This window comes from Cupressus sempervirens, chromosome 6 (genome assembly GCF_028749045.1).
Source record: "Cupressus sempervirens isolate cs-2001-9-10 chromosome 6, ASM2874904v1, whole genome shotgun sequence".
Classification (NCBI taxonomy): Eukaryota; Viridiplantae; Streptophyta; class Pinopsida; order Cupressales; family Cupressaceae; genus Cupressus; species Cupressus sempervirens.
This window is the reverse complement of record NC_143123.1, coordinates 154,693,216-154,765,304: the sequence shown is the minus strand read 5'-3', so window position 1 is coordinate 154,765,304 and position 72,089 is coordinate 154,693,216. Positions and strand designations below refer to the sequence as shown.

The 72,089-nt window shown below is 34.8% G+C and overlaps 1 protein-coding gene and 2 pseudogenes across 1 annotated transcript in view; all 3 read left to right on the top strand.

Moving 5' to 3' along the window:
- The window catches only part of LOC149551708 (C4-beta,C20-epoxidase-like), a 17,013-nt gene extending 10,350 nt beyond the window's left edge, over positions 1–6,663 (top strand). Inside the window, exons 2-3 of the mRNA XM_089787228.1 lie at positions 5,925–6,252; positions 6,333–6,663. Of these exons, the coding sequence (XP_089643354.1) occupies positions 5,925–6,252; positions 6,333–6,557 (553 nt within the window). The 3' untranslated portion in view covers positions 6,558–6,663. The remainder of the gene's footprint in view (positions 1–5,924; positions 6,253–6,332) is intronic.
- Positions 6,664–13,301: 6,638 nt separating this feature from the next.
- On the top strand, positions 13,302–13,944 carry LOC149551707 (C4-beta,C20-epoxidase pseudogene; annotated as a pseudogene).
- A 1,719-nt stretch (positions 13,945–15,663) lies between these two features.
- LOC149551706 (uncharacterized) lies at positions 15,664–56,195 on the top strand (annotated as a pseudogene).
- Positions 56,196–72,089: the final 15,894 nt, after the last annotated feature.

Genomic DNA, 72,089 nt, shown 5'->3' with positions numbered 1-72,089 from the left:
TGAATGCATAACACAATGATTACCATGGGGAAACCCTTCTGGGAGAAAAACCCCACCCACCAATGAAAGAAACACAATAAACTAATCTCCCAATAGAAGGAACATCAACTGGACCAAATACATCCAAATGCATTAGATCCAAAATACACGAGGACTTATGAGAACTTGAGTAAAATTGAATGTGGTTTTTTTTAGCATAGATACAATGCACACAAAAATCAAACTCAAGATTGCAGTCATTCAACCCATCAACAAGGTTTTTACTTTTAAGGTTTGTGGACCCTTCTCACCTATGTGGCCTAGTCTCTAGTGACATAACATAATCTTCTCTACAGGCAACTTTAATTCAGTAGATAGAGCACCCTTGGGTACCCAAAAACCACGACCATCTATTGAAAGAGAAACACTCTCCTTCTCCAACAAAATAGTCCTCTTCACAATCTTATTAGAAGTACTATTGCACTCAACCGTGCATGCATCAAGATAGTACAATATACCCAATCTACTTCCTCTTGCTATCACCATAGCACCTCTCACCATTTTCACACCTGCTTCAGAAAATTATACATGCACACTTGCATCAATTAGTTTTCTAATAAATAAAAAATTCCTTCCTAGTCCTGAGACATACAAGAAACCATCAAATCTTCTAATTCTTCCATTAGAAAATTTCACATGAATACTTCCATGACCAAAAATATCAAGAACTGAGTTGTCACCCAAATACACCTTACCACCATAATTTTTTCATACTCACTAGACCAATTTCTATTAGGAATCATGTGAAAAGATGCATCTAAGTCTATCAACCATGCATTGTCACCTACATGGGTGGCCAAGGATGTGATGATAACATCTCCGTCTTCCTCCTTGGACTTAGAATCAAAATCTTGCTTCTTCTTCTTCTTCTTCTTTCCCTCTTTGCAGTCCTTTAAGAAGTGTCCAGGTTTTCCACAATTCTAGTAGATCGCCTTAGATTGACCAGGAGATTTTGATCTCCTCTTATTCTTAGACTTAGATTGGCCATGCTACTTTTCATTCTTACCTCTTCCTTTTGTTCTTCCTCGAACTATCAAAGCCTCTTCAGCATTAAAAGAGACCTTCCTTCTCATCTCCTCAAAAAGTAATCCTCCATCTTCAAGACAATAGAAGTTCTCCCTATGGCCATGACAAGGCTGTCCCATGAGTTTGGCAGTGAACATAGGAAGATTTGGCACCTTTCTTCTTTATCCATCGACACTCCAACTAAAGTCAACTGAGTCACCAACATATTAAAAATTTCAAGATGCTCAAAAATCCATCCACCTGCTTCCATTCTCAAGGAATACAACTTCTTCCTCAAGAAAATCTTGTTCACAAGTAATTTTTTTTGATAGATATCACTTAGCTTCTTCCAAATCTTCTTTATAGTAGGTTCTTCATGGACATTAATTAGAATCGAGTCTTCAAGAAACAATTTTATGAGACCTAGATATTTTGTCTATCACATCATAGTATGTGGCTAAAGTTAGATTTGTGGGCCTCAAATTATTCTCATCAATTGCATCCCATAGATCTTGACCAATCAATAGATCTTCCATTTTCGGCTTCCATATCTCAAAGTGTGCTAGAAAACTTCTCTACATCAGTCCTCCTTGATATGCTTGCCATCTTTGCAATCCTGCAACACAAAAATGAAAACCTTTGCATAAGCTCCTAGTTAAACCTTGATTAGCTTAAAAAAACCTTGTACCCAACAAATAGAACCAAAACTAGCCAAGCTCTAGTACCACTTGTAAGGAAGCAAAGGTCTGTGGAATCACTTCCTACACTAATCTTGAGAGGAAAATTATGTGAATTCAACTAACTATTGTAGAGATCTCAAGAAATGTATAATAATATAATAATGAATGCATAACATAATGATTACCGTGGGGAAACTCTTCCAAGAGAAAAACCCCACCCTCAAAAACCCACATAATGTATTCTCAAATCAATAAGATTACAATACACTTGCAATGCAAGTTCTTACAGGAGTGCATCACCACAACTCAAACTCAGACTCAGATTCAAAGAGACTCCTTCTAGCATCCAGTCTTGTAAACAAAATTTGATGATTCAAACACCTCCCTAAACCCTCCTTTTATAGTGATTTACAACTTGGAAACCATTTGTTGTCTTACATACCATGGGCCAAAACCATGGGTAACAACCGTGCCACATGTTACCCACTTGTCATTTGTAACTCTAAGAATAGCATTTTCATCCATAATTTTTTTCTCTAGTTTAAACCCCCATAAAAGTCATAAAGTGAGTTGTTAAATACTCTAAAAATAACCCTCCTATATTGTACCAGGGACAAGATTCATTTTTAACAAATCATACACCTTTTTCCAACTTATAAACATGTAGAAAACTACTACAAACAAATTCTAGAATTTTCTAGAGAAAGCTTGCAAGGTTGAGACACAATTCTCAACATATTCATTATAGTTAGCCTTCCATTTTCTATAATCAGAATATTTTTATTTGTCCACTTACTCTAAATATAGACATCTCATTCAAACTTAATTAATTAAATACATTAAAGTCATTTACACTTAAATAGTCACATTCAACCATCTTGAAGTATCGAGGTAAATTCTCTATCATGTTTGATTTCCCTAGCACTCCTTTCTAACAATGTATGGTGGTGCAAGGAGATAATCCATCCCTTGAGACTTTAGCTAGTCTCTAGGTTGGCATATTAATTTCTTCACCATAACAAGATACCAAGGTTTCACTAGAAGCATATGGTTATTCTCCCAAATCTATTTTGTGGATAGAATGTTTTGGCTATCATGCACATTGCTAAAATCAAGCATAAAAAAAATATTATGTTTCCATGTAGATCTTAATAATAACTTCCATAAAATGGCTCTAATGATCTAAGATGTATTCATGAAGATCTCCCAAACTTGACTAAAAGCTTAAACCTACTAATCAAGCCTGACTTTGCAAAGAACTTTTCATTCTCTTCTATCTCTTCTTTAGTTTATTAATCCATCCTGACAATGATCCTATGTGCAATAGATTCTATACATTTTATACTAGTCACTCGGCATGCCCCTTTGGGAACCTTCTTAATAGCTACTATGTATAGTAAAGTAATCTTTGCATTAATACCCTATGAACCCTTGATTTATTGCTACACACATATGCTCATTGTCACCAATGCTTTTGTTATCAAAATTAGAGAAAGTGTAAGAGATAAATATTCTCCTTTGACTTGTCAAACCTTGTACTTGGACCTTTTAGGTTCAAGGTTCAACATTCAAAAATGTCCCCCGAGATGTCCAACTTGTTATTTTTCTATTTTATCATGACCAACTTAATCTTGTCCCATGAACTTGAACTAATGAAATGTGAGGTTCAAGGTTCCATATTTGTAAAAGTCTTTATCACTTGTTTAGTTGTAAAAGTCTTGTGTTGAAATTAAGGATATGGGCGCTCTGTTTGAAATTGAACTTTGAACCTCTTTTTTTGTGCTTCAAAGTTCAAAGTTCCAAAACCCTTAGGAAAGTCAAAAGTATAATATGTCAAATTCTAGGAGCATTCTATTCTAAAATATCTCAACAGAAAAACTTGAACTTTTGAACCTTTTGTTTCATGGTTCAAAATTTGACACCCTTAACCTCAAAGGGGCCACCCATAGACATGTGGTGACACATCATCATGAAGTACCATCCACAAAAGGTGAAAAATACATACATTTAATGATGATTGAAAAAGGTGATGATAGAGAAAATTTATTACGTGCAAAGGATGAATCATTTATTAAAAGTTACAACATGTCGTCTAATAAATGACCTATTATTCAATAAGGTATGTCACACAAGTGTGATTAAAAATATTTTTCTTCCCTTAATTAGCCAGGATTGCCTATCTTAAATACAATTTCCCACATTTTTCCTAGAGACTAAAGAGTGAGTGGCGAAGTAACATCTCTTGTAGGCTTTTAGAGTTGAAACACAGGTCACCAGGTTCCCTGAAGTTGTGTTGTACCCAAAACTAAGGATTGAGTGTCAAGACAAACATGATGCAATATAAACATGTATTAGAAATTGTTTATGAATAAACTAAATTTCTATTATGAATTCCTTGAGGATTCCCCATAGGGACATTTATGAAGACTAGACCGTAAACCTCTTCTATACTCATTTCTCCATGAATATGAAATACTATAACAACAACATTGCCAAAAATTGGTTGCTAAAGCTAGAGAAAGAGTGTAATCATCTTCCATGCCCTTTGACAAGAGAAAACATGATTAAAGATGTGAGAGATATTATTATCTTCTTGAATTGAGTAAAATGGAACCAACATGTATTCTTGTGGGAAAATTGGATGTACTTTTTCATTTACACCATTCTAGGAGGAAACAAGTATATTGATTGGGCATATATTATTGTAGATAGGATTTGCAAGAAACTCTTGCAAGCCTCTATAAGATTATTTCATTTAGATCATTCTAGGAGAAAACAAGTATATTGATTGGACATAGATTATATAAGAAGAAGAACACTAAGAACTTTAGGAGAGTGCAAGATGTGTTCTTGGCATGACTTATTTTTGAACTGGAGGGGAAGGCAAAAAAAAAAGATTATTTGAAGAAGAAATTTAGATGATTATGACCTATGACACCTATTTTATCCAATTCTCAAAGTTTAACTATTTGAAGGTTGTTGGGTTTGAAGGGGAACCTCTAAAGCTACCCAGGTATTTCCTAGATAATTATGTACTAACTGAAATCTATTGATATTTCACCAATTTGGATAAAAGGATGAAACCCCAAAAAGTTTCTAGTTACTTGTTCCTAATTGAAAAAAGACACAATGGTTCTCTTTCTCCTTATGTTTTGGGTCCACATTAGTGTGACCAAAAATTAATAATTATTTTAAAAGTGACATATTTGTACACAAATTTTAATCTTGATTTCACACATCTCAATCGCATTTATTATTGGTGTTTAGACTTTCATCCCTATTCCATAAAATAAGTTTTCATCACTTTGGATCAAATTCATAGTTCCATACTAGGCCAAGATTGGTTCTATATTTTTATATTTGATTACCAAAATTTAAAAATTTAAAATTATATTTTCTCTCATGTTAATCATTTAACTAATTGTTATGATTTATTCTTCCACACATTTTGTTGACTTGTATGCTTACTTGTTGTATTCAATGACATGTATTCAGTCACTTAAAATTATTTTTGAATTGATATAACAAGAGAAGAAAATAATGCTCAAGAGCTTAAATTTGAATCTGTTGTTGCCTATTGCCTTTGATTTTCAAATTAAAGAAATGAATATTGTTTGACAAGGGGTTCAATTGATAAAACAATGCTCATTATTCAATGCTTTCATAAAGGTATGTATAGACACCATTAGTCCTTATAACGTTTAGAACTCAAGAAACTAAGTGTGACAAGTCTTAGACTATAAGAATCAATCAAATGTGATGTATGAGTTACACACTCACTTTAAATCTGACACTATATAGTCATATTTTTTAGTCAAGGACATAGACTAAAATTTAAAAACATTTGAGTAAATGGTTTTCTAAAACTGAAAAAATAAATAATAAAAAATTACATTAAAATCAAAACTAAAGTCCATGTGTTGAATTTATTTATTTCTTCATTTATTGAAGTATTATTTTTTTGTTTATTTAACCATTCAATTTGCAGTAAACTTTTTATAATGAATCTAAGAACTATTATTTAAATTTATTATTACATGATTGAATACATTTATATTTTTTTATAAATATAAATTAGAGGGGAAAATAGTGATGTCATATAAAATAAATGTGCACTTATTGATCTTCATAGCACTAAAATATCATTTTGGTAAAAAAAACTAGATAATAATTTTTTACTTTTTTGGCCATGTTGTGTAGTGATAGCTTGGGGACATATAGTTCCAAGTTAGCCAATTTGACAAATTCCCTACTAAGAGTTATCCTTCAAGGTCTCAAAATCAACAAACATTTTGACATGGATTTTTTAGAATGTGAAGCTTTGCTTCGTCTCAATTATTTCTCAGAATGTGAAAAATCAAGTGATGCTGATGATATTCTTATAAAGGAGCACACAGATATTGGTGTGATGACAATTTTGCTTAATGACCAAGTGGGAGGTCTTGAAATATGCTCTAAACAAGGTGAATGGTTCAATGTAAAACCTCTAGCTTCGTCATTCATTGTGATCATAGCTAATGCTCTAAAGGTAGAGTGCTTTCAAACTTTTTCTAAAGTTGGTTTAATTATTTATTCCTTAATATGAATGAAAAAATTATTTTGTTGAAGATTTGGAGCAATGATAGATTATGGAGTGCTAAGCACCGTGTAGCGTATAGAGGGAAGAAGCCTCGACTCTCTATCGCTTTGTTCTTGAATTTTCTCAAGGAAAAGGAGATGCATGTACCAGAGGAGCTCATCGATGACCAGTATCCACGACATTATAAACCTTTTCTTTTCAAAGACTATTTGAAAGCTCGAGTTGAAGAAACTCCTCTTGATATTTATATTTAGAATTTAGCAAAAAAAGAAGATAAATATTTATTATTTTGATGTATGAAAGGAGTGTAGATTTTCTTTTGGTTGTTTGTTTGTTAATTTATATATTGTTTAGTAGTAAGTGTCGTGCAGTGTTGTAGGTAGTTTTTGTCTTTGAAACAATGTAATGATAAAAAATTTATTTCTTGTAATGTTGTATTCTTAGAATGAGAATTGAAATAATGAATAAAATATTGCTTATCAATATGCAAGTAATTACTTAGTGAAGTATCTTTATATATATATATATTATTATAAATGAGAATTGTGATAGTTAAAAAAAATAGCATACAATTTTGAACTCCACTTATAGATTGTCTAGCATGTTTTATGGAGTTGTGGCTAGTTCTTTTCAATTATTTGATAGTTTAATTTGTCTTTGAAGTAGAAGTGAAAATGTATTGTTTTGTAAAAATAAGGTACTATTATAACATGTCTTTCTAGGTGAATCCAAATGAGAAAACAAGTATACTGATTCTTTTCATTTAGAACATTCTATGAGAAAACAAGTATATTGATTGGGCATATATTATTGTAGATAGGATTTATGAGGAACTCTTGCAAGCCTCTACGATATTATTCCATTTAGATCATTCTAGGAGAAAACAAGTATATTGACTGGACATAGATTATAGAAGAAGAAGAACACTAAGAACTTTAGGAGAGTGCAAGAGGTGTTCTTGGCATGACTTATTTTTAAACAACAGGGGAAGGCGATAAAAAAGATTGTTTGAAGAATAAATTTAGATGATTATGACCTATGGCACCTATTTTATCCAATTCTCAAAGTTTACCTATTTGAGGGTTGTTGGGTTTGAAGGGGAACCTTTAAAGCTACCTAGGTATTTCCTAGATAATTATGTACTAATTGAAATCTATTGATATTTCACCAATTTGGATAAAAGGATGAAACCCCAGAAAGGTTCTAGTTACTTGTTCCCTATTGAAAAAGACACAATGATTCTCTTTCTCCCAATGTTTTGGGTCCACATCAATGTGACCAAAAAATACTAATTATTTTACAAGTGACATATTTGTACACAAATTTTACTCTTGATTTCACACATTTCAATCACATTTATTATTGGTGTTTAGACTTTCATCCCTATTCCATAAGATAAGTTTTCATCACTTTGGATCAAATTCATAGTTCTATACTAGGCCAAGATTGGTTGCATATTTTTATATTTGATTACCAAAATTTAAAAAGTTAAAAATAGATTTTCTCTCATGTTAATCTTTTCACTGGTTGATATGATTTATTCTTCTACACATTTTGTTGACTTGTATGTTTAGTTTTCGTATTCAATGACATGTATTTAGTCACTTAAAATTATTTTGAATTGACATAACAATAGAAGAAAAAATATTTTCAAGAGCTTATATTTGAATCTATTGTTGCCTAGTGCCTTTGATTTTCAAATTAGAGAAATGAATTTTTTTGGCAAGGGGTTCAATTGATAAAACAATGCTCATTATCCAATGCTTTCATAAAGGTGTCTATACACACTATTAGTCCTTATAACATTTAGAACTAAAAAAACTAAGCGTGACAAGTCTTAGACTATAAGAATCAATCATATATGATGTATGAGTTACACACTCGCTTTAAATTTGACACTATATAGTCATATTTTTTAGTCAAGGACATAGACTAAAATTTATAAACATTTGAGTAAATGGTTTTCTAAAACTGAAATATTTTTTTCTTAACATTAAAATCAAAACCAAAGTCCATGTGTTGAATTTATTTCATTTCTTCTTTTATTGAAGTATTAATTTTTTTTATTTAACCATTTAATTTGTGGTAAACTTTTTATAATGAATCTAAGATCTATTATTTAAATTAATTATTACATGATTGAATACATTTATATTTTTTTACAAATATAAATTAGAGGGGAAAATAGTGATGTCATATAAAATAAATTTGCACCTATTGATCTTCATAGCACTCAAATATCAATTTGGTAAAAAAAAATCTAATAATTTATTTTTTTTTGTCCATGTTGTGTAGTGATAGCTTGGGAACATATAGTTCCAAGTTAGCCAATTTGATAAATTCCCCACTGAGGGTTATCCTTCAAGGTCTCAGAATCAACAAACATTTTGACATTGATTTTGTAGAATGCGAAGCTTTGCTTCGTCTCAATTATTTTTCAAAATGTGAAAAATCAAGTGATGTTGATGATATTCTTCTAAAGGAGCACACAAATATTGGTGTGATGACAATTTTGCTTAATGACCAAGTGGGAGGTCTTTAAATATGCTCTAAACAAGGTGTATGGTTCAATGTAAAACCTCTAGCTTCATCATTCATTGTGATCATAGCTAATGCTCTAAAGGTAGAGTACTTTCAAAAATTTTCTAAAGTTGGTTTAATTATTTATTTCTTAATATGAATGACAATATTATTTTTTTGAAGATTTGGAGTAATGATAGATTATGGAGTGCTAAGCACCGTGTAGCATATAGAGGGAAGAAGCCTCAACTCTCTATTGGTTTCTTCTAGAATGTTCTCCAGGAAAAGGAGGTACATGTACTAGAGGAGCTCATTGATGACCAATATCCACGATGTTATAAACCTTTTCTTTTCAAAGACTATAGGAAAGCTCGAGTTGAAGAAACTCCCCTTGATATTTATATTTAGAATTGGGAAACAAAAATAGATAAATATTTATTATTTTGAAGTATGAAAGCAGTGTAGATTTTCTTTTGGTTGTTTTTTTGTTAATTTATATATTGTTTAGTAGTAAGCGTGATGCAGTGATATAGGTAGTTGTTGTCTTTGAAACATTGTAATGATAAATTTTTTATTTCTTGTAATGTTGTATTTTTAGAATGAGAATTGAACTAATGAATAAACTATTGCTTATCAATGTGCAAGTAATTACTTAGTGAAGTATCTTTTTATATTTATTATTATAAATGAGAATTGTGATAGTTAAAAAAAATAGCATACAATTTTGAACTCCACTTATAGATTGTCTAGCATGTTTTCTGGAGTTGTGGTTGATTCTTTTCAATGATTTGATAGTTGAATTTGTCTTTGAAGTAGAAGTGAAAATGTATTGTGTTGTAAAAATAGGGCACTATTATAACATGTCTTTCTAGGTGAATACAAATGAGAAATGAGCTCTACATGGTATCTAGAAAAGAGTAGAGCCCAGGTAAATCAAATTAAATTTTGACAAGGTGTGAAAGGAAAATCCTTGTCCATTTGAAATAGGTTTTTCTACAAGAGGCTAGCATCGAAACCATATAACCTTTGGAGAAGAGTCATTAGTTGATGGAATAAATGAAGCAAGTAGTTGGGCTATTTTGAATGCGGTCCATTCGGCCAAATAATTATTAGAATCTAGTAGGTGTATGCCAAAAATGAGGCACAATTTTTTAAAACCATTATTCTTAAGAATACCCATGAAAGAGAGCATCTCAAGAGGCATCTTATAGATCTATATATATGATGTGAAAAGGTGAAAAATGATAGTGTAGTGGCTCTTAAATGAACCAAGCTATGCAACCCTTGCAAGGTGCACCATAGAATGAGAGACTCAAAGAAAAAGAAAGGATGCTAGTATCCAAGAATCAAAATGAGAGTGTAATGCAATGAAAGATAAACTAAGATGATGTGCAAGATGCAAGCTAAGTTAACAAATATGAAGAGTTACTTGAGCTTCCTATTTAGAGTATGTGAGATATTCTATAATCATAAAAAAAGACTAAGCTAAAATTCTATGATGCAAGCAATGAGAAAGAAAATATGAGAGTAGAGATGCAAGAATGCTCCAAGTTCTCCAAAGATCAAAATTCACGTAAAATTCTTGTGGCATAATGTTACTACAAAGAATAAGAAGGAGAATGAGGAGAGAGCCCTCCTTTTTTAAAGAAGAATGAATGCTTGAGATTAGGAGGAAAGAGATGTCTACTCAAGGGTGGAGGATGCATCTTGAGTGACCTATGTGTATGAGCATCTCACCTAATCAAGATCAACAGTTGAATTTAAGAGGAAAAAGATGTGTGGAGGAGAACTAAATCTATTTTGTAAATAAAGATTCCTCTCCCATATAAAAGTGTGCCCCTCATGTGAGACAAAAGTGCTTTTTATTTTATTTTTTAAATGAGAAATAATTTATTGATGCAACTATATGAATTCCTATTTTAACCAAGTGTTAGAAAAGAAAATAAAAAAGATAAGGTAACAAGAGTTTAAAGAAAATAACTGAAAGTGAAATTCCTAATAGACATAAACCATGGTAACAACAAATTTGCAAATTAAATCATCAAAAGGCATTGGATAGGAAAGAAATGAAATTAGGAGCAACACTATCTTAACTCCACTAATGCAATCATCAACGGGAACTCAATATAAACCAAAAGATGTTTCATGTCTCATCAAATCTCAAGGTCACAAAAAGTGTGCTCGTGCGAGACAATACACTATCCAAGAACAAAGATGATTATTTCTACAATTTGTTATATCAATGAAATTCGTTAACATGAGGAAAACACCAAAACTAAAAGATCACACAATCATAACAACACAATAAAATTATTGGCTCCATTATTATTCATGAACATGTATTCACAAAAATAACACACTCCAACAAGAAAAACTATACTTAGAATGAGAGCACTAATAACATATATTATTGCATCAAAATAATGGCCTAGAGTACATAATACATCCATGTATTTATAAGAAATCATCTCCTCCCTTTGTGTTAGGAGTGAGAGCTATTCAAATGAAAAATCATGTTAAAAACTAATAAAACAAACCTAATTATATACAAACTGACTCTCTAAATAGTGCTAAGTAGGTCTCTACCCTTATTTATATCCATTAATGGGTGTATGATCCTTCACATGACAAAAAAGAGTAAAAGAATGAGAAGATAAGAAGAATGAAACTATGAGATGATCTAGAAGTCTCTAGAAGCTCTAAAAATGGAATCTCACCCTTCTCTAGGCATTTTTGGGAGTTGAACTACCATCAAAATGTGTTTCTGGTGCATGGAATGCTCTAAATTAGCATCGAGTAGTTAAATGTCGTACACTCCTTCTTCAATTTTATGCAAGTCTTAAATTTTCCTCTAGCTTATGTGACAATATGCTCATCTCATCATAAATTATTTGAGTATATGTTTTTTTATCATAATTATACATTTTATTCTCTTCTCCATTTTCTTTCATATCAATGTAATTGATTGGAGATGTTTTTGATCATTCTATTTATAGTTAGAATCTATTATGTATCCAAATGATAAAATTTGAAACCCAATGTACATAATCAAGTGTTTATATTTTTGTCTAGCCAGATATTTTATAATTTACCAAGAATAATCTCTTACTCTTCTCTTCTCTATTTTTGGTGGTTTTATGACATTTTTTAAGCAAGTCATGGAACAACTGCTTAGCTCAAATAAGTATGTGATGTTTTCTTTCCTTTTTTCCTATTTATCTTAGATTCAAAGGTTTTAATGAGCCATTAATTTTAATAAATATTGAATAATGACACATTACCTTATGTTAAATGGCATCCTTTAGAGTGTCTACAAAAATATTTAATTTCTATGTTTATTAGTTGTCTTACTTAAATGGATTTTTCCAATAATTCACATTTTCATCAAAATGGGTGCAAATTGCAATTATGAAAAAGACACAATTATTATCTTTCTCCTTATGTTTTGGGTCCACATTAGTGTGTACAAAAATTAATAATTATTTTACAAGTGACATATTTGTACACAAATTTGACTCTTGATTTCACACATCTCAATCACATTTTTTATTGGTGTTTAGACTTTCATCCCTATTCCATAAAATTAGTTTTCATCACTTTGGATCAAATTCATAGTTCTATACTAGGCCAATATTGGTTCTATAATTTTATATTTGATTACCAAACTTTAAAAATTGAAAATTAGATTTTCTCTCATGTTATTCATTTCACTAGTTTTTATGATTTGATCTTCCACACATTTTGTTGACTTGTATGCTTAGTTGTTGTATTCAATGACATGTATTCAGTCACTTAAAATTATTTTTGAATTGATATAACAAGAATTGAAAAAATATGTTCAAGAGCTTAAATTTGAATCTATTGTTGCCTATCACCTTTGATTTTCAAATTAAGGAAATGAATATTGTCTGAGAAGGGGTTCAAATGATAAAATAATGATCATTATTCAATACTTTCATAAAGGTGTGTATACACACCATTAGTCCTTATAACAGTTAGAGCTGAAAAAGCTAAGTGTGACAAGTTTTAGATTATAAGAATCAATCAGATGTGATGTATGAGTTGCACAATCACTTTAAATCTGACACTATATAGTCATATTTTTGAGGCAAGTACATAGACTAAAATTTAAAGACATTTGAGTAAATGGTTTTCTAAAACCTAAATAAAAAATGTTTACACTAAAATCAAAACTAAAGTCTATGTGTTGAATTTATTTCATTTCTCCATTTATTTAAGTATTAATTTTTTTATTTATTTAACCATTCAATTTGCAGTAAACTTTTTCTAATGAATCTAAGATCTGTTACTTAAATTAATTATTACATGATTGAATACATTTATGTTTTTTAACAAATATAAATTAGAGGGGAAAATAGTGATGTCATATAAAATAAATGTGCACCTATTGATCTTCATAGCACTAAAATACCATTTTGATAAAAAATTAATAGATAACAATTTTTATTTTTTTGGCCATGTTGTGCAATGATTGCTTGGGAACATATAGTTCCAAGTTAGCCAATTTGACAAATTCCATATTGAGAGTTATCCTTCAAGGTCTCACAATCAACAAACATTTTGACATGGATTTTGTAGAATGTGAAGCTTTGCTTCATCTCAATTATTTCTCAGATTGTAAAAAATCAAGTGATGTTGATGATATTCTTCTAAAGGAGCACAAAGATTTCAATGTGATGACAATTTTGAATAGTGACCAAGTGGGAGGTCTTGAAGTATGCTCTAAACAAGATGAATGGTTTAATGTAAAACCTCTAGCTTCGTCATTCATTGTGATCATAGCTAATACTCTAAAGGTAGAGTACTTTCAAACTTTTTCTAAAGTTGGTTTAATTATTTATTTCTTAATATGAATGATGATATTATTTTGTTGAAGATTTGGAGCAATGATAGATTATGAAGTGCTAAGCACCATGTAGTGTATAGAGGGAAGAAGTCTTGACTCTCTATCGGTTTCTTCTAGAATTTTCTCAAGGAAAAGGAGGTACATTGTCCAAGGAGTTCATCGATGACCAATATCCATGACATTATAAACCTTTTATTTTCAAAGACTATAGGAAACCTCGAGTTCAAGAAACTCCTCTTGATATTTATATTTAGAATCTAGCAAAAAAAAAATATGAATCTTTATTATTTTCAAGTATAAAAGGAGTGTAGATTTCTTTTTGGTTGTTTGTTTGTTACTTTATATAATGTTTAGTAGTGTTGCCCCACTTTTCATCCTGTACCCATTATACAAAGTGGAGAATGATCTTGTGTGTCAATTAGGTTTAGGTATGTCTGAGTCTATTTCTTTTCCCTAAGTGAAAAGTCTCTCCATCAGGTTTTCATCTTCCTCCTTCTCCCACATTACATAACTGGGTGAGTTTGCCTTGTTGTTGTGAGTTTTGTGGGTAGTCTAGGATCCTTTTTGATGGAGATTCTTGGGTCATATCATGATCTTCACAAAGTCATTTCCAAGAATGAACTTTCTCATAAATCATTATAGTTTGTACATAAAGAAAATGAAGTCTACGAAAAACCTAGCATTGGCTTCTCCATGGCGGAGTTTTGAACTATGAAGGTGATCTTCCACCGAGGTCAACAAACAAGGTATACAAGCTAAAGCAAGGAAGAAATGAGTTGTTTTGGGTATAGATCATGCTTACATTGTAGTATTTTACCTTGGGAGCCATTTAGAATTCATCATAATGATCATAATATCATCTAGCGAAAAACTCTAAAGTAGCTTCTCCATGGCAGGTTTTTGACCCAGGAAGTTAGTTTTCTGACAAAGGCATTGGTAAGGGAGAAAAGCAAGTAAATGGGTTCCTTTTTCACTTTCGTAACCATTTTTAGATTTTTTGAAGCTTGGAGACATGTTAACTTAAAGAGTTAAGTGAAAATAAAGACAAGGGCGAAAAAATAGAAGTTGCCTTCTCCTCAGTAGGTTTTCAACCCTAGAAAGCGATTTTCCATATCTATTGAAAAATCACTTCTACAAGCATGTTGGGCTCATAGATCAATTGCAGGATGCTTTAAAAGGATAATGGAAGCTGGTTAATCACATTTGGGAAGGTATTTTGAGAAAAATCTATCTGGGTAGATTTTTCCCCATGGAGTACTCTGTTCTTAATTTTTTGTAGCTTGGTGAAAAATGAGAAGGTAAGTTTGTAATAAAGGAAAGTTACTGTTGGGCAAATGGGAATAGTGAAAAGACATGGAAAAATCCATTAGGAACCCCCACATTTACTAATCTAATGGATTTATCCTTTAATTTACTTATGTGCACAAATCTTGAAGATTAACGAGTGGATTGAGATTTCTATATAGAGATGAACATAATGGATTTTCAAACTACTGCTTTCTTGTTTGAAATGTTATGCTGTTGAATTGAATAGTGATTTCAAAATTCTCACAGTTGTAAAGCTTCACTCTCTATGCTATTTTCAGTTTTAAGATGTTCAATTCATCCCTATCTTAGTTAAGATGGCAACAAGGTTTGTTGGATTTGATGGACTGAATGGGATTAAGTCAACATTGCAGAATGTTATAGATTCCTCACTCCATTTCTTCGACATGCAAGATTTCCAAAGAAGGCTGAGGACAAAGCCAATCCACCCAATTACAGAGAAACTTTGAGGAAGTAGGCTAGTGGAGACAACCAGGTTTCTAGTGGCAATTCAAGCCCCCAAGTTGATCGTTGAATGCATTAAACATTACAATCTAGACACTAAGAAAATTTTGTTTTCGAATCATATAGTCTTGATCTCAATTGACTGACAAACTGTAGTCAATTGCCTCCAAATTCCAGAGTGGGAAGAATTTTCTGAATTGACCATGGGAGGAGCCATGTTTGAAGTTCTCCTTGAAGAAGATGGTGTGGTGAAAGGAAATCACGAGGTCTTGGTTCCCAAAGCCACGAGGAGCTAAAAGTAAGGTTCCTAAGACCCTTTTTGGCACTAATCTCAAGCCCAAAATCGTGGACATTTTGGTCCTTTTGCATTGGTTGAAAGGTGAGGTAGAAGCACTTAATTTCGTAGAACAATATTTCTTTTTAGTGCAAATCATCTGTTCAGACACACATTATGTTGATTGGGCATATGAGGTAAGTGAACATCTATCCAAAGCTCTCAATGTTGCAAAGTTCTACAATACCTTCTACATGTCTTCTTTCCTAATTTATATGTTGGCTTCTCTACAATTGTGGCGAAGCCTTCCCAAAATTGAGGATTTTCTTGATGATGTAAAAAGTTATAAATTTTATCCATGCTTGCATTTACAAAATAGCTATGCAGAGTGTGTTAGAGTTAATGACTCTTTTACAATGAGGATTTGTAGGGAACTACAAGGATGCCTGAAGAGGAGGTTTAGCCCAAAAGCGATGGCAACCATCAGTCAATTTGGTAGCTACTCTATTCAATTCTCCTCCTTCTTGTATTTGCATCTTCCAACCTTCAATAGATTCCCTCTAAAGTTGCCCAGATACCCAAGTGACATGATCATGCTCATAGAGATCGTGAGACAAGCTATCCAAATGAATATGTTGAGCGCCAGTTTAAGGAAGAAAGGGTATGAGTTCCCCATGAAGGTCAGGGCGTATAGTTGTGATTCTTGGTTTGATGCCAAAAACATGCTCAAGGCATTCAAGAACAAGTACAAATTGGAGGAATATGAGGTTGTAAGTCCCATGCTCAACCCAAATGGATATGCAAGAGAGGTGCTTCAAATCGAGAGTGTGATCAAGCATGTCACCACTCTGGAGGATTATTGGGCAGATTGCAGGGATGAATTAGAGAGCCGAGATTGTTCTTTTGCTAGGCTCATGGTGGAACAAATAAAGACATATGGCATTGATCTCAATGTAGAAAGATTGGAGGATGATGGTCAAAATATGTATAGCAATACATATTTGACTAAATTAAGGGCAATTCCTATTAGTTCTGAGCCATATGTGGATGTGGAAGAGAATCTTGATATCATGATGGCTAGGATAATCAAGAGAACTAAGAAATGGGTTGAGTGAACAACCAGAAAAAGACAGAGTAAGGGAGCATCCACTCAAGCTTCTCCAGTAGCTGCAACATTAACTTCATCCCAGAGTGCTACACTAGGTGTGACCATAGCTTCCACTCAAGGGCTAGCTTAGCCTACTTGTAGAGGTGATCAACCTCCACACAAGAATATCCCTATAGCCTAGACATGTCATGATGGTTCCTTGCCTATCATTGGAACCTAGACTGGTTTGGAAGAGAAGAAGGCAGAATAACCAAAGGATAGTGCCACTACTCCAATACCTTCCCCACATACTACTCCCATTCCATCTCCTCACACTACCCTTGTTCCTTCTCCACATACCACTCCAATCCCATCCCCTCATCATAGCCCCGTGCCATTAGCAAGTGCTTCACTTTAGAGGCTAGGTGGTTCCCTTTATACAAATAGTAGACTTAGGGGATGGAAAAGTTAGCACCAGTGAGTCAATTGAATTAGATGAAGAGATGAAGAAGACTTCAAAGATGGAGAAAGGCTTGGCTTGTTCTAGAATCATCTCAAAGGACTCAAAGAATCCTTTCTCTTCAATTGTAATAGCCACAACTCCAGTGAAGAACAAAATGTTCAGCATCGAATCACTCGAAACAACTTCCAAAGTGATAGGAACTAATTATTGGTTAGAAGATACCTTGGAAAGGAAAAGAAAGAGAAAAGATGAAAGTGTTTCTATGAAGGACACTGTATCTCTCACAGTTCATTTTGGGACTACGTTGACAAATGTCAAAAAGAAAAAGACTTTGTCAATACCGGGGCAAGATCTAGAAATAGGGCACTTGACAATGGAAATAGCCAAGCCAAAAAAAGGAGGGAGAATTGAGGATATGATGCCTAAGGATTTTACTCTGCATTCAATTGATCTTGGAGAAGCCAGACATGATACAAAAGTCGGCTTGTGGAGATCAAGTAATGAAGTGATAGAAGGACAATTAAAGAGTCTCAAATTGTCAAAGATCAAGATGAAAGAAAAGATAGAAGAATTGAACAAATTTATTAGGTAGCTAGTCACTCCACTAGAAATTATTTCCAATATGTCTATGACCCAAACTCCTAGTGTAGCTAAAGTGCAAGCTCTCATTTCCTAGCTACAGGAAGATAGACATTATGGAAAGATTGGTAGGGAATGGATCGAGAGACTTAAATCAGAAGGAGTTTCTCTCATAGATCAAATTGGAGGTTTTATCCTCAGATTGGAAATAGAAAAGGATAACATATTATCTAACAGTAATACTCTAGCTGGAGAAAGAGTCAGGTGTGATGAATGCATCTCCCTTTTGAAGATGATCATCCAAATGAAAGCAAAAGAAATAGTTGAAGCCAAGATTCTAAAGAAAGGAAATGAACCTTTGTTCAAATGGCTCCAAAGTATGCAGTTTAAGCTAGAAATGATCTAGGAAACTAAGAAGGGACTCAAGGAGATAGAGAGTAAGATAAAGAAAACTCAAGATAGAGGATTTGAGCTTATGAGAGAGCTACACACTAACTCTCAAACTAGTGGTCAAGGAAAGGATCTCATTAGAGTAGAAGTAATGAAAAGTAACTTCTCTATTTTTTTGGATGATCTATCCGCAGTAGCTTCTAGTAGCCAAAAAAAAATTGCAGAACTTCAGGCGCTCAGTGGATGGATACATGTGGCCTTAGAAGAGTTGCCAGAGCACTTGAATGCTATAAAGGAGTTGGCGAGGGAACACTCAAAATGACTTTTGAGATTCACTAATATACACATGCCCAATCATGAGGAGCTAATCCCAATAATGGTTGCTACTAATTCACATAGAGAGAAAATAGAAAAGGGGAAGAAGTCTAAATGATTCATATTATGCCCTCTTTTCATTTTTGTTTTGTAATTTTGTAATATGAAAAATAAGCATCTTACCATTTGTCATTTTTAGAAGATGAACCGATTAAGCTTCCTTTGTAATGGTCATCTCAAAAACTCCATATGTATGAATTGAAAAGATTAATGAAAGGTCAAAAAATTTTTGGTGTGAAGTAATTTTTGTTGCAGAGACAATTGAATGGTATTTTATGTCAATCATTTTCTGTTCTAGTTAGTATTGTATTTAGTTCATGTTTTCTCTTTCGTTTGAATTGGAACAAGGGAAGAACAGAGTTTTACCTCCCCTATTTTGAGGCAATGAATGAATGTGACCGGTATTGATATAGTTCATTCGAAGAGGAGATTCTTCTAGCATTTCCAATTTATTAGTCATAGTTTAGATTTGAATTAGATTAGTTTAGCAGTTTAGATTTGAATTAGCTTAGTTTAGCATTAGTTAATTATGTGGATGAAATTTATGGATTCATAAGATGTGTGGATGCATAAATCTATTTCAGTGTTGAGAATTTTTTATCTTCCTAAGTTGGATTTTATTTAAGTCTAGCTTGGTTATCCCTGTATTGTTCTTGGGTTAAGAACATACCCCAAAGTAGTTTTAAGAAGAAAACAAAATTCATTGCAAATCTATTTCAAGGAGTTGTACCTACCAATTTAGAGGAAAGCTAAAACATCCATAAAAAGCTTTCCAACTGTTTGTGATTAGATATTGTTCCGAATTAGGCATTAAAGAGTAATAATCTAAAAGAACAAATCTATTTACCAACAAGTAGTAAGTGCCATGCAGTGATATATTTAGTTTTTGTTTTTGAAACATTCTAATGATAATTTTTTTATTTCTTGCAATGTTGTATTCTTGGAATGAGAATTGAAGTAATGAATAAACTATTGCTTATTAATGTGCAAGTAATTACTTACTGAAGTATCTTTTTATATTTATTATAAATGAGAATTGTGATAGTTAAAAAAATAGCATATAATTTTGAACTCCACTTATAGATTGTCTAGCATGTTTTATGGAGTTGTGTTTGATTATTTTCAATGATTTGATAGTTGAATTTGTCTTTGAAGTAAAAGTGAAAATGTATTGTGTTTGAAAAGGAAGGCACTATTATAACATGTCTTTCTAAGTGAATCCAAATGAGAAATGAGCTCTACATGGTGTCTAGAAAAGAGTAGAGCCTAGGTAAATCAAATTAAATTTTGACAAGGTGTGAAAGAAAAATCCTTGTCCATCTAAAATAGGTTTTTCTACAAGAGGCTAGCATTGAAACCATATAACCTTTGGAGAAAAGTCATTAGTAGATGGAATAAGTGAAGCAAGTAGTTGGGCTATTTTCAATGTGGTCCATTTGGCCAAATAATTATTGGAATCCATTGGGTGTATGCCAAAAATGAGGCACAATTTTTTAAAACCATTATTCTTGAGAATACCCATGAAAGAGAGCATCTCAAGAGGCATATTATAAATCTCTATCTATGATGTGAAAAGGTGCAAAATGATATTATAGTGGCTCTTAAATGAACCAAGCTATGCAACCCTTGCAAGATACACCATAGAATGAGAGACTCAAAGATAAAGAAAGGATGCTAGTATCCAAGAATCACATTGAGAATGTAATGCAATGAAAGATAAACTAAGATGATGTGCAAGATGCAAGCTAAGTTAACAAATATGAAGAGTTAATTGAGCTTCCTATTTATAGTACGTGAGATAATCTATAATCATAAATAAAGACTAAGGTAAAATTCTATGATGCAAGCAATGAGAACGAAAATATGAGAGTACGGATGCAAGAATGCTCCAAGTTCTCCAAAGATCCAAATTCATGTAAAATTCTTGTGGCATAATGTTACTACAAAGCATAAGATGGATAATGAGGAGAGGGCCCTCCATTTTAAAGAAGAATGAATAGTTGAGATTAGGAGGAAAGAGATGTCTAATCAAGGGTGGAGGATGCATCTTGAGTGATCTATGTGCATGAGCATCTCACCTAGTCAAGATCAACGATTGAATTTAAGAGGAAAAAGATGTGTGGAGGAGAATTAAATCTATTTTGAAACTAAAAATTCCTCTCACATAGAAAAGTGTGCCCCTCATGTGAGACAAAAATGCTTTTTCTTTTATTTTTTAAATGAGAATAATGCTTTTGATGTGCACACTTGGGATAAGTGGGACTTGGTGAGTTTATTTAATTAAAAGGGAGAAACTTATTTCAATTAAATAAAAGACTTAAGATAAAGTGTTTAAACCATAGGTTAAAATCAAATAAATAGAAAAATGATGAACTGATAAAAAATAAGCAATGGATAAATTAAGCAAAAATGCTAGAAATGGGACTTATAGTCTAGATGACCATTTTTGGGTGATTACATCTGCACCTCTTATACTAATGTGTGATTGATTTGGGAACATATTATGTCAAAGAATGAAGAAGCCATGTAAGTAATAGATAGATAGATCTGACTCCAAAGAATGAAGCACAAAGAGATAGAAGACCTTGAATGCATAGTTAGTTAATAGTGGACCTGAACATTAGGAGCAAGATAGAAAATATCAATACCCAAGATGAGAACTCATGATATGGAAAGATAAGAAAGGAGATAAATTTGCAAAAATGATACAATATTTCCACCCCCTGGGGATTGAAATTGAAATAAGATAGAGGAGATGCAAAAATGAGCTAAATTTGATAAATTCAAGATAAAGTAAGGTTTATGATGATAGATAAGTAGTTAAGACCAAGAAACAACCACTAAGCAATGAAGATATGCCCCATCTTGACTAAGTTTAACTTAAAACGTAAAGCATGAGCATCAAGTCAAAGTATGAACAAAGGTAAAATGAAATGAAATGGAATGGATATAAGAAGAGTGGAAGAGAGTTTTAAAATAAAGAAGAGTTTTATCATTGAGCCTTATTAGAGACATTAGAAGATCATATAATCATCACTAGTGTAACTATGAGGATATGATATGATCTATTATCAAATAGAAATGTTGGGACCCAACCTATGCATCAAAGATATAAAGACCAAGATGATGGTGAAGTTAGATTCCCTAGGTTTAGCATAAAAATATTATGCTCACATCAAAACACAAAATGTCAAGATGGGCATAAGCACACACTTGAGAAAAAAAAAGACAAGAATGATATGTTGTAGATCCTAAGTGACAAGGGGGTTAAGCAAGATGCTCAAGACACCTAAGGTCTAACAAAGTACACCCATAAATATAAATAAAAGGAAAACATGCCCCATGCCCCCACCCATCTACTTTTAGACATCCTCAAGAGACTATTACGGAAGCAACACTCAAGAAAGAAATTTCCATAGACAACACAAAAAGAAAAATAAGCCAACAGGTCTCAACCAATTTTGAGTTTAAGTGTGTGTATGTGTGAAAGTCACATGAGTGTCACCTTAGGGATCGAGTCTGCCAGAAAGACATATTACAATGTCCTAGACTTTAGTAAAGTATCTGGCATGTGTTGAGAAACACTTTATGTCAAGGTAAATGGTTGAAAAACATTGTTTAGTGAGATGCCAAAGAAATGACTATACGACACCCTAATAAGTGTGAATAGTTCACGCGCCCTAGACATAGATGAGAGCCAGATCCAATATAGGTAGGCAAGGAAAAGCAATATGAGATGAATGTTTCAAAGTGCAAAAAGAGATGTTGATAGACATAGATGTAAGGGTCTCAAGTAGCACACATTTTTAGGTTTTCACCACTTGGCAGGATTTACTAGCTCTTAAGAAAGATCACACTATTCTATCCATGTTTCTAGAAAGGTGTATGAAATAATGGATTAATAAGAAAGTAGATAAGCTAGATAGGAAAGAAAGAATGAAAAAAGAAAGTGAAAGGTAATCCTCAAGGATTGGCTCCTCAAGAGTACCCAAGCTAGAAAAAATAACCATATGAAACATGTCTTGGAAATGCCAAGAAAGCCATGAAAGGAGATATCATGTAGGCTAAGAAGCTAAAGCCAATAAGTGAGATAGAATATAGGATAAGCAAGGGAATCCAATAAGAAAGATATCATTTAGGATAATGACTTGAGGTCATGAAAGCATGTAGTCCAAAAGAGTAGACATGTCAAGAGGCTCATGAAAATCAATTTTAATTATTTATTGTGATCAAGACCAAGGGGTTAGTTGGATAGGATAGCAATAAGATAAATAAATAAGAATAAAGCTAGATATAAAGGATATGAGTGAATGAGAAGATCATGGTAAGAAAGTTGATGGATAAGATAGTCAATGTGTATGGATACCACAACATTGTCAAGATCAAAGAGGAAAGATGGGATGGATGGATGAAGGAAGAATAATGCATGATGCCTATTTTCTAGGTTTTCATCTTGGTACTTATCCAAGGCACCACAAGAAGTGGTTTTCACGTTAGGATGGATTCATTACTCTTTACTTTTTTTTACCAAGGCGCCTTTTTACTAGGTTTTCACCAAGGCACTTTTTGATTTTTTCTTTTTTCTATTTTTTACGAGTTCAAGATTTTTCAATGTGAATAGTACTCCTATTAAATGGATAAGCTATGATAAGCCAAGACCAAACAAAGGTATGCTCAAAGATGATGATAGGGTGATGGAAGGGAGGTGACAATGGAAAATGTATATTGAGGTTAAGAGCTCATGCTTTGGAAGGCTAGAAGGAGGGATGATATTAAGTAAGTGTAGGCTTGAAATGATTGCATAAGGGTAGGGGAGAAAGTGGGCAAGATCAATATTAATGTTGGAAGTCTATTGGGAAAGTTAGATACTGATGGGGGAGGGGGGTGAATAGAAATCTATAAAACTTTTATCCATAAGATAAGTATCAATTTTTTTAGCTTCACCTCTAATCCTTCTCTCAACAAAATCATAAATCACATATACATTTACTAAAGTGATGCATTAAATATAACAATTAATCACATCCATGAAACATGTAAAAAAATATTCAACATATAACACAAAGATTTAGGTTACCTAGAAACCCTCCAAGGTAAAGGTAAAAATGGGGTGGGGATGACACTCACAAATCTTCACTTCTCCAACAATAAAGTTTTCCTATTAGGGCTCCAATTTTGATCACTTTTCATGATCTACGCTATAAGGGGTATTTCCTATTAGGAGATTACAAGACTTATTCACTCTACCTTAATTAAAGGATTTAAATTCACAACTAAGTAAGAAATCTATTAGGAGACTTATAAAGGTCTATCAAGACCACTCTGTTAAGAGTTTTACCCTCAAACATTTGCTAGAATGTATCAGTACCTAATCCTTTGGTCTTTACTTCAAATGCTAATAATACATATCCTCTTTACAATATGTGATCTAATCTCTAATATGATAAATCTATATTCTTCCCTTCACTTCTTTGCTCGATTGCTCTGCTTAGTTTTCATTGACACTTCACTTGTAGCATCCAAACTTGCAAATTCTTTCACACACATGATGAAATTAGGGTTTGGATCCTCCTTTATAACCATCTTTGGAAGTTTCTAGATCAAAATCAATGGTCCAGATCATTCACTTTTTCTGCTTAATCATTCCTTTTTTTTGATTGGCTAATCACCTTGCATAGGGATTGATGAATCATAAAAAAATGCATAATCATTTCCATGACTAATTCCTCGACCATTAAAACATATATTTAAGTCATCTAAAATGGTTTACCTCAATGTTTGTGCTATTTCCAAAAAAGCATGTCAAGATTGGTTTACTCAACCTATGAACATTATAATGCTCAGTCATGTCTAGTGTTTATGTTATCACTCAGCCTCTATATGCTTGGCATACACTATCTTCTTTCTGACTTGTCATGTGTTGGAGTACTTAGCAACCATGTACTTTCTTGAATTCAACTAAATTACATACAAGTCTTCCATACATAGTTTGTCCTTATTAGAATGAATCGAATATAGAAATGACCAACCACCTCTACCTAATGAATGACTAAGTGTTTGAAACTAATAGACAACCTATCTTAGGGAACAACAATCTCCCCCTTTGACAATGACTTAGTATTCAAAAAGACTTTATTATATACAATAAATTCAACATATACATGACTTTCTTTGACTCCCGAAACCAAATTTTCAAAATTTACATACATTAAATTATATGATCAAAGTATTTTGATGACTATTGTTCCTACCTTTTGAAATCAAGTATATCATTTCCCTGCCTTTTTTTTACACTCGTGGTTGTTGGGGTGATGGAATGGTAATGCCATGCTTATCCAAGAATAATTTATGAATCTATAATATCATTGCCAATGCATGATCCCAACTCATCCTGACAAATTCCAACACTTGAATATTTATTTCTAGTATAGCAGCTAGATCTACCAAACTATCAATAGTTGAAAAAATTGGATTTCTTTGGGCTACCTCCTTCATTGATTAAAGCTCTTTCTACATAACCTCTAAGTGAGATGTTAAAATTACTTGAAAATAAATGATCTTAGCCCTTATTCTTCCATCATTAGCCATTAACTTAGCTAACCTAGCTTGGAAGAATAGTAATACATCAAAATGAAATGAACTTGAACTTGCATCTGTGATTAAAGAATGTCATGTTGACTTTAAATCTATTTGTTGTCTATCTATAAGCTCTTGATTTTCTTTTTTATAGAATGTAACATCACATATAATTTTGTACAAAGGATAAATATTGTTGACAGCTTCTTCTATATTATTGACAAGGTTTGACGGATAAACGTTCCTTATTGCAATTTTAGTAGAGACTTTCACTATCACTTTCTTTTCAAACTTTCTTGTTGTCCACTACATTGGCTTCTCATATGAGTCAATATCTATAGCATTCATCTTCCCCACAATTTGAACTAGCTAAGACATAATTGAAGCTTTCTCATTAAGGTTTTCAATATCAAATGCTTCTACAAAAAAGTCCTTCATCTCATGTAACACTTTTTTTTGTTGTTGCTCCCTCCTCATCTCTTCTTGTCTTGTCTTACTTGCCAATAGTTCTTGCAAGGTTTTCATCTTCTCATAAGTTAAGTTATTAGTTTCCCACTTTGAAATCACTATAACTTCATCCAATGTCTCTAGCTTGCCAGGTGACTGAAACTTATTATTTTTTCTCCTCTTTTCTTTTAAGTTCATAGTACTAGAGCTCAATAATGACAAGTGTAGTTTGAGTTTGAATCTCTAGACTCTTTCTTTGAACAATATCTTGTGTTCTCTTAGCATGTTGTGGGTCCTCAACTATTCTTTATTCCTCTATCTTTAGTTGTCTAATCTCCTTGTTTCCCTCAATCATAGGTCCTGAGACAATTGGCACTTCATTGCATGTAGTAGATTACTCTACTTGTGTATTCTAGCTCATTGACTCCTTGCTCTCTCCTTGTGCTAGCCAAGTCTACTACTTGACAAGTGTAATCTATGCCTCATCTGATATTTATACATTTTTATCAACACTTAATATAGGTGCTTCTATGATATTGACTATTACCATTTGAGTCATTTATTGATCACCAAAATCTTGGGATATTCTTTTATTTGTACTAATACTAGATTAGTATCTAGTAGAGTGTCTTTCATAAATTTAGAAGCTTGCTCCTCCCTTCTTGACTCGATAGACACTAAATTTTTTAGCTCATTCACAATTATAGCCGCATCGAGAAATGTAGTAATAGGGGTTTCATCCTCAATGGTGATTGTCTTTGTCTATTGTACCTTTTCTTGAGACATCATTTGCATTTTTTCTACCAATTTTTTAGCATCATTGAAGATGTCTTCTATATTATTCAACTCAACTCTTTCATCTTCCTTTCCTTCTTCTTCTACTATTGTAGGTATTAACCTAAAAACTTTCTTCCAAGAAATTTTACTCTCTTGTACAACATCCTCAATTCTATTTCTCAAAATTTTAAATGCCCTTGACTTTGGCACAAATTTCTTCACATAGTATTTCATAGCTATAGCCATATTATGCTTCCCTAAATCTAGTATAACTTGGGCTAATGTAGCCTCTCTCATTTTCTTTTCACTAGGTAATGCTTGTTTCCATCTTGCATCAATTTTATTATATAATTATTAGGGAAATTTTTTACCTAACTTTATTGGTGTATATTTTAAATTCACCATCATATCTAGAACAACCTAGTCAACTTTCTCTTTATCAACTTTTTTTATAGTTTCATATTTAATACACTTAAAACCTACTAACCTAATAGAATTCCTTAAATTTTCACATACCCTATCCATGTCTTGAGGCACTCTTCTTGGTGCTATCTAAAATTTCCTCAAGTCATCAGATTTGGTCCTTTTAGCTTCATCATCCTCATCATCAAGATTAACAACTAATTTTCTGCTCAACATTTTCTTCTGTTGGCCTTGCTCGACCTCCTTAGTTGCAAATGTCCTCTTCTTAGGAGTCTTTCCCTTAACTAGCCTGGTTATCTTTACTAATCCTTTCTTTTTTGGATCAACATCTACATGCTTACTACCTTAAATCCTTATTTGGTGACTCTTCTTCATGTAGAGGTGGGTGGTGTATCCATTGTTTTCAAGCTCTTTTTCACCTTATGATCAACAATTACATTTTATTTTTCCTTTAGTTTCCCAAGGCTTGACAAAAACATGTTCTTTTCCTTTTCCTTCATCTTCTTCATCGTCATCACCTTCACTTCCATAGTCTTCTCTTTTTCCTTCTGTGATATGTAGTGGCAACTGTCCAAGCTTGTCTTCAGGGATTTGGATCATTTTCTTCATCTTTTTTTCCATCTTAGGGACTTTAGTCTACATCATCATTTTTATCTTGGCATTCTCATATGTACTAAATGGATTGACATTCCTATCAATTTTTCTACCAGTAATGGTGTAATTTTAGTAGACACTTCATCAACATTAGCTTCATACTGCATAGGCCTTAGCCATGCCACTCTTGATATTACTACTTACACATATGTATAGTTGGTAACAATAAGAAAACATATATGATCCTAAGAATTACCATTGATAGAGAAATATAGTTGATGTCAACACATAAAGATTTATAGCAATCAAGTAATTCAGTAATGATCGAGTGTCAGAATTTAGAGATGGTCAAGTGACAGTATGAGAATGAATTAAAGGAAATAATGATTCCCAGTCAACTCAGATGATTTGTTGGGAGATGCTAATTGTGTTGAAGATAAGATTGATGATTTGGATCATTAAATTCAAGGAGAGGATTAGGTAAAGCCCTAACAGATGAATTCTAGATAAGTTTCTACAGGATGATCAAGAAGATGGATAGATACAATGAATCAAGTTGAATTTAATCGTAAACCCTAAGATCTATGATGGTGATGGAAAATGATAAAGAAACAATTACATATTTAAAGAAGTAAAGAGCCAAAAAATTATCGAGTGCAAGTATATGCAAAACGCACATACAAATAGAGGTGGATCAGAAATACACAAGTGTATGAGTGAATGTGAAGCTAAAGAAGAAAGCTTGGATAGATGATGTTGATATTGATAAGTGAATCTAAGCAGAAGGCATATGTGTTGTTGAGAAGAGTGGACTAATTGCTTGAAGGGTTTCCCAGCGAATCAAGATTAAAGATAAAAATGAAAGGCTTATCCATGAGTCAACATAAGGACCAAACAAAGATTTGAATCTGCAAAAGTGAGTTGCAATCACACAGATCAAAACCTACTATTTTATTTATAATCCTTGTAAATAGTTTGTATTGAAATCCTTTTAATAGAGGTTGACCTAATAATCATTTGAAGACTTAACAGTCTGTGTAAATCCTTTAATAAGGTGACATTATAAATGAAATGGTCAAAGTACACTGATAAGACCACTCTTAACAGGGTGATTAAATACTTTAACAATGTCATATTTAATCGTGTGTTTTGTAACCTTTAATAGGGTTGGCTCCTAATAGAGCTCACTTTGAAAGAGTGAAAAATAGTGACATGTTGCTGGTAGTTTTTCCCAAATTGGGTTCCCACATAAAATCCTAGTGTCAAATAGTGTTGAATGCTTTATATGCTTTACATTTGATAATGTTTTAATAATTTAAACAAAATTATGTTTAAGACAATTTTACAATAAACACCGAGCAACAACAAGACAAGTAGAACAATGAGTGTTTGTGTTTAAATTGTTCAAGTGGTACTTAAGAACCTTAAGTAACTGATTCACCCCTCCCCCCCACCCCACCCCCGTTCATTTATTCTAAACATTTTTAACAATTGGTATCAGAGCTCAGTGCTTACAGAGAATTTTTTTTAAGGTAATTAAAGCTAAAGATTATGACTCACAAGAGAGATGTACCAAAGGTGAAAATGGAGAAATTTCCTACATGGCAGATCTTGATGAGGTTGTACATTTCTAGTATCACTGATGTTGTTGTCAACTTTATAGACAATGAGTATGTAAAGGTAAAAAATACTCCTTTGACTACTGATATACTAAAGAAAAAGCTAGAACACAACCAAGCAATTTTGGAGATTTTTTAGCTGTAAGCTATGCCGATTTTGATGAGCTAAAAGATTGTGATAGTCCAAAGAAGATGTGGGAAAAACTAAAGACCATATATGGAGGTGATGATAATGTTTTAAGAGCCAAATCAGAAAGCCTAAGAGGTAAATTTGATGACATGAGAATGATGAAAGGTGAGAACATAGTGCAATACTATACAAGAGTCAAAGAGGTTGTTAATGCTATTCATGGTTCAAATGGAGAAATCAAAGATGAAATAATGATAATCAAGGTATTGAGGACTCTACTCCCTATCTATGTCATTAGAGTCTCTGCAATCCAAGAATTGAGATGCACAACAAGTAACACTTTAACCCGAGAAGGTGTAATTGGTAGACTTACTGCTTCTGAAATGTCTAACTTTGATAACTACACATATGCTACTATTGAATCTGTATTCAAGTCATAACTAATTCTTAGCAAAATGAAAAGAAAACATGTGAAAAGTGATAGTAATAGTTTTGATGATGAGATTGATGGAAATTGAAAAAGATTTGGAAGAGGAAGAGGTTAATACAAAGGAAGATTAGCCTTTTTTTTTTCATGCAACAAAGTTGGTCATATTGCTACTAGGTGTCCTAAGAAAGAGGATAAGGATGCAGAAAGGAATGAAAGAAAGTACAAAGGAAGAAGAGATTATCAAGACCTCAAGAGAACCAAGGATGAAAAAGGTAATAAATCTTGTTAGATTCATGAAGAAGAAACTTGCAACAAATCTGAGAGTAATGATGATGAAGTTGCCTATGTTTCTACCCAAGAAGATTCTAATTAATATGAGAAAATTGCATTAATCTCTTATGTGAACAAAAGTGACAGATGGATAATTTATAGTGGATGTTGATCCAATCATATGACTGATGATAAAGATAAATTTGAAAATATTGGTCCATACAAAGGTGGATGTGCTAAATTTGGTAATGATATCCCATGTGTTGTGAAAGGTAAAGGTACTATTCAACTGACATACAAGATAACATGTGACAATATTGTTGGCTTGAAGGACTTAACTATAATTTGTTAAGTGTTTCATAGCTAAATAGATTAGGTTACAGAGTTGAATTTCACAATAGGAAGGTCAAGATACATGATGTTGATGGTAAAATAGTCAGAAGTGTTGAACAAACAAGAGGTAACTTTTTGTATCTAGATTTATCTAATGAAAATGTTTGTTTGCACAATGAGAAGATGTTTGGTTATGGCACAAGAGACTATCATGTGAACTTTGACAATTTGGTGAATATTAGTAAGATGAAGAAAGTAAGAGGGTCTCCTTAACTGAAGAACCCTGAAAATGCTATGTGTAAACAATGTAAATTGGGAAAATGACCAAGTGTAGTTTCAAGAGAAAAGCATAGACTGGTAATGATATTTTGGAATTGGTTCATAGTGACCTATGTGGGCCCATTGACGTTCGAAGCTATTGTTGAGATAAGTATTTCATTCCTTTTGTTGATGACTAATTTAGAATGATGACTATGGTGTTTCTTAAAGATAAATTTGATTCTTTTCAATTATTTAAGTGCTATTTAGCTAGAGTTTAAAAAGAAATAGGGAAGAGTATAAAGTGTGTGAGATTTGATAGAGGCAATGAATTCATTTACAATGAGTTCAATACAATCTGTAATGATAGAGAAATTAAAAGATAGATTTTAGCACCAAGGACCCCTCCTCATAATGGAATAGCCAAAAGGAGAAAAAAGATCAATAATGAACCGTGCAAGAACACTAATGATGGAGAAGAGCGTATCAAAGAAATATTGGAGAGAAGTTTTTAGTACTACTATTTATACCCTGAATATAGTACAAGTAAAGAAAGGTAAAAATGCTACACCTTTTGAACTATGGTATGGTTATTTTCCTGATGTGAAATATTTCAAAATATTTGGAAGAAAATGCTATATACTAAAAGATATTAGGAATGGAAAACTTGATGCAAAGATTGATGAAGGTATATTCCTAGGATATTCCACTAAGAGTAAATCTTATAAGTGTTTGAACTCTAACACTAACAAAATTGTGAAAAGTTCAAATGTTAAAAATGACAAGTTTATAGAAAGAAGTGAAACTTCATGTAACAAAGGTCCTAAAGACTACAATACATTCATTTATGTAGATGATGATGCTCCCAACACTCAAAATGAACAAGCAAATAAATCTACAAGTTCTCACTAGACAAGAAATGATGGAGTGAAAATGAAAATTGTTGAGCAACAGAGAGTAGGTGACGAGCTATAGAATGAAGATGTTGGGTCATAGATAGGAAATGCCAGCCATCAGATAGAAAATGATGACCATGCAAAGCATGAACCAAAACCTAAACAAGAAAGAGAAAATGAGCCTGAGATTATTTTTCAAGATGAACCTGTAAAAGAACCAAGAAGGAAACTACCTATGCTAGAAGAATATGTGAGAAGACATCACAAACGTGAACAAATCATTGGTAATATTGAATCAATTTTTATGATAAATAAAGAAATCAAAGATGACACATGTGTACTCTATGAATTTGAGCCCAAAATAGTCAAAGATTCTTTGGAGACTAAAGATTAGATTCAAGCAATGAACGAGGAAATTGAAAAGATTGAGAAGAACAATACTTGGACTTTGATTCCAATACCTAAAGAATTTTTTTTTATTGCAACAAAGTGGTTTTTCAAGAATAAACTCAATGAGAATGGTGAAGTAACAAGAAACAAGACAAGATTAATATGCAAGGATATAAACAAGAAGGAGTTGATTATGGATAAACTTTTTCTCCTATGGCAAGACTTGAAGGAGTTAGAACTCTTCTTGCATATTCATCCTACAAGAATTTCAAGGTATATCAAATGGATGTCAAATGTGCATTTTTAAATGGTATAGTTTGAGGAAGAAGTATACATTGATCAACCTAAATGATTTGTAGATCCAAAAAAGAAGAATATGCTATATAAACCTAACAAATCCCTTTATGGATTAAAGAAAGCCCCAAGAGTATGGTATGAAAGATCACATAATTATTTGGTGAAGATTGGTTTTGAAAGGACAAATTATTAGAGTAACCTATATTTGAAGATTTGTAAGAATAATGAAGTATTGTTATCTAAAATATTTGTTGATGATATTAAATTTGGAGGAAGAGAAGCATTATGCAAATCATTTGCTAATGAAATGAAGATGGAATTTGAAATTTCTAAGTTTGATGAGATCAAATTCTTTGTTGGATTACAAGTATGTCAAATGAAGTTTGGTATTTTCATTACATAATCCAAATACATCAAGGAGATACTAAAGACATTTGGTATGGAAGATTTGACAATAAGTACACCTATGTCAATAGGATATAAGCTATCTAATATTGATGATTCTATTGATGTGAACCAGACCCTATATAGATGCATGATGAGAAAATTTTAATATGTTGTTCATAGTAGACCACATATTGCTTTGGCAGTTGGGATAGTTGCTAGATTTTCAGCAAATCTTAAAGATAATCACATGATGACTATAAAAAGGATAATGAGATATCTAAAAGGTACATAAGACTATGGATTATATTAAAAATAAGTGATATATTTGAATTGAATGTGTTCATTGACTTGGATTGGGGAGGAAATATTGATGATAGAAAAAAAACTAGTGGAGGTGCATTCTTTCTAGGAAAGTGTATAGAGTATATGGATGATGAATAGAGTTTAGAATAATGCACATGAAAGAGACCCTAAACCCATAATCTACACATAAATTTAGATTATTATGATATAGGATGTAAATCTAGATGACTAATATCGAAATGAAGAAAATAAAAGGTACTTAACTCCAAAATAGAATAGGCTGAAAACCTTGTCAAATGATCTAAAAAATTGTCAATTTTCATAATCCTAAACTTAAAATGCGAGATCTTCAAAATTGAGAAATATTTTTCTTTTCTAAGGGTTGGCCAACCTTGACCTAGTTTGGCTTAGATTGGGTAGGAAATATTGATGATAGAAAAAATACTAGTGGAGGTGCATTCTTTTTAGGATAGTGTATAGGGTAAAATATGGATGATGAATAGAGTTTAGAATAATGCACCTGAAAGAGACCCTAAACCCATAATCTACACATAAATTTAGATTCTTATGATAAATGATGTAAATCTAGATGACGAATATTGAAATGAAGAAAATAAAAGGTACTTACTTTCGAAAACGAATAGGCTAAAAACCTTGTCAAATGATCTCAAAAAGTGTCAATTTTTCGTAATCTTGAACTAAAAATGTGAGATCTTCAAAACTAAGAAATATTTTTCTTTTCTAAGGGTAGGTCAACCTTGACCCAGTTAGCAAGGCACAATTGTGTCCCAAAAAATTGACCTTGACCTACACTACTCTGACGAAATTTATGTTCACAGATCCCACAAGTTTGACGAAAAAGGTATCCAAATCTGCACTTATATTCATTGTTCCACACCTATACCTACAAGAAAAATGGTTCTCTTTCTTAGATGGGGGGGTTTGCAACCGTAGTTTGGAATCAACCTTGGAATGTAATTGAAATTGCAATATGAATAAACAAAGTAAATGGAACTATTCACCTTGCTTACATTGAAATCCCTGTGGAGGATTTAAATCCTTGAATCTACAAGTATGTATGCTCCAAATGAATGTAGAATATGATATAGGGTGTCTCAAATCAATTCTCTTAGATCATCAACACCAATCCTGAATGTATTTTAGATTAGGAAGATTCTTGAATGGAAATGGATGAATCTTCAACAAGAGGGCTCCATAGAGCTTGAATCCTTGAATGGCTACTAATAGATCTCCTTGATGAATTAAATGCTTGAAGATGGATGCTTGATTGAACTTGATAATGCTTGATCATGAAAGAGTATATAGCTTCATCTCATTTACTTATTCCTTGTTATCTTCTTGAGCATTAGAGAAAATGAGAGGAGGAGACTTCCCTATATAGAGATCTACAACAGAAACTCCTAGAGAACATGACATATGAGAAATAAATTCCTAATGGGCCCTTACACCTAGAAATGGACCTAGATTAAATTCTATTTAAGAGTTTACCATTATAGAGACTGAAATAGGTGACCCGAAAGTGGAAAAAAAATTCTTTTCCAAACTTGACATCTAAAAATCATGGAACCTTGAAATTTGAATCTAGGGTCAAGGATGAGCTCAACCATATCCTAGGTTAGGGTCAAGGTCAACCTTGACCCAGAGGCCAAAAATCTTAGGATCTTAGTCCAAAATGCTAGAAAAGTGCAGAAAGAAAGTGGAAAATGGGGGAGAATAGGGGAAAAGCCAGATCTAAGTCAAAGACTCATTCAAGGTGCTTGACATGACCCCAGAACACTTACTCGAAGGGATAAAAACTCTTAATATTGAAGTTCTTCCATTTTAAAATGATACAAAAAGAGATTGGTGTCATGAAGAAGCAAAAAGCATAATTGTATTTCCCAATCAATAACTGAAGCCAAGTATGTGGCAGTTGTAGTGAACTATTCAAACATAATGTGGATCAAGAAATTACTAAAAGGAATGAAAGAATAGATTATAGATCCAGTGCTTATCTATTGTGATAACACAAGTGCTATCAACATTTCAAAGAATCCAATGATGCACATCAAGGCAAAGCACATTGCTATCAAGTATCTCTACTTGAGAGAATTAGTTCAAGACAAAGAAGAAAAGCTGCAATATGTGAATACCAAGGAACAAATTGCAAATATATTTACTAAACCATTACCTAAAGATGCTCATGAATATCTTAGAGGTAAACTAGGGGTGATTGCCCTAAATAAAGCTACTTATGAAGACAAGGTGCATTGCATCCCATGTGCTAATTAGAATATCCTACACAATCATTCAAAACAACTCTACTTTGGGAAATACCTTAGGAAGATAATTCAGTATAGCATAATATATCAATGAAAGACAGATGATAGAAATCAGCTAGACATTCAAAATCTACATAACTCAGATGTATGAAGAGTTTGAAGCTCAAAAAGCTAAATGTCTTTGGCATTGTTGTCAAAGAGGGAGAATATATACAGAAGAGATAGACATAGAGAGATTAATAAAGAGGGAGAAATTAGTATAGAGAGAAAGATATTGCAAAGAGGAGATGAATATTTTTGTCAAAGAGGGAGATATTGAAAGCATATACAAAGAAGGAAAATTGTTTCAAAGGGATAAATTTAGAAAAAAGAATCATAGTGAAATCTTTTGGATTGTATGATAACTAGAATATCGATAGTAGTCAAAGAGGGAGATTGTTGGAAACTTACAATTGCAACAATTTTTTTGTCATTGATGTCAAATATATTGATAAGATATATTGCTACCAAATCTAAATGTCATATCTATTTGATTGATGTAGAGGATTTGAGAAATTTATCATAACAATAACACCTAGAGGAAAGGTTAAAGTTATGAAAAGGGAGTTACAATGGACATTTCATTAAATAGACTTTGATAAAGAAAAGTGATTTTTTATGTCAAGAAAGCTAAACCAAGATGAGAAATAGAGTAAAAGGTTAAGGAATGTTGAGTGATTCTAGTGTCAACCAAGATATAGTTAGTGACAAGAAAATCTAGTGGTGACCAAGTATTAGCATTGACTGAGAAAGATAGTTGATGCAAAGACATAAAGCTTTAAAGTGACTGATCGAGTGTTAGAATTTAGAGATTGTCAAGTGACAGTATGAGAATGAAATCAAGAAAACCATGATTCCTAGCCAACTTAGATGATTTCTTAGGAGATGTAAACCATATTGAAGATAAGATTGATGAGTTGGATCATTAAATTAAAGGAGAGGATTAGTTAAAGACCTAACAGAAAAATTCTAGAGAAGTTTCTAGAGGATGATGAAGAAGATTGACAGATACAATGAATTGAGTTAAATCTAATTGTAAACCTTAAGATCTACGGTGGTGATGTAAAATTGTAAAATAAGAATTGCATATTTAAAGAAGTACAAATTTGAACAAATTGAGTGCAGGTATATGCAAAAGGCACATATAGATAGGGGTGGATAAAAAATGCACAAGTATGTGAGTGAATGCGAAGCTAAATAAGAAATCTTTTAGAGATGATGCTAATATTGATAAGTAAATCTGAGTAGAAGGCTTAAGTTTTGTTGAGAAGAGTGGACTGATTGCTTGAAGGGTTTCTAAGAGAATCAAGATTAGAGATGACAATGGAAGGCTTATCAGTGAGTCAACGTAAGGAATGAATAGAGATCTGAACCTGCAAAAGTGAGTTTTAATCACATAGGTCAAAACCTATTATTTTCTTTCTAATTATTGTAAGTAGTTTGTGTTGAAATCCTTTTAACAGAGGCTGACCTAATATTCATTTGAAGAATTAATAGTTTGTGTCAATTCTTTAACAAGGTGACATTCTAAATGGAATGGTCAAAGTCCTCTGACAACGTGATTAAATCCTTTAACAAAGTCACATTTAACAATGTGTTTTGTAACCTTTAATAGGGTTGGCTCTTAATAGAGCTCACTTTGAAAGAGTGAAAAATAGTGAAATGTTGATGGTGGTATTTCTAAAATTAGGTTTCCATGTAAAATCATAGTGTCAAATTGTGTTGAATGCTTTATATGTTTTACATTTGATAATGTTTTCATCGTGCAAAGCAAGTTATGTTTAAGATAGTTTTACGGTAGAGACCGAGCAACAACAGGACAAGCAGAACAGTGAGTACTTATGTTTAAATTTTTTAAGTGGTACTTAAGGAATTTGAGTAACTATTTAACCCCACCCCTACCTTGAGTTATTCTAAACATTTCTAACACAACTGTGCTGCAAGTCAGTATATGTATTCTTTGCTTGATTGATACTCTTGATCTATCCTAATGCATCTCATCTTATGAATTTACCTTTGAAATGTGTCCTAATAAAATTTGCTACAAAATGACCATATTCACCACATAACTAATAATTATACCATGTTTTTAAATCTTGATTTACGGTGTTACCTAGCTTAGGGACATTGCCTTGATTCTTGGGTGTTTAGTTAGATTTTTCTTTAGATCTACAATCCTTTTCTCTATGACCATACTTCTGATAGTTGTAGCTATATCCTTCAAATCTAGGTGCAACTGGTGTGTTTCCAACCTTTGATTTACATTCATTTGCTTGATGTCCATGCTTTTTGTACTTAAAACAATGTCCATTGAATTTGGGATTAGAATTTTACTTACCATTCTTTCTTCTGCAAACATTTGTTGTGTGACCTAGTTTTCAACAATGGTAACATGTAGGTTTGTTGTTCTTTGACTTTTTATTTCTTTGTTCTCTACTCTTTAAGGATTCTCCTTCCTCGATAGATGATAGGCACTTGGTATAGCCTAGTTGAGAGGTTTCATGGGGTCTTATCTATGATCTTATTGGTTCTTCATAGTATCTCACAACTTCTTTGGGTTTATTCATCCTTTAAATGAATTCCTTTTTAGATATCAATTCATTTCTTAGATGCTCATTCTCATATTCCAAATTTGCAATCTCTACATCCTTCCTATTAAGTTCTTTTATTAACATATAGAAATTGGTTGAGCATATCAAATTTCTTATGTGTAAGTTTATGCACATCTGATCTCCTTTCATCAAGTCTTACTTCCATTTGTCTCTTGTCTTCACCAATCATTGTTTTATCTTCTTCATCTTTCCTTTTCTATTTGAACACTTTACATAGTCTTTAACAAGGTAAACTTTAATAAAGAACTAGTACATTTGACCCCATTTTTAGACCAAAATTTTTGACCATATATTAAAATGTTTTAGATTGGTCAGAATATGGAAGGAAAAATATCTCTTTTTTAAATCCATGCTCGTATTGATCAAAATTTTTACCAACACGAGCTGAACATGTTAAAACAAAAAAGGATTTCAGCTGCCTATTTCATTGTTTTGTTTAATTAAGAGGAAATTTTAGCACTTGTTGGTGCATGCAAAGGGTGGGAGGTATATGGCTCATAGGGCATGTGCATCTCGATTTGGATCTGAATATTCTTGGGCAATGAGGTCAACAAAATCTATATCCAGTCTTGAAACTACATCCACCTTCACTACCTCTACTACTACTTTTGCCTCTATTCACTAAGCCTTTGCTCCTATCTTTCCTGTCTCCCTCAGTTTCAAAGATTCTATGGAGTGCACATAGGGGAGCTACACAAGAAATTTAGGAGAAGAGGCTGGAATCGAGGAAGAGGCAAGGAATCAAGGTACTTATCACATTTTTCTACCATTTTTTGCTCAATCTTGGCCATGGCACCCATTAAGTCATTTTGAACAAATTTTTTCTCTGCAACCTCTTTAGCAATTTTTGTCAAATGTATATCACACTCCATTGCCAATTGATGCTTTCCTATGTATGAGCACCCAATTCACTTAATCAACTTACTACATAAACTTTGCTAACTCTTCTAGACTCTATAACATCACTTGTCACACTAAACCACCCCCACACAATATTTACAAAAGGGCATCATGCGTACACTCAACTCTAGGGTTTCAACACAAAAAAAAAATCATATTTTCTAGAGTAGACACTACAATTTCATAAGCATTCAAATAGTGCCAAGATACTATGTTAGTCTTTCAAAAGGTTTATTGGACTCTAGACTGCTAATATGTTGAGGCTCATGTATGGTTGAGAAGAACAAAAATATCTCCTATATCATTTTGGACATTTATGGAGTCTTGAAGTCATGTGATCAATGAGTTGATATTGTTGTACATCAAGGGTCTAATACACCAAGATGATGGAACTGAACTTAAAATTATTCATCTATCAATTGGAATTGCTCAATTTTGCTGACTATGTGTTGCTAATCCTGTGCATTCAAGGTATGATACGTTGAGATGTTATGTAGTGCCTCTCCCATTTGACTTTTGTAAGTCATCCTAATGGATGCAACATTGATGATCTTTTGTTGTGATGGATCATGATTGTGACCCTGAGTGGTCTATGCCATCAAGGTGTTCAGATTTATGTTTCTATATCAGTTGCTTTGATTATGCTTTTGACTGATCTTTGAGATTTTGATGTGATTTTTGGTTCACTAAGGTTTGCGCCAGTGGTTACCAGGATCGATGTGGTATCATGAGTTTGTTTCATGATTACCTTGAGATGTGTGCAAAGATTGCACTATGTTCTATTAGCATGCTACACTGGACTAGGTACCTGTAGCAGTGGTTAGTCATGTTTATGGCTGTGTTTGCTTATGTGTTTTAAATTCCTTTTTAATGCAGAGTAATCAATCATTATTAAATGCTTAAGTAATTAGAATGGATTGTTCTTGTTGGATTATTTGGTTATGTGCTGCAGACATTTACCTTGTTTTATTTTGGTTTGAGAGATATCTGTTCTTATGTGATGATTTACATTTGAGATGACCTGAGGGTCAAATGTTACTCTTTGATTCCAGTATCATAGATGAATTCCTAATTATAGGAATAGCCTATTTTCGTTTGGCTCGATTCGGGGTTTAACTAGATTGGCTAGTTAAATGCCCTAATCGATTATTCACCCGAAAAGTGAATAAGTATCCAATGAGGAATTTAATTCCTCACTTCTCACTTTCAAATTGGAAAGTTGGAGAGTAAAACCCAAAATCCTCTTCATGAGGATTTACTGTTTTGTTTGTTGTGGGAGTTATGGGCGTGGGATCATCACGAGGTTGGGCTCGTTGGATCCAGCTTGGGGAAACCCTGGATTGCCACGATTTTTAGCTACTTCTACAAGATATTTATTTTATGGTTTAGATTCCCGTTTTGCCCTTTTGGCTGTGAGGTAAGGCTTTCCTGTTTTATTGTTTTTGCTTCGTTTCTGCTTCTGTTTTTGGTAGTCGTTTGTTTGGAGGCTGAGAACTAGTGTTCCCCTCTATTTCTGTATGTTAGTTCTACCCGGTTGGGCAGGTATGAACATTTCCCTATTTTTTGGGATGAGGGTTTGGGATTTTACGCCGTTATGCTGGCCATTTTTGCATACGGTGTCTGATATCATTTATTTTTAGATTTTTGGGGTTTTTGAACCCAAAGGCCAAATGGGTTTTAATTTTAAATTTTTTCAAAAATTAGGGGTTTTTACCTCGTTTTACGTGCTGCCCTGTTTTCTCAGGTTTTCTTGGCACATTGTGGGTCGTGGACTTGGATGATCCATTTGGGTATCAGTTAGACCACTTCTGCACTTTTATGTTGCATTGGGATGTGTGTTGCATTTGTACTCCCGACGTTGTGTTCAGTTGAGTGATTTTATACCTATTATGGTTTTCTTTAGACCTTTGCTTTTGTTCATGAACACTAGGATTCGTGTAGAATCCATACTCTCGGATTGATGCCGGTTGAGTGAGTTCATGATGTTTGGTCTTGTTGCATCATTGGGATTCATGTAGAATCCATACTCTTGGATTGAGGCCGATTGAGTGATTTAATGATGTATGGTTTTATTGGCTTTGGGATTCGTGTAGAATCCATCCTTCCCGTGTTGCTTTCAGTTGGGTGTTTTCTTTGCATTGTATTCTCATTCCTGTCCTTGTGTTATGATCTTCGTGATGGTGGTGCGCCACACACGAGGACGTGCGTGTACATTTTTTGCGTGACTTGCGAGGCCCGATCTTTCGTGGATTTGCCGGAAGTTATGATCATTGGGGTTGGGATGGGAGTATGCATGCCCATGGGCACTTGTCATAGGATAAGCATGGGTAGGGTAGTGTAGCATATGGAGGGGGCTTCTACCTCACAACCTAGTGATCATTGTGCCCAGAGGGTTGGCGAAGGAAGCTTTAATTAAGTGAAAATTAAATAAAATGTGTGACTAGTAATAAAACTTAAGATAATAAAAAGGTTTGGGGTGCAAGAACCTTTCCGTTGAGGGATGTTGAATCTGCGCAAGTCCTAGCTTGGGCTTTTTGATGCCAAGCGACTCTCAATGATGTTAGTCCCTACATAGTAGCCTATTGAGTGTCTGACTAGGACCTGTACTCCTTGCATTGTCTTAGGTTCTTGGTTGCAGCCATCATACTGTCTAGCGTGAGTGTTAGCCATGTATGTTGTGATTTTTGTGTGTTTGTGGTTGGATCATTATCTCCATCAGCATGGTGGGTGTGGACCTACGAATTCCATGTGGTTGGGAGGCGTAGCTACCTTCACCACTGCTAGGGACTGGTGTACAGAGACGGTCTCTTATCCTAGTGCGACCATTGTTGGATGTTTTCACTTGGTACTTCGGGTTCTGGAGTATGCTTTCATTGGAATGCTTGGATATCATGTTTAGATGATGTTAGTTTATTTGATGCATTCCCTTATCATGATGGTTAGCATATGATTAGATGATGTTATTTGATTTAGTAGTACATCTGTTGCTTATTGCTGTTTAGCATGTAATAGGATATGTTATCTACTGTAGGATTATCTTATGCTTTACTACTAGCATGTTAGATTTCCTTATGCTTATATTGTTGCATTTTTTAGTAGTGACATCCCTATTACGACAGTACTGATGATCTGTTCGGTGGCTTGGGATGTTACGCCCGGGGGATGGCTAGGACCCACGATGGTCTTATGATGCTATTGACGGTTGGGAGGAACCGGTCACTTATTTGGTTGTTTAGTTCTGAAATGTATTTTGTTCATTGCAATTTTTATTTCAGTATGTGCTTTGCTTTTATGCTTTAGATGGTTAGATGTTTCTCTTTCCTTGTTGTTAGTGCTCTGGAGTGTTCATTCCTCGATTTACGTGGATTCGGTACTCCCCAGTGTGGAGGTTTCCTTGTTTGTTTAGCTTTTTGTTTGTGTTTTGTGTCGCTCTGATTTGTTTCCTCGCACGAGATTGTATTTTTCTCACGCGAGACTATTTCTTCCTCACGCAAGACTGTTTCTTCCTCGCGTGAAAGAGTACACTTCCCGTGCGAGAATGTAAATCCTCGCGCGGCGCATAGGAATCCTCGCATGAGAATGTGAATCCTCGCACGAAGCTCAGTAGTCCTCGCACGAAGTGCACACTTTCTCGCGTGAAGCGATGAAGGATCTCGCGCGAAACTCGAGACCAATTTTCTTTCTTGCACGAGAAACAGGGGCTATCTAGGCTTGTCGAATGAAAGTTTGAAAGTTGGTTTTGGACACCCTTTTGGTTTTTACACCTTCCTAGTTCAAAATAGATTTCCTAGGGGTTTAAAATATATCGTTTAAGTATAAGTTCCTTATACTTAAGATATATTTTAATATATGCGACAAATCGTTTGAGATAGGTTTCAGACCTCTCAGAGATAAGTTATGGATTTTAGGAAATTTCAGGGCTTCAAAAATCTAGACTTAGCCAATTTTCAGGACTTCAAGATTTCAGGCTTAGCCAAATTTTTGGTTCTTGCATTTTACCCCAGCTTGGTGTTTTTTTGATGAGTGGTTGTTTCTTGTGCCCTCATCAAGTACATTGTTGTTGTTGGCTTTTTTTGCGTGTGTCAGTTGGGTAGTGGCATTTGAAGATTCGTTGGTTGCCGAGATTGTGGCGAAGTCTTCCATTGCGATCGTTGTGATCCCTGTATGATGTTGTCATGTGCATTCATACTTGTAAAAAAAAAAAAATATCTTGGCTTGATTTGAATCCTTGTTTCCAAGGATCTCCGGGCGGGGCATTACATCTGGTATCAGAGCCCATGTTCAAACATTGGGATCTCTGTGTTTATGTTGCCCATGTAGTTGTTGATGCGTTGGTTGAGTGCGAGTGTCTTTGTGAGAACTCGTGATCTTTGTTGCTTTGGTATCTACTCGTGATGGACTTGCTTGTCTAGTAGATGCAACTAGAGCAGTGTGTGGAGAAGGAAGTGAGTCTTCCTAGCTTTGTAGGTGGGATTCTTGTGCCTTGTTTGGTTGGTTGCGTGTGTGACCCTTTTTGGATGGAGCCACTGATTGGTGTCCATGTGCTGGCTTTGAGTGCCTCTTTTGTTTCTCCTTGTGCGGTTAGGTGCATTGTTTCCTTGTTTTCTCCTGATTGTAAGTTGATGAATGAATCTTATTTGTGATTCTTTATTTTGTTGATTATAAGAATAAAATGGTTCCTTTCATTGAAAATGAGTGTTTATTGTGAATCATTGCAAAGTTGTAGTTTTGCATTATATATTTGGGTTAATGACTTAAGTCCCCAATCTGATTGTTTCTTAAGCTTATGTAAAACTGTATTAATTTGATGGATATCTAAATGTTGCATTGCATGGAAATTATTGTTGTTTGCATGTGCATGAGGTTACTAATGGTATACTATTTGATGTGTATGAGTGTGTTCTTTAACGGTGCTAGGATGATGTATTCCTTAGCATTGTGTGGTGATTTATCCCTCTTGTGTGACTGTACTCATTCATCACTTGTAATGTGATTTGTTTGATGCCTTATTTTATTTGGCTGGAGGTAATTTCCTCATGTTGTTGGGCTAGCATTGGTTTTTAGTACTTTCCTCTCTTGGAGCAGTCATCAAATTTTATCTATCACTCTCTTTGTGGCAGTTGTCACATTTGACTTATTATTGAAATGAGCTCTTTTTGGTACTTACTGTTGGAATTGGAAATTCTCCCATTTGGGCTTTTTATTATGTTTCATGATGACTATTCTGGGTGTGTTTTATTGCTACCCAGTTGTGTGTTGTGACTCTATCATGTTCATCTCGAACCTCTGGTAGTATGTTCAAGGGATAATATCATGGAGAACATGCTAGTGTGTCTTTGTTAGATCTAAAGTTGTTATTGTAATTGAATGGTTTAAATGGTGATTAAACTTAATTTTAGTTTTGAAAGAAATTGAAAGGTATGTACTTGTTCTATAGTGACTCTTGGACCCTTGCTTGAAATCTTTCAGTTCATTATGCATTAGTGCTTATGTTATGTTTAATTAATAAATTATGAAAGAGGAGTAATGATGGTTTCAATGTGTGATTTACCTTTCATTCCATGCCTTATGTTGTTTTGGGCATGTGTGTTCTTGAGTGGTTTTGGATGTTTTGTCCATCTCTTGTCTTGGTGGCCAAGACTATTGTTTTTGCCTTTGTGGTTTTGTTTTGAGTGGTGACTCAATCGTAGGTCTTAGTCTCTCTTAGCTTCTTCATGTTGTAGTCCTTGTTGATATCTTTTCAATGCTTTTCAAATGGATTCTATCCGAGTCTGACTGTGAGGCTATGGCTTTTGGAGTTGTTGATCGATGTTCTGAGTACCTTTTCGAGTAGAGGCCAATTCAATCATGACATATCATATTTATGGCTATTTGAGAAGTTTAACTCCTCATGTTATTCATAACGGAAGAGTTATCTTGTCTTCATAATCTACTAGGTACTTGTTGGAGTTCGTTCTTGCATTTTTGTGTTTCCTATTACACTGACCCGCCCTTGTGAGGTGTAGTGTGGTTTGTGAGCGTTCCTTGTTGTGGATGATGTTGCCTTATCATTTGGGAGTGACTCAGTTCTTTGATGAGTCTACATTCTCCTTTCTGGATGTTGACCTTGGCACATCTCCATATTCTTTCTCTCTTGAGAGAGTAGGCTAGTGTGGCTATGCCACTAGCTCAGTTAGTGTTCTCTGGTGAGTATGTTGATGGTTGGGGGAATTGTGAGTTCCCTAATGCATCTTGGGCTGATTTTGTGTAGAGGTTGAGAGAGAGACTCCCTCTCAGTCCTAATACTCTGTAGTATCCTTCTCCCTAAGCTTATATCTTCAGGTGGATTGTCTCAGTCAATTTTTCTCTTTAACTTTTGACTTGAGGCTAGAGATTGAGTTTAGCGGTAGATTGGGTGTAGTTTTCGTAGCAAGGTGCTAGAGGAACATGGTATCGTTGGACACATGTTACCATCTCGTGAGTTGGTATGCAGACATTTGATGATTGTGTCCACTGACGAAAGTCTATGCAACCTTGTGGAAAGGTGATATCTTGTCTGGTTGGGTTATGTTACCCTAGTTTCCAGTGGTAGTTGAGTTTTTGGACCTTGGAGAGGTGTTGTGCTCCTACACTTGGTGGTGAGTAGTCTTTTGGAGTGTGTCTTTTTTTTTTTTTGGTAAACTTTCATCCTCTTTGTTCTAAGGGTGAGTTTACGTGGATTCCAGAATGATCATGTGTGACATGATAGTATTCTTGGAAAGTTTGGGATGGTTATTCCCCATGATTCCAACTTTTGTTGGAAGAGTTTAGTGTTTTGACCTGGTTTTGTGGTCATGTGGTTGGTGCATGTTGTGGTTGGGCACCTGTTGACAAGGTAGAGTGGCTTGTTCCTTACCTTGTATTGTTGATTTTATGGCTAGATGGTTTTTCCTAGCGCATAAAAGGTTCCTTGTTGGAGGACCTTGTGTTTGTGTGACACCCATTCTCTCGTGGTTAACCTATTTGGGGGTTAACATGATGGTTTGAGAATGTTGGAGTGATTTGGGTTTGACTTGTACAAAGTTGTTGAGTCATTCCTATTGCTCGCTTTTGATTTTGTTCTTGGTGTGTTTGGTTTCTATTCTTGGATTGTAGGCTTCCAGGAGTAAGCCTAGTCTTTGGGGGGGATGATGTAGTGCCTCTCCCATTTGACTTTTGTAAGTCATCCTAATGGATGCAACCTTGATGATCTTTTGTTGTGATGGATCATGATTGTGACCCTGAGTGGTCTACGTCGTCGAGGTGTTCGGATTTATGTTTCTATATCAGTTGCTTTGATTATGCTTTTGACTGATCTTTGAGATTTTGATGTGATTTTTGGTTCACTAAGGTTTGGGCCAGTGGTTACCAGGATCGATGTGGTATCATGAGGTTGTTCCTTGATTACCTTGAGATGTGTGCAGAGATTGCACTATGTTCTATTAGCATGCTACACTGGACTGGGTACCTGTAGCAGTGGTTAGTTATGGCTATGTTTGCTTATGTGTTTTAAATTCCTTTTTAATGCACAGTAATCAATCATTATTAAATGCTTAAGTAATTAGAATGGATTGTTCTTGTTGGATTATTTGGTTATGTGCTACAGACATTTACCTTGTTTTATTTTGGTCTGAGAGATATCTGTTCTTATGTGATGATTTACATTTGAGATGACCTGAGGGTCAAATGTTACTCTTTGATTCCAGTATCATAGATATTAGACTTCTATGCCGTTCAGTTAATCATGTTGCAAGATGATGCCATTTTAAGATGATAGTGTATTTTATGATGATATCTGGTGATCTGGTATTTGGACATACCAATGATTATGTTATGTGATGGATTTAATGCTATGGTTATTTACTTCATTCTTGAGTTGTTATGCTTTATGCGAACGTGAGTGATGTAAATAGATTATTTTAATATAATTAAATAAATGGTTAAATTAGGTGATTTAATGCATTATTGCTTCAGCTATGTTATTATATGCAATTGCACTTGATCATGTTGTTTAGTGTGCAAGATTATATCCCTGGCAGTGGCACATGGAGTTAGTGATTCTACCGTTCATATTTTGCCAATGTCGCCTTTGTATGGTCGACGTATCCTTAATTAAATGTTTAATTTAAACCTTTCGGTGATTATTAAATCTGAACTCATTTGCATTATGTGATTAGACCAGTAAGCGTGTTTGTGCATTTAGAGGTTCACATTGTCGTGAAAGTTGTTTAAGGTGATTTTTGTGTTTTGGGGTTTTCGGGGTTTTTATTTGATTTATTTTAATTTCTGGCAGCTTTGCCATAGATGAATTCCTAATTATAGGAATAGCCTATTTTCATTTGGGCTGATTCGGGGTTTAACTAGATTGGCTGGTTAAATGCCCTAATCGATTATTCACCCGAAAAGTGAATAAGTATCCAATGAGGAATTTAATTCCTCACTTCTCACTTTCAAATTGGAAAGTTGGAGAGTAAAACCCAAAATCCTCTTCATGAGGATTTACTGTTTTGTTCGTTGTGGGAGCTACGGGCATGGGATTGTCACGAAGTTGGGCTCGTTGGATCTAGCTCGGGGAAACCTTGGATTGTCGCGATTTTCAGCTATTTCTGCGAGATATTTATTTTATAGTTCAGATTCCCGTTTTGCCCTTTTGGCTGTGAGGTAGGGCTTTCCTGTTTTATTGTTTCTGCTCTATTTCTGCTTCTATTTTTGGTAGCTGTTTGTTTGGAGGCTGAGAACTAGTGTTCCCCTCTGTTTCTATATGTTAGTTCTACCCGGTTGGGCGGGTATGAACATTTCCCTATTTTTTGGGATGAGGGTTTGGGATTTTACGCTGTTATGCTGGCCATTTTTGCATACAGTGTCTGATTTCATTTATTTTTGGATTTTTGGGGTTTTTGAACCCAAAGGCCAAATGGGTTTTAATTTTGAAGTTTTCAAAAAATTTAGGGTTTTTACCACGTTTTGTGTGCTGCCCTATTTTCTCAAGTTTTCTTGGCACATTGTGGGTCGTGGACTTGGATGATCCGTTTGGGTATTAGTCAGACCACTTCTGCACTTTTATGTTGCATTGGGATGCGTGTTGCATTCGTACTCCCGACGTTGTGTTCAGTTGAGTGATTTTATACCTGTTATGGTTTTCTTTAGACCTTTGCTTTTGTTCGTGAACACTAGGATTCGTGTAGAATCCATACTCTTGGATTGACGCCGGTTGAGTGAGTTCATGATGTTTGGTCTTGTTGCATCATTGGGATTCGTGTAGAATCCATACTCTCAGATTGAGGCCGATTGAGTGATTTAATGATGTATGGTTTTATTAGCTTTGGGATTCGTGTAGAATCCGTCCTTCTCGTGTTGCTTTCAGTTGGGTGTTTTCTTTGCATTGTGTTCTCATTCCTATCCTTGTGTTATGATCTTCATGATGGTGGTGCGCCACACACGAGGACGTGCATGTACATTTGTTGGGTGACTTGCAAGGCCCGATCTTTTGTGGATTTGCCGAAAGTTATGATCATTGGGGTTGGGATGGGAGTATGCATGCCCACGGGCACTTGTCATAGGATGAGCATGGGTAGGGTAGGGTAGCATATGGAGGGGGCTTCTACCTCGCAGCCTGGTGATCATTGTGCCTAGAGGATTGGTGAAGGAAGCTTTAATTAAGTGAAAATTAAATAAAATTGTGTGACTGGTAATAAAACTTAAGATAATAAAAAGGTTTGGGGTGCAAGAGCCTTTCCGTTGAGGGATGTTGAATTTGCGCAAGTCCTAGCTTGGGCTTTTTGATGCTAAGCGACTCTCCATGATGTTAGTCCCTACATAGTAGCCTATTGAGTGTCTGACCAGGACCTGTACTCCTTGCATTGTCTTAGGTTCTTGGTTGCAACCATCATACTATCTAGCGTGAGTGTTAGCCATGGATGTTGTGATTTTTGTGTGTTTGTGGTTGGATCATTATCTCCATCAGCACGGTGGGTGTGGACCTACGGGTTCCACGTGGGTGGGAGGCGTAACTACCTTCACCACTTCTAGGGACTAGTGTACAGAGATGGTCTCTTATCCTAGTGCGACTGTTGCTAGATGTTTTCATTTGGTACTTTGGGTTCTAGAGTATGCTTTCTTGTGATTTATGCTTTCATTGGAATGCTTGGATATCATGTTTAGATGATGTTAGGTTATTTGATGCATTCCCTTATCATGATGGTTAGCATATGATTAGATGATGTTATTTGATTTAGTAGTACATCTGTTGCTTATTGCTATTTAGCATGTAATAGGAGATGTTATCTACTATAGGATTATCTTATGCTTTACTACTAGCATGTTAGATTTCCTTATGCTTATATTGTTGCATATTTTAGTAGTGACATCCCTATTATGACAGTACTGACGATCTGGTCGGTGGCTTGGGATGTTATGCGCGGGGGATGGCTAGGACCCACGATGGTCTTATGATGCTATTGACGGTTGGGAGGAACCGCACACTTATTTGGCTGTTTAGTTCTAAAATGTATTTTGTTCATTGCGATGTTTATTTCAGTATGTGCTTTTCTTTTATGTTTTGGATGGTTAGATGTTCCTCTTTCCTTGCTGTTAGTGCTCTGGAGTGTTCATTCCTCGATTTACGTGGATCCGGTACTCCCCGGTGTGGAGGTTTCCTTGTTTATTTAGCTTTTTGTTTGTGTTTTGTGTCGTGTTGATTTGTTTCCTCGCGTGTGATTTATTTTGCTTGTGCGAGATTGTTTCTTCCTCTCACGAGACTGTTTCTTCCTCGCGCAAAAGAGTACACTTCCCGCACGAGAATGTAAATCTTCACGTGGCGCATAGGAATCCTCGTGCGAGAATGTGAATCCTTGCGTGGAGCTCAGTAGTCCTCACGTGAAGTGCGCACTTTCTCGCGCAAAGTGGTGTAAGATCTCGCGTGAAACTCGAGACTAATTTTCTTTCTCGCTCGAGAAACAGGGGCTATCTAGGCTTGTCGGATGAATGTTTGGAAGTTGGTTTTGGACACCCTTTTGGTTTTTACACCTTCCTAGTTCAAAAAAAATTTCCTAGGGGTTTAAAATATATCGTTTAAGTATAAGGAAACATAAATCCTTATACTTAAGATATATTTTAATATATGCTACAAATTGTTTGAGATAGGTTTTAGACCTCTCAGAGATAAGTTATGGATTCTAGGAAATTTCAGGGCTTCAGAAATCTAGACTTAGCCAATTTTCAGGGCTTCGAGATTTTAGGCTTAGCCAAATTTTTGGTTTCTGTATTTTACCCCAGCTTGGTGTTTTGTTGATGAGTGGTTGTTTCTTGTGCCCTCATCAAGTGCGTTGTTGTTGTTGGCTTTGTTTGTGTGTGTCAGTTGGGTAGTGGCGTTTGGAGATTCGTTGGTTGCTGGGATTGTGGCGAAGTCTTCCGTTGCGATCGTTGTGATCCTTGTATGATGTTGTCATGTGCATTCATACTTGTAAAAAAAAAAAAAAATCTTGGCTTGATTTTAATCCTTGTTTCCAAGGATCTCCGGGCGGGGCATTACATGTTAGAAGGGACCTCAAGCTTGATGGACTGTCAAGTTTGATTTGTAGTCTCTACGAGCTATTATCATCCAAAAAATATACCCCCTTTCATTCATCTATCCATGAGCTATTTCTCATGATTGTGATTTTGATTGAGCTTGTAACTCAATGACCTACTTTGGTTGCTAGTGTAGTTCTAGTTGTTTGCTTACATAGATTCACTCCTTTGTCACAATGTAATGTCCCCAAATCTTATTTGATATAGTAATATATTAGATTTAACAAAGTAAATATTATTCTAAATAGAATAGGAAAAGGTGGATTATAATTAACGAGGACTATCATCAACATTTATTTTCCAAATATAATTTTCAAGCCTTTTGGAGCATGTAGGGGAAGAAGCTGACATAGCTTATGAAACTATGCTATGCTCTTATTCTATGGAACCAATTTTTGTTGAGGTTGGACACCAAAAACATTACCTCACAACCATGTTCATGGTTGATAAGGCACTATTAGAAAAAATTTCTTAACATATTCATTTTGTTAGAAAAGAGTCAATGCACACAAAAATTCATCAATGCACATAAAAATTTGAAAAGCATTCCTAATGGATATAGAAAATTAATTAAATAAGGGGGATATGATCATATTGTGTGACTTATGAAGATAGATATTGGAACACTTAATATAAACTGATATACTGCTATAACCTTGTTAACATGTTTTTTTTTTTATAGTAGATGATTTGTGTTGTAGCCACATTGTTCTTTGGCATTGAGATCCTGGTCATGTTTGCAGGCTTCATAGATCAAAATTTACAATTATTTTTTACTGATCTTTGAAGGATTCATAGATTAATTTACAATATTTTCAGTAATCTTTGAGGGCTTAAAAAAAAAAAATCACTTTGTGTGATCTTTGAAGGCATCAAAGATAAAGTCACAATATTTTTCAGTTATCTTTGAAGACTTCATAGATAGATATGTCAAATTTCCTAAGTTCAAATATTTTAGAATTTATGTATTTCATAAAAAGATAAATCCAGTAGCATAATTATATTGTTAGTATCTATTTTCTCAAAAACTAATTATAGAGGAGTATATCATTGAATATATAGATTTTAGTGGCTTAAATTGAAATGCCATGTGGATGCATGGCCAAGATTGATATAATGCTTGGATATCCAACACATCTTGGGGACAGGGGTATTGCAAAATGTAATGACACACAAAATGATTACCTAGAGATTCAATATTAATAAAGGAGTGAAAGTCTCAATTAACAAGAGTAACAAACCATATCCAATAAGGATAAGATTGAAAACTAAGAAAAGATGACAACTAAAAGAATAAAATAATTTTCCAATCAACCAGAATGTTAAAAAATTTCAGCAAATCCAATCTAATTGGATAAAATGACTCACCTCTGGATTTTTGAAGTAATGCTAGAATAGAGCAATGCCACCACCACCCATGACACCCATTCAAAATGCAATTTGAGCCTGCCAAAACTGTAAACCTTATAGAAAATCCAATGCAAATGGATTTTGGGTCCACCCCTGAACCTCATTTGAAGCTCAATTTTATGAGGAACAAAAGAAATTATACATACCCCAATTCTCTCCCATTACACCTACATAATCAAAATACAAATTAAAACAAAACATTAAGATCAAGATTCAAGGGTATGGAAGTCAAATCACAAAAAAAAACATTTATAATAAAACTTGACACTATAATCTTCTCCAATTTGGATATGTATGAGACTCCACTTGTTTAGTTTTGCTCTGTCTATGAGGAAAGAAAATGGAGAGCCAAGCAAGCGATTAAGGATTGCCCAAAATAAAAAATATGAGACAACCAAGGAGGAGGATCTAATGGAAGTCAAACTGTTAAGAACAGCCTCCTCTATTAGGAAAAAATGATAATGAAATTGTATACACAGAATTTGGATGGCAAAGCATATATATATTTCTATTATTAAATCTTCCTCAATTGGCAGATGATTATTTTGGAATTACTTTCAATGTCTAGATTGCAAAATGTAGAACAAACCTTTAGAACTGAAATATAGAAATGAAAGTAATGTCACTCAAAATAGAATGGAGAGCTATAATAACCCACATCCTAAATAATGCATCTTGATAATTCATACTTAGAACCCAAGTATGAAATCCCCTCTCCATTACTTTAACTAAAGGAAACATTGCTTCATCTTCACAGAAATAATGAATCTGAAATAGAAATCCCCTGGTCCAAGCCTACAATTATGTCAATTACCAGAGTCTCCACTTCACCAAAAGCCAACCCATGACAAAAAGGACTTTCTAAAAATGTTTCAACTTTCCAGTAACCAGTTTATTTTATATATATAATAAAGCCGTTCAAATTTCAAATCATTTTCAAAATTAGGAAAGAGAATGGGGAGAAATATATCACTAATTATTATAGCTTAACTTATAAAATGTTTAGGACATCCCCAACCCAATGCCCCAAGTTAGTAATATCTATAAAATCAAAGTTACACATTTTATATATGTAAAAACTGACAGCTACCACCATATTCTGAAAAGAGGGTAGTAGTGAAACATAATTATTGTAGGCTTACAAAATATGCAAGGCCCCTCTTAGACATCAATCCTTAATAAAGAAAGCTATGTGTGGCCCCATTGTCTATAAGAATAGTGATGCCTTGTCCCAGCAAGACTCTGCAAACTTTGAGAGAGTATGGAACTTGTCCCTTGGGAGGTCTTCAAAGTACAACCAAGATGCTATAGTTAGTTGCTTCTCTCACTATTTCAGGTTCCTATTCTTCTTTATGAGCTCTAGCTCTTCTGTCTTAGGCTCATCATCATAGGAAGTCTTAATATAATATCAATTTAATAACTGGGTTCCCATAACTCCTAGAAATCAAAGCACAATAGATGCACTTCTCAATACAACAATGAAATTCACATACCTTTTATTATAGCATTAGATTCTACACTTTCTTTTAAAATTAACATTGTATTGATTCAAAGGAGTTACTGTAGAAATGAATTTGTTCCTTGTCTCTAAAGATTCCAGATCTAGGGACTTTTTGAATACATCCTAAAGTGTTATTGGATCAAAGGCTAAGCCCATGAGAGGTTCAGCTAACCCTTCGATGAGAATTAGTATGCTTCTTCTTCCCGAAACATCTTGTACTGTGACTCCTAACAGTCATATAGTCTTCTATGGATCAATTATATTTCAATTGGGCTCGCTCCCTATAATAAATTTTAGGATCATTCCTTCCTAGTCAATCCAATAAATTCATCCAAAAATCTTCTAAGATAGTGATAGAGTTGTGTACATGGATGTTTATTTTGCAACACCATCATTCGTGAGCCATTCCCTAATTGAAATTATGTCAATCTTTGCACTATTTTTAACCTCACTTGTTTTATACACAAAATTTACACCTTGTCTTCATTGAGCAACATGTTTGGAATACTCTTGGTGACTAGAAATCTCCTCCCAGTTTCTTGACAAATAAGGGCTCCTTGTTCTACATCAACCTCAAGAAGAGCATGATGAAAACAATGCAAAAAATCATCATCCTCAGCAATATGACAAACTCAAGCAAAGACTAAAAAATAGCAAATTACTTGACAATCGTTAAGTATGAAGACCAATCAAAGCATACACTAGAGCAAAAAACTAAAAATAGTAATGATTGAATAGTCACCTAATGAACTTTTCTTTTGCTATTTAAGTGTTAGATGCAATTGAGTGCTAAATGTTCTATTCATTGTCATGAAAGATGGGTCTGTGTAAACCACTATCTTGAAATATGAGTCAACGAGTTTGACTCAAAAATTGCAGCAATATCACAAACTCAAACAAAGACTAAAACTAGCAAGTTGCTTCACAGCATTTAGTGGGAGAGAAGACTAAAAATAGTAATGATGTAACAGTCATACAACAAACTTTTCTTTTTCCCTTTAAGAGTTAGTACCAAATTGTTCCATTATATCACTATGGAATCCTTAATTAAGGGGAAGAATGCACTGAAATCAATTTTTTTAATATTTACCTTATGCATTTTATTCGCTTCTAATTTGCTTTAAATTAAATACTAGGTCTTTGTTCCCAGCAAAGATGGAACCCAAATACCAATGTTTATTGTATGCAAGAAAAATACCATTCTTGATGGTTCTCATCCGACAGTGCTATATGGTTATGGGGGCTTTAACATCAGCATAACTCTATACTTTAGTGCTATTTGTATTGCCCCTTTGAGGCATTTAGGAGCACTATTTTCTCTTGCAAACATTCGTGGGGGTGGTGAATATGGAGAAGAATGGCATCAAGCGGGCACTCTTGCAAATAAACAAAATTGTTTTGATGACTTCATTACAGCTACTGAATTCCTTGTATCAGAGGGTTATACACAACCTAAGAAGTTGTGTATTGAGGGAGGCAGTAATGGAGGACTCCTCATTGCTGCTTGCATGAATTAGGTATGTTCGGACCAGTTTAATGTTCCTCACATTATCCTCAATATATTTTTTTTGTCATTTCTTGTTTTTGAAACAAATGATGTGGGACTGAAAGCTTGATATTCTCTCTTATTTTCCCAAAAATAGAGGCCTGACTTATTTGGTTGTGTTCTGGCACATGTTGGGGTTATGGACATGTTACGCTTCCATAAATTTACTATTGGTATGTCTTGAATGATAAACATTCCATAAATGTAGTTTAAATAAGATTTACATTGGGATATACCACAAAGCAATTAGTATGCCTATATTGCACCTTCTTAGTTATGTCATCTGCTTTTGGCTGTTGCTAAGGAATTTAACCAGCATTCATAATTCTACAGGACATGCATGGACTACAGATTTTGGATGTTTAGACAAGGAAGAAGAATTTCATTGGCTTATTAAGTAAGAACAAAATTCAAGCATCTATAGCGATTACTAGTTAAATTTTTTTAAAATTATACTAATCTGGTAACTTTCCCTTCCACAAATGACCTGCAACTGTAGATACTCGCCGTTGCATAATGTAAAGAGGCCATGGGAAGAGCTTGTGGGACATGGTATTCAATGTCCCTCTACGATGTTATTGATAGCTGATCATGATGATCGAGTTGTGCTGCTTCATTCTTTGAAGTTTCTTGCAGTATGTACTTCAGATCCAATATTTTGACTCCCAAAGCTTTTACACCAGTTTGGCTTGCAGTTATTGTTTAATTTTTTTCTTTCTTTTCTTGCACAAATTAGTACCACAAAATATTGATGTTACAAATGGGAGTGGATTTTTTAAGGTAAAATAATATTGAGGTTCTAGTTGCACAGATAAAACGTCAAGGAAGGAGGAACACCTCAGCATTTCATCAAATCGTAGTTATTAACTAATATGCCTACAAGCCTGCTTTTGCACTCTTGGTTTAAAAAAGAAACAATCATATCTGTAAAAACATGCAAAAACGCGCATGTAAATTTGATTGTGCATTCCTGGTTAAAAATTATTGTTAGTATTGCAAATTAGAATATGCTAGCACGCATGTTTTTTGTATTTTTAGTTTTTCAAGCCAATTCATGGGTTTTCCTCCTATTGAAGATGCATAAATTGGGCAATACACTAGGATTTGAACTTCTTTAAATCTGTTTTACCTTCTTGGTAAAAAGAGTAATTCATTTTGTTTGGAGATTGTCTATAGCTATATGTTAATCTGAGAAATCTCTATTGAGTGCTTACAGACACTGCAACATATTTTATGCAATAGTGTGGCACATAGCCCACAAACCAATCCAATTATTGGTCGAATTGATACGAAAGCCAGTCATGGGGGAGGGAGGCCGACCCAAAAAGTGGTATGTGTTCTTTTCTTTCCACTCTATTTGCACTTCGACTTATCAACTGAATTTCACCAAATTGAGAGAAGAGTTCAAATAGTATAATTCTGTAATCTAAATGTAATCTAAATAATCTATAAGATACCTTTAATCTATACATGTGATTTTTCAAAATGATTGCATCAAATTCTGGTTCTTTTGTAGATTGATGAGAATGCCGATAAATGGGCATTCATGGCCAAAGTGGCGGGAGCCTCATGGATTGACTAGCTTCTAATGATGTGGCTGGTTGCAATTGATGTAGGCAGACAAAGAATAGTAATTGTATGAATTGTAATAGAATATTTTGTAGTAAGTTTTCTTGTCACAGTTTGTTAAAAAGTGTCCCTATTTCAAAATACTTATGAATTATATTAATGTTAACTGTATAGAAGGTAGACTTGTTCACATAGAAATGTAACGGTCGCATCCTACAGAATATACACATATAAAGCTATAGACCGTAGATAATACAAAATGAGCTATTCAAAGCCTTGCCATATTGTGTACTAGGTTTTCCTACAAGCAATTGTAGGTGTTATGAATATTGTGTACTAGGTTTTCCTACAAGCAATTGTAGGTGTTATATGCTCTTATTGCAACTAGTCCCAATCTGTCAGATGCAGTATTCCTCATATTAAAGAGAATGTTTTTGTAACTGTATCAAAACTTCTCTCAGGAACCTATGAAGGAGAAATTTCATGATCCAAAATGTTAGAACCTGAAAAGTGCAAAATGTGAAACACAAATTCATAGCATCATGCTTTTATGTGATTGAAAAATGAGAATGTTATAGATTATATGACTTATGTGTCCGGACTCCAGCAATATTCATATTAGGTCTTGAAAAATAGGAGTTTGTACCTGTTTCCTTGCAATTATGCTTTTAACACATTGGGTCTATTGGGAATTTGTTATTTATTGATAACAGAAACACAAAAATTCTTGCAATTAGTTTGTCAGTGCACTTATTTTTTGTATGAAAAATGTGTATAGTTGGTAATATCATTCTCTAGTGTATTTTACAGATTGATACTCGTGGGTTACCCTTATCTTCAAAGACACTATCTTTGCTTCCTCCCTTTTCAAAAAAAATGTCAACATGAGTGATATAGAAAATTTACATTCCTCATCTAAAGTTGCATGTTCACCAGAACTTGCAAAAACTGGGCTAGGTTCATCAGCTGCTATGAAAATAGCTATGGTTGTAGGCATCTTTCATTACCTGGGGTTGTTAGTCTCCCTACAAAGTCTTGTGGAAACTATTTAGAGAAGACAATAGATGCTGATTTTGATTTGGTACATGTTGTGTCTCAAACAACTCACTGCATAGCCCAAGGAAAGATTGGCAGTGGATTTGATGTTAGTGCTGCTATGTATGTGAGTCAACGCTATGTTAGATTTTCTCTGGATAAAATTTTTCAGAAATCTAAGTGTCGAGCATGTATTGTATTGGTATGTGTTGAAAAAATATATTTGTAATCTATTGATGGTTTTACAATTATCAATAATATCACATAGTCTATTACGGTTTATGCAAACACATAGATTTTGTATATGTTTGATCTACCAAGATGACCTGAGGTGGTTGTGAATAAATGTGAAGCAGAATAGTTGTGTTTCTTGAACTTAATCTCATTTCATTGGCTATTAAAATTAGGTCCTTTGTGTCCATGTGTCATGTCCCCATTTTTTTGGTGACAATTCGATTTAATTAATTTAATTAATCTAGTTGTCCAAAATAATGCATATTTTATAAGGACGACTAATTAATTATTTTAATTAAATAAATAAAAGATATTAAGTTAATTATTTATAAAGTTATCAAATAAATAAATATTAAAAGATAACTTTATATTTAATTAATTTAATAAAGTGACTTGGATCATAAAATATTTAATAAAGTCACTTAAGAGATAAGATCGAAAATGTTCTAGACGTCTCTGGAGAAGATGGAGAGAAAAGAATAAATAGGCACCCCGAGGCTCCATTCGAATCAAGCAGTTGTTTATCTTCCTTTTGGTTTTAGATTGTGATTCAATCACAAGTGCATTGTGGAACCTAGGGTTTTCGCAATTGTCACAGTTGGCCATTGAGAACGATAACTCTCAATAGGTGCGCAATTTTGAGGGTGTGAAATATCATCTGAATTATTGCAGATTGGAGGTGACGTTACAGTCATTTCATCGGGGCAAAATCTGTGGCCAAGGGCCAACGTTGGAGGAACATTGTGTGAATTATTTGTAGGATAGAGATAGCTACAGTATAGAATCGCCTTTGTTCTTTGTCAGCCAAGATTGAGGAAGAGGATCCATCCTTATTAGCGACGGCTGGAAGTGTATATATTTCCATCAACAGTAATAATTGGGACGCATCATCCTTGGAGCAAGATCATAGGAGCCAGCTGGAACCACTAGGGTCTGAATTATATGCAAGTTTAGCTACCGCGAGCAAATCCTACAACAGGTGGGAGCTGATATAATCTTTCATCTCTTGCGAATTCCTAAGACCCTCTAGCAAACTCCCTAGCCGAACATCCTACAGCAGATCTTAATATTCTATCATCAATTGACACATCATCGACGGTAACTAGTATTGTGCAAGCTTTGAAGTGGAACAACAGGACAAGAAGGTGTATTTTGCAGAAGACATAATAAGCACACGCAAGTGAACTTGAGTGAATGATTCAGAGTTATAGTAAATTGGAATCAAGGCTAGTCCCGGTAGAGGGATATACGGTTTGAAGGACTCATGGTTTCTTTGGAATCCTTGCCAGCTTAGATTTGGCAAACATGCAAGGGCAGATCGCGAAGTTGATACAGCACACACCACAGGAAAAACTCATTTGCGTCAAACTCGGATTGAAGACCATCAATCACAGCGAGTTGATTAATAAGAAGTCGCATGCAGATTAGTTGCAGAGACAACATTAAGGACGGATGACTCCATCTACATTTGCCCCTGCCAGTAGCGAACTTAGAATGGGCATTACTCAGGGAACATCGCAATTTTCATCTGAATCAAAATTATGACCAGTATAATAGAAGAAGGACGAAATCGAGACTGGTAAACCTCAGAAACCCGTGATCCCCATATTGGTAAATGCGTGAGACAGAGATAAGAAGTTGAGAGCTATCACATGTTCAGGTTTGAATCAACTCCTACTTCATCTGATTGAGAACTTGGCAGATGCAGTGGAAGGAGGAGTTCGAGATCAACATTCAGATATGTTGTTCTTGACTGGGAATAAGCTTAGAGGTTGATGTGACATGGTATCATGTAATACTACAAACAATACTGGCTATGAGTTTTCAAATGATATTGCAATAAGGTAAATGAGTTGACAACGCAGCTTGAGGAATGTCAACCATTGCTAAATTCTGGAGCAAGGTACAATGATGCTACGGTCCAGGTCCATTATTGAATCATGGTTAAGCAATGAAATATTTGATTGTAATAGGAATTTCTCCCTGAACATTGAGGGTATGATTATATTTTGCATTTGAAATGTCTTGGTGAATTATGTGAGGAATTACTCCATTCATGACAAATCTCATAGTGTATTAGTACAACTCTGATTACAAGAATAGAACTTGACATCAGTTTGTAACTAGTTCATTAAACAACCTTGGGTGCTAACTGTTTGACGAAATGCCTAATCATTGAAGTTTTAGTATTTTGGTGTCTAAGAAGCAATAATCCTGTCGGGGATATTTCAGTGGTATCAGAGCGGTTTTCTTGCCATCCTGTGGGGTGAGAACCAAATTACAAGAGTGATCAGCACTCTATTTCAACCAAGATGTACAGGTACATCACAAAGTCTTCGAGGACACAATCTTGGACAAGTAATAGATATAGTATTCAGAGTCGAAATTGTGGAAAGGAGGACTATTCAGACATTCAGGATGAGCTCAGAAAAATCAGACATAACATGTCTGAACTGTTGGTTAAGCACCACCGTATGATTAACAGGCTGTCTGACCCAGCTAAGGTGAATAAATCAACTGGATTTCATTTTGTCAAACCTTCTCACAAAGCGTTGACTGATACAATGAGAGATGTTACTAGGAACCTTAATGAGGAATTCGAGAAACAAGTGTGCAACCGGTCAGAGGCTTTAGTTCGGTCACAGGAAGAAGTGGTGAAGGATATTACGCTGATGGATAGTAACTGTCAACTTGATACTCAAGTTAGGATAGTTGAATACGAGTTTCCCAAGGGTGATGTCTCAGGTACTCATGGTGGTTTGGTTCCGACAGGCAATGATTACAGTGAGGCGAGTTCAGATGATGATAAGGATGTTGATGATGAGATACCTGGTGGAAATGAGCAGACATCGAGCATTTATGATTTTGCTGAGAGAGAGTACCAGGCTCAGTTAGATGCTTCATCACATGCGGATGAGAATGGCAGTACTTCACATGATTTGTCCAACCAGTTGAAGGTAAGCAAAGATAGTATTGTGGCTTCTTTATCTCATCATGATAGGATGCGGGAGATGTTAGAAGAGCACATCCAGATGATTCAGTTACAAGGAAGACATAAGGGAGTTCAGGAAAATTCTCCTTGTTGTGGCTTACATGCAATTGGCGAAGGAATGGGAACGACAAAGTTGAGCTATTTACATCTTCTATCAGATCGTGACCATCTTCTAAGCCTTGCCAAAGACTATTCAGATGCCTTGAGGAGGAAGGAGGAGGAGGTTGTCAAGCTTTCTCGCGAGCTTGAGGACACTCGAGCAACTTTGGCTTTACAGGACTGGGAGAGACATGAGAATGAGCATGGCATGGAGCTAAGTTTAATTTCATCTAGCACGTCTAACACTCAGCTTTCTACATTTGACAGATCATATGTGGTAGCTGATAATGTTACGAGTTCATCTTGCATTCACATCCAGGATACAAGGACAATGGCAGACAGGTATGTGAAGTTAGTTGGTATTGGTCACATTACTCAGGTAAGGAGTTTTCTTGAGTTACCAGTTGTTTCTTGTTTACGGATATGGACTCGAGAATGTTTCAGCAACATTTGGGATTCAATTAACTAGAGATGTTTTAATGGTAGCAATGATTGCTTGGATGCTATCATGGATTTGATTAGCAGAATACACGGTGTTGTCTTTCCTTGTGCCAGTAGTTTGTCCGATGTTGGTATTAGTCTTTATACACCGTTGTTGGGTTTGGTTCATATTTCCAGTCGACCATTCTTGCTGAAAGGTGTTGAAGATTTTTCATTTTTGGCAGCATGTCCAGATGAGTCCCAGGATCATTTTGGCCTGGATGATATCCAGGAGGATGAAATGGACAATTTTGAAGATTCAGCTTCTTTGAAAAATTCTTTGGGTATAGAGGAATTAGACAGCAGTACTATAGGTTTTGACACTCTGGATATTGATATGGACATTGGAGATGATTCATGAGATATGGATGATAATAATGAGGATACTCCTTTAGACCAAGCACCAGAAGAGGCTTGTAGGAGACAGTTCAGCCAGAGCCATCATGTGTCTAGCCAGTTGAAAGTTAGTGAGCAAGACATTGCTATCGCTTGTGAGCACTTTGATACTGCTCATCAGTTGTTAGCCGTTACTGGTTGGGGTACTTCTATGACAGATGAGTCTAGCGGTGGTTACTTTTCTTTGGCAGAGATTCATGCCTTGCGTGAAGCTGTTCGGATTTTGAAGCAGGATTATTTACGATTGGTAGCCGACCATGATCACTTGGTTGAGTGGAGGAGTATAGCCTATGAGGCACTCTTGGATCGTGAAGAGGAGGTGAGTGAGCTTTCCTAGGAGCTCATAGCGACTACTGAGGCTTTAGAGGACACACGGTAGGATCTACAAAAGTCACAATTTTAGTTGAAGGAGGCGACCGTGGAGTTGGAGTATTTGCGGTCAAACCCAGCCCCAGACCCAGTTCATTTGTCTATTGAGGTAGATGACGGTAAGTACACTCCTACAGTTGCTTTTGAGGAGCTTATTGTTGAGACTGACACACATGTTCAGGGTTTGGAAGAAGTTGGTCTTAATGAGTTTGGGATACCGGTAGAGTCAAGTTTCCAGATTGATTCTTCTCAGATAGTTGATAGTGTGGTACAGTTGAGTATGCCACCCTTACAGGAGGACCAGTTGTGGTGTAAAGGGGAGTATGTTAATGTTTCCTCATATAATTTTTACTGCACTGAACCGTTCATGGAGTATTTGCTGGATAGTGCATGTGTTCATTTAGACTTGCATAAACTGACAGAAGGTGTTCTCATCCAAGATACTAGTGTTATTTGCAGATTGGTTGAGAAGATTATAGGGGTCCTTGCTACTATGCTACCTCATAGGGATCTCAAGGAAGGGTTTGTTGAGCAGAATGCACGGGATCCTATCCAGCCTATAGTCACTCAGAGTCAGAAAATGGAGCCATCTGTTGATTCCCAATTTAGTGATGATGAGCCAGCAATAGAGGTTAGAGGTTCTTATCAGCGTTATGTGGTAGGGTACGCTCGTCATTTTTCTTTTGACACAGAAATAGAAGATTTCATTTCACGCAGATGTAGATTGGCTCCAGTTTCTTACCATCCATTAAGGGATAGATTGGCACCATCTTTTGAAAATAAAATTGGTAGTAGCAAGTTACTTAGCCTACAGCATCAACACACCCGGAGCAGTTTTTCAGAGATTGGATTTGATGGCAGTGATTCAAGTACCTATGGCTGTTGTCATATCTATAGTGCAGTTGGGTGCAGGTGTCATTTTGACAGGGGTTTGAGTTTTGATAGAGTTGATGTTTCAGTTGGCTTGAGTTCTGCAGAATGTTTTCTTCTACCGACATTTACAGTTGGTTTTCAGATAATTTCATCAGAGTTGTCAGTTGTTTGGATGTTGAGTACAGTTTCTCAGATACTAGTATTGATGATTTCTCCACGGGAGTATGATGAGGATTGGGATGACATACAGATTTACATTTGGGACCCAGGCATACTGATTGGTTTATGGTTCAGCCATTGCTTGGGGACAAGCAATTTCACGAAGGGCAGACTGTCATGTCCCCATTTTTTGGTGACAATTTGATTTAATTAATTTAATTAATCTGGTTGTCCAAAATAATGCATATTTTATAAGGATGATTAATTAATTATTTTAATTAAATAAATAAAAGATATTAAGTTAATTATTTATAAAGTTATCAAATAAATAAATATTAAAAGATAACTTTATATTTAATTAATTTAATAAAGTGACTTGGATCATAAAATATTTAATAAAGTCACTTAAGAGATAAGATCGAAAATATTCTAGAAGTCTCTGGAGAAGATGGAGAGAAAAGAATAAATAGGCACCCCGGGGCTCCATTCGAATCAAGCAGTTGTTTATCTTCCTTTTGGTTTCAGATTGTGATTCAATCACAGGTGCATTGTGGAACCTAGGGTTTTCGCAATTGTCACAGTTGGCCATTGAGAACGATAACTCTCAATAGGTGCACAATTTTGAGGGTGTGAAATATCATCTGAATTATTGCAGATTGGAGGTGACGTTACAGTCATTTCATCGGGGTAGAATCTGTGGCCAAGGGCCAACGTTGGAGGAACATTGTGTGAATTATTTGTAGGATAAAGATAGCTACAGTATAGAATCGCCTTTGTTCTTTGTCAGCCAAGATTGAGGAAGAGGATCCATCCTTATTAGCAACGGTTGGAAGTGTATATATTTCCATCAGCAGTAATAATTGGGACGCATCATCCCTGGAGCAAGATCACAGGAGCCAGCCGAAACCACTAGGGTCTGAATTATATGCAAGTTTAGCTACCGCGAGCAAATCCTACAACAGGTGGGAGCTGATATAATCTTTCATCTCTTGCGAATTCCTAAGACCCTCTAGCAAACTCCCTAGCCGAACATCCTACAGCAGATCTTAATATTCTATCATCAATCGACACATCATCGACGGCAACTAGTATTGTGCAGGCTTTGAAGTGGAACAACAGGACAAGAAGGTGTATTTTGTGGAAGACATAATAAGCACACGCAAGTGAACTTGAGTGAATGATTCAGAGTTATAGTAAATTGGAATCAAGGCTAGTCGCGGTAGAGGGATATACGGTTTGAAGGACTCACGATTTCTTTGGAATCTTTGCCAGCTTAGATTTGGCAAACATGCAAGGGTAGATCGCGAAGTTGATACAGCACACACCACAGGAAAAACTCATTTGCGTCAAACTCGGATTGAAGACCATTAATCACAGCGAGTTGATTAATAAGAAGTCGCATGCGGATTAGTTGCAGAGACAACATTAAGGACGGACGACTCCATCTACATTTGCCCCTGCCAGTAGAAAACTTAGAATGGGCATTACTCAGGGAACATCGCAATTTTCATCTGAATCAAAATTATGACCAATATAATAGAAGAAGGATGAAATCGAGACTGGTAAACCTCAAAAACCCGCGATCCCCATATTGGTAAATGCATGAGACAGAGATAAGAAGTTGAGAGCTATCACATGTTCAGGTTTGAATCAACTCCTGCTTCATCTGATTGAGAACTTGGCAGATGCAGTGGAAGGAGGAGTTCGAGATCAACATTCAAATATGTTGTTCTTGACTGGGAATAAGCTCAGAGGTTGATGTGACATGGTATCATGTAATACTACCAAAAATACTGGCTATGAGTTTTCAAATGATATTGCAATAAGGTAAATGAGTTGACAACGCAGCTTGAGGAATGTCAACCATTGCTAAATTCTGGAGCAAGGTACAATGATGCTACGGTCCAGGTCCATTATTGAATCATGGTTAAGCAATGAAACATTTGATTGTAATAGGAATTTCTCCCTGAACATTGAGGGTATGATTATATTTTGCATTTGAAATGTCTTGGTGAATTATGTGAGGAATTAATCCATTCATGACAAATCTCATAGTGTATTAGTACAACTCTGATTACAAGAATAGAACTTGACATCAGTTTATAACTAGTTCGTTAAACAACCTTGGGTGCTAACTATTTGACGAAATGCCTAATCATTGAAGTTTTAGTATTTTGGTGTCTAAGAAGCAATAATCCTGTCGGGGATATTTCACCATGGAGGACTTTCACCTGACATACGAGCAATTGATCAGGTCAGTTGCAAGATTTTTCAGACAAGCATCTGTGATTTAAAATTTGGAAGATTTGAACTTAAGGCCAGTTTTATGATCTGATATATCTGTGTTCTTATATCCTGATTAGAATCATTGACAGCATTGTGAAATATCACATGAAGGGCCCTTTTGTGATTTAATGTGGAGTGTCCTAGAAGATATCGAGACCTAGGCAATTAGTCCTCATCGTGCTGGGTGGCTTTTTGGGTCTAGAGTAACATCTAAGGTAAGTAGAGCCATCATTTATTTTGATGAGTGTAGGATAAGGCTCAAGATATTTTTCTAATCACAACTTAAACATATATAATCTCATCAAATCTATTTTGATGCATTTCTAGCAATCATGGCATGCCATGACCACACTTTGTTCATGAATTCTATCAAAAAATTCACATGCCTTGTTTATGCTTCCATTTTTCAAACATGTCTACCATGGCAATTGTGACTACAACATTTGACAAAAATTCTTTATGCTTTAATGCATGTCCATAGCTTATTCTAAAGCTCTTGTTTTGGCACAAGCATCAATAATGTTGGCAAAGGTTGTGTGATTTGGCTTTATACCTACCAATTACATTTGCTTGAATATAAACACACATGTTATATATGTGTTTAAACATATATAAACACACAATTTTCTTGGAAAATTGAGCAGCTTTCTTTCTTAGTTTCAATGGTGTGAGCTCTTTCTTTGCCTCTTGGTCTATGGACTGCATAACTTTGAGCTCAATGGGTAGCCCATGACAATCCCAACTAGGCACATAGTGCACCTTATACCCTTCAAGCAACATATATCTATTGATAAAATCTTTCAGTATCTTGTTCAAGGCATGCCCAATATGCAAGTCTCCCAGCATAGATCCCACTCATGATCATGAAGGCACATATCCTACACATGATGAAGCCTTTGATGTGCATCACAATGATAGAGGTACATATTCAATTTTTATTGAAAATTAATTATGTAATTATTAATAAAATTTGGCATAACCTTTATGTGATAATTTTTGAGTATGGAGAACGTCATGGTAAGGGAGTCGAGCATGATGTTAGTGTTGAGCATGTTGAGGTTGGGGCTGAACAAAATTTGGTAGATGATGTGGAACTATCAAGTAAAGAAAAATCTCTGTTATGTTCTTTAGATTAATGAAATACTTATAATATTAAAAAAAATGTTTAGAATTAAACCCATTTATTTCTTATTACAGGGGCACATCAGCCTGATGCTCGAAAAAAGAAGAGGAAGCCTCATGTTATAAGATTAGAACCACAAGAGCCATAGGAGAATGTCAAAGATAGTTACGATGTGCCTATTAGCCTTCATAATCACGAGTAAGATTTGTGCCGGGAGTAGAAGGATGCAGTGAATTTTCATGCACATTGTTATCATTGTTTGAAATTAACATCAAATAGATTATTTCTCATGAAGTTCTCAATTTTAGTTATTATTGATTAGGCCTGATGAGTCTAAAAAATGCCTTTATTTTGTTATGTTTAAGATACTTTTTGATACTCCGTTTATACTTGTTTTAACCCTTATAAGCCTATGTTTGATAAACTTTTGATGATTTATGGGGTAGAAAAACTATGTCATCTTTTGCCTAAATTATATCTAATATGTAGTATTTCATATAAATATCCAAATGTGCGTTCTTATGATTGAATTTAGTTTGATGGATGTTTATTTGCAAATATGTCTTATATCATAACTAACATGATGATAAGGATTAAAGGATGAGCGGAAGAATCCAGAAGTTGGTTGCCGACAACATTCAAAGAGAAATGAGCATTCAAGGAGAAACGAGCATCAAGGAACAAACATGAAAAGGAAGTTATAACCACTCCAGAAAACATGGCAGCGAATAAGGAGGAGCTTTTACGAGCCATTACCTTCTTTGCATTTATGTTGTAACAAGTGGAGACTTCATTGCTCCCTCCTCAATTCCGTTATCCTTCCTTTCCACTTTCAGTTATTCTCCTATATTCTCTCTTGCAGACTTAACTTAGAATAGTTACTTTTCTATTATGTAATAAAGAGTAGATTCCCTATATATGTCGAGATCGACTCTTGTGTGTGAAATTTTGGTTTTCGATAAGTTTTATCGAGTAAGAGAGAACACTGATTCACCGTTTGTTGTAGTTGTGTTTTACAATTCTGAATCATGTAATGACTGATTAATGAAATGAATTAGTTCTCTTTAGCTTCTATCCTGCATTGGTAGATTAGAGAAGCCAACCAAGGGGGCCCACTTGGAAGGTGGATTAGATTAGGATAGAATAGATTCATTTTACTAGCATTAGCAGTATTTTAAGTAAGATGTAGCTAGTTAATTCCTTCCTGTAGCATCACACTTCATGAATGTTCCTGCAGCATCTGCGAGAATAGTCTAGTGGATGAGTCAAGATGGAATCTCTGTTATCTTGTCATTGTGTTTTCAACATTCATAGATTCAGTATTTTCCTTTCCACAGAAGTAGTGTAGTTTCCTTCCTTTGCATTTTTACTTTCCTACAGCACAAGCATAATGACTCATCAAGGTACCTAGTGCACATACTGTGCCGACCATTTCAAGTATACCTCCTTGGGTTGACAATCTAAATGCACCTCATGGTAGGGGAAAAGTAGTCCTTAGCTTGAATAGATTATTCCTAAGCTAGACCTAGCACATGACTATGGAACACTTATTGTGAGGCAATTATTTTTTGGCGCCATTACCAGGGATGGTGTCAAGCTAGGAGCATTTTTGAGTCATAGTTTTTAGATTAAGTTCTTTTTACCAGTGTGAAATTTTTAGTTGCATGTATCAAAGAGGAAGACGACAAGATGAATATGGCATATTTCTTCCACAAGGATCTATTAATTTGAATGAAGAAGTTGAAGAAGAAGTTGAGTTGCCCTTTGAAGATGCAAGTCCTATTTTCCCCACAGTATCATCATCAAGAGCTGAATCCCTAGATATATCTGGTCTCTAACCTTTCACTGAAATAGTGATCAGTCTTCTTGATAACACTACCTTGAATCCACCAGTTGTTAATCATCCAGTGCCTAACATTCCTTTTCAGCAGCAACCTCATAATCCAATCCCACTAGTCATGGCACAACCCACTTTTCCATTTCCACTTCCAAGTCTCATAACCAATGCCAATCTCAAGAATATACCTCCCACTGCTCTTTCGAAGTTCTATGGCCTTGCAATTGAAGACCCTGATACCTTCTTGTTTGAGTTCGACATCCTTTGTTGTAGTTTTGACTACAAAACTAATGCCCATAAGCTTAAATTATTTCCAGCCACATTGAAAGAATCAGCTTTATGATGGTTCATGGGCTTAGGAGCCAATGCAGCTGTGAGTTGGGATGAAATGCAAGCCTTGTTTTTAGAAAAATATAAAGAATATTGCAAAGCATCTGACATAAGAGGAGATGATATCTTTAGGATATCACAGAAGGAGGAAGAGACATTAGAAGACTATGTTTCTTGATTTTTATATACACTACAAAAGAATCCTCAGCACACATTGTCTGAAGATTCCCAAAAACTAGTCTTTCTAAGAAGAGTGAATGAAGACTGTTTGGAAGCATTGGACCTGATCGCCGGTGGAGATGTATATCAAGCTCAATGGGATGACCTCAAAAAGATATGTCAGAACTACTCAAGGTCAACTATGAAGAAAGGTCGAGGACCCCGTTCTACAGTTACAAAAGGAATTAGTCAAGGCATTTCAAAACTTGAAATATCCAATTTTTTCTCAAATTTCAAACAAGACATCATTAATGATGTTGCTACACAGTTGGATACAATGACTGCAAAGAAGAAGCAAGAAGAGGCTGAGTTACAACTAGCTGAGTACTATCCTCATTGTCAGAAGCAAAAGAAGGATTGCCACTGTAAATTGGTTGCAAGCATGGAGAACTAGCATCTTCCAACTGGATATGTAAAGATAGATAGGGATGATGAGCAAGTATTCTTTGTTTCTCAACGCCGACCATGGGCTCAACGTCAAGGTATGCCTCAAGACCCCTTGCAAAATTCAAATTCATATGGTAATCAATGGCAAAACTGCAATACCTAAGGTCCTCCACAAAACCAACCCAATTGGAATAATGCTGGGCAAAATAACCCACAACAGTCTCAATGGTCTCAAAATTTCCAACAACCTTGGCCTAACCAGCAGAATAACCAATAGCCCCAGAACTAGTAGAACCAATGGCAACCACCCCAAGGGAATTGGCAATCTCCAAACCAATGGAATTGGCAATCTCTAAACCAATGGAAGGGATCTCAATAATGGCCTAACCAAAATACTGGTGCTCCATAATTACCCCCTCCAACTCAACAACCTACTTTAATGCCACCACCTGCAAATAGTGGACCTCAAAAGAAAACATAGCTACATGCACAGCCTCAGCCAAATCCAAATAGCTAACCACAATAGCCCATGTATAGTGCTGATACCCAGCAATACCCTGCTTATGCCCTAGATATCACAGATATACATTTGAGATCTGGAACGACCTTACTGACACCAAAGCCACCTCTTATAACTGAAGCATCAGACTCTCCTGTAGCATCAGAACCTTTGGTTGATGAACCTGTTGACCCAACTAATGTTACCATACCAATACCAGTTCAACTAGTAGTAGAGCCTCCTTTCCCAGACCAACTAATACAAAAGGAACCTCAACAAAGCAAGGAACAACCCTTTGACATTGTTAATCACTTGAAGAATATGCATGTCCAAATACCTTTGTTTCAAGCTATTAAGGACATTCCTACTTATGGAAAAGCTATAAGGGAAGCTTTTCTAAAGAAACTTGGAAGGAAGAAGAAGGATCCTACCAAAGTTCATGTTGTTGGACACTTAGCTGGTATCATGTTAGGAAGAGTGATTTCACCAAAATATTCTGACCCAGGGAGTCTAGTAGTAAGTGTCAGCATAAATGGTCAATTTGTTAAAAATGCCTTAATAGATTTGGGAGCTGCTATAAATGTGATGACTAAAGAAACCATGAAGAAGTTACAAATAGAAGGATTAAGATCCACACCAACTATTCTACAGCTTGCAGATAGTTCCACTATCATTCCTGATGGAATGATAAAAAATATTGTTGTGACCTTAGATTCCCTAGAATATCCTGCGGACTTCATGATTTTGTTCCCTAAAGTAAACCTATCTAGCTATCCTATCATTCTAGGTAGACCATGGTTGGCCACAACTGATGCAAACATAAATTTCAGATCAGGGAATATGACCATATCAAATGGCCAAGCAACCAAGCAATTTGATCTATATCCTCCTGCACAACCATTACCAGATTTGAGTACATCTTTTTGGCCAGATTTAGGAGATGAAGAAGAAGAGATAAATTCCATCGTACAACTTATGATGTTACACAGGAAATCTTTTCTAAAGTTGCAAGAAGAAGATTCAGTAATCCAAAGCATCCTTACCAACACTTGTGTGGTAGGAAAAGATGTGTCTGAAAGCTCTGTATTAGAATTGATTACATATGAGGAGTGTGATACAAGTTGTACTTTACTTAAGGAACCTAAAAATCTTTGTTCACTACTTCCCTGTGAATTAGAAGGAAGCCTAATCTCTGAAATTGCTATGGTAGAATCCACTATTCCTGTTGAACTGAGTAAAGGCCATAAACTGCATGTTAACCCCAAATTGACATCTGTACAGATGGAACAATTAAAAGAATTGCTTCAAAAGCATGAGAAGAATTTTTCTTGGGATTATGGTGATATGAAAGGATTAAACCCTACACTGTGTACCCATAGGATATACATTAATGAAGGTTGTCTACCACTTTGTCAACCTCAGAGGAGGATAAATCCAAGCCTCAGAGAAATAGTCAAAACAGAATTGCAGAAACTGCTTGATGCTGGCTTTATCTATCCTATATCTGATAGTAAATGGGTATCATCACTAGTTATAGTACCTAAGAAAGGAGGAAAATGGAGAATTTGTGTAGATTATAGGGAGTTGAATAAGGCTACTAAAAAAGATCATTTTCCTTTACCCTTCATAGATCAAGTTTTGGATACACTAGCTGGAAAGAAGTATTTCTCCTTTTTAGATGGATACAGTGGCTATAATCAAATCAGTATTACTCCTGAAGACCAAGACAAAACTACATTTACCTATCCATGGGGTACTTTTGCATACTCTATTTTACCATTTAGTCTTTGTAACGCTCCTGCAACGTTTCAATGGGCTGTAATTAGTATTTTTGCTAATATATCACATGATTGTATGGAAATTTATATGGATGACTTTACAACATTTGGAGTTACTTTTGAAGAAGCAATGATAAATCTTGAAAAAGTTTTGGTAAGATGTCAAGAACATAATTTGGCACTAAATAGTGAAAAGTGTTTCATGCTTATGCAAGAGGGTGTGGTACTCGGTCATTTCATATCTACTGCAGGTATACAAGTAGACCCAGCTAAAATTGAGGTAATTCAAACATTACCCATACCCACTAAATTAAAAGATATCAGATCTTTTCTGGGACATGCTGGATATTATAGGCATTTTATAAAAGACTTTAGTAAAATAGCTAGTCCCTTGTACAAGTTGCTCACCAAAGAAGTTGAATTTGATTGGACACCTGAGTGTGATAAAGCTTTCCTGTAGCTTAAGCAACTTTTGACCACAACCCCAATTTTACAAGGCCCTGATTGAAACCTACCTTTTCACATATATACAGATGCTTTTGATTATGCCATAGGTGCAGTTTTAGCACAAAAACACTCAAATCTTGAAAATGCCATTTATTATATTAGTAAGAATCTTCATGGCCCAGAATTGAATTACACAGTGATTGAAAAAGAATTTTTAGCAGTAGAATATGCTCTAAATAAATTTTGGCATTACATCATAGGTTATCCTATCTATGTCCATACTGATCATGCAGCAATCAAATATCTCATGAACAACCCTGCTATAACTGGTAGGTTAGCAAGATGGTTATTATTGCTACAAGAA